At 40.2% G+C, this 72,089-nt stretch overlaps 1 protein-coding gene across 1 annotated transcript; it reads right to left on the reverse strand.

The window, feature by feature from the left end:
- Positions 1-13,636: 13,636 nt before the first annotated feature.
- On the reverse strand, positions 13,637-41,663 carry SHOX (SHOX homeobox). Its single transcript, XM_026666721.2, has 5 exons — positions 41,025-41,663; positions 36,847-37,055; positions 29,087-29,144; positions 28,918-29,006; positions 13,637-21,349 (listed from the first exon to the last, which is right to left on the reverse strand). Exons 1-5 carry the CDS (start codon positions 41,332-41,334, stop codon positions 21,104-21,106), a joined length of 912 nt encoding a protein of 303 aa, XP_026522506.2. The 5' UTR covers positions 41,335-41,663; the 3' UTR covers positions 13,637-21,103.
- Between the last annotated feature and the right edge of the window lie 30,426 nt (positions 41,664-72,089).

Raw genomic sequence — 72,089 nt, forward strand, 5'->3', positions numbered from 1 at the left:
CTATTTGTCTACAAATCACACTGTATTTTTACATAAATATACCAATTTGGTAAGAAAAAGTAATGTTTCCCCACCCCCACCCCATATAATGTTGAATCAATCCTTCCAGAGAGGAAGGCAATGCTAACGAAAAGAAAAGAAGTATGCGTACTACTGCAGTGCCACAAAGACCTAAATTATTCAGTTTTTTTTATTACATACATATGTCAATCTTTTTTAAAAAGCATCTTTAAGGCAAAATTCTCCTCTCCTATTCTCGTAGCAATGAGAGTTCTACATATAGTACTTTGTGGCACTGCAGGTTTGGCAGGGGGTTCAACAACTAACGAACTATAAAGCAAAAAAGGTCTCTTCGGACGGTGGTGCGGCGGTGGTTGAGGAGTTGAACAACTTTTTTGCTCGATTTGAGATCCATCAAATTGAAACTGTCCCTTTGCCATCATTTGCTCAGCAGAGCCTCCCCTTCATTGTGAATGAGCAGGATGTGAGGCAGACAATGAAGGCGGTTAATTCCAGAAAGTCAGCTGGGCCCGACTCAATTCCTGGTCGAGTGGTAAAAGATTGTGCTGATCAGTTAGCTGGGGTATGGACCGAAATTTTTAATCGATCCTTGACACAATGTGTGATTCCTGTTTGTCTCAAGGCTTCCACCATCGTTCCACTGCCTAAAAAGTTGCCCACAAATGGTCCGAGCGACTATAGGCCGGTGGCACTAACTTCTATCTTAATGAAGTGCTTTGAACAGCTAGTTCGAAATTATATTATCTCCTGCCTTCCCGATTCCTTTGATGGGCTTCAGTTTGCTTACAAAGAAAATAGATCAACCGAGGATGCAATTATTACTGTGCTTCACATGGCCCATTTGGAAACACCGGGGAATTATGTAAGAATATTGTTCGCAGATTTTAGTTCTGCTTTCAATACCATCATACCGCACAGATTAATAGCCAAGCTCAAAGATCTAGATTTTCCAGATTCTATTTGTATATGGATATTGGATTTTTTAACAAATCGTCCACAAAGAGTTAAACTGAATGATTATATTTTTACTGTCAAGACACTTAGCATTGGCACTCCACAAGTCCTTAGTTGTGTCCTTAGTCCACTACTGTTTTCCATCTATTCATCTGATTGCACAAATAAACATCCCAACAATAGGATAATGAAATTTGCAGACAATACTACGCTTGTAGGACTTATTTCTGGGGATGATGAGTCTGCATATCGGGATGAGGTATTACAGCTATCCCGCTGGTGCAAAAATAATAATCTTCTATTTAATATTAAGAAGACCAAGGAGGTTATAGTGGACTATAGGAAAAAAAGAGTAGACATTCAGCCACTGTATATAGAGGGAGTTCGTGTGGAACAGGTGGTTGAATGTAAGTTTCTCAGGACCATCATTACAAATGACCTGACCTGGAGTGCAAACACCGCTGCTTTAATTAAGAAGGTACAACAACGGTTGTATTTACTAAGGATTCTTAGGAAACAACAACTGGCTGAGAGTCTACTGACTACCTTCTATCGGAGTTCAATTGAGAGTATATTATCCTACTGTCTCTGTGTATGGTTCTCGAGCTGCACAGTGGCAGAGAAAAAGGCAATTCAAAGGGTGATCAAGACGGCCCAAAACATCATTGGCTGCTCACTCCCCTCTTTGGAAGAACTGTATAGGAATAGATGTAAGAGGAAGATACTTAATATATTGAATGACTCCTCTCATCCGGGACATCAGCTCTTTGAACTATTACCATCGAGAAGGAGATTTAGGGTATTAAGAACAAGGACAACCAGATTTAAGAACAGTTTTTATCCAGTTGCAGTTTTGAGTTTGAATGCAGGGTCATAAGATTTTTGTGGAATTTAATGGCTGAGAGTAATGGGGTATTTACATTTTTAAATTGCATAGAGATTATTGTATGGTTGGTTGTGTTTAGTTTAATTTTTTTTCTTTTTAGTGGTGTTTGTCCAGTTTTACTTTGTGGAAGAGCACCTCATTTCGTTGTACCCGCTTGCGAGTCTAATGACAAATAAATTCTTATGTCTTATGTCTTATATAGCAAGAGCAATATGTTGGTGCTTAAGGCTGGAGCATACAGTAAAGCGTTATGAAGACTTTGTTCTGGAGTGTTTACTTTTTAAAGCATGATAAGGTACATTCATCACTTTAGCCCACAAAGCTATTAATAATATGTGAATCTTCCATCATGTGCAGATTTTTTTTTCATGAAGCATACGGAAGGAGCAACTGCTTAAAAGGATTAATGAATAAAAATGATTAATCAATTCATTTTCTAATCAAAGTCAATTGGCTACCTAAAACACACAAAACACAAAAAAAAAAACCTATCAACTTTACAATGTGATATGAACAATGCAACTGTATGCAAAGCAGCAGAATTAAAAATATACCAGATTCAGGCAACTTTCCACAGATAAGTTCTCATTGGCTGCTCAATGCACATATTAATCAAGTCATCACTCAGTGTGTGACCTAATTCATTCGTAAAGCACTGAGCATTTTATGGGAAGAAAGCTTTGTGAGGAATTTGATTGATGATACTTGGTTCACACAAGAAAATCATCTCTCAGAAGTTGTTCTATCAGCTCCTGGTAAATCAGCATGATATAATCATTAAGGTAAAGAGACCTGGTTTAAGTCTACATTTAGCCATGGAAATTTTCTGGGTTGTTGCAGTACATTCATGCTCAAATTGTCTATGGAAATTAATTAAGGCTTAATTAAGAAATTAAGCCTTAATTAATTTCCATAGACAATTTCCAGGGTTACCGGTATTAATCACTATATTTTACATAGTTTTTATTTTTCTAATTGGCTTGCCTCCTGAAATTGTGGGTGCTGCATAACTTTTCCAATCAGAGATTGGAAAACAATTTGTCCAGAATGGGATAAGATCTCCTGCTTTAGCAAGGGATTGGATTAGAAGACCTTCAAAGTACCTTCCAACCCTATGATTCTATGATTCTAGTTATTATATTGCTTTTAACATTTAAATGCCTATAATTCTATAATCTAATTTTGGGTCAAGGCTTGGTTCAAAAATCCTTTAAATACATAATTTCAGATTTTAGTGGCAATTTGTTGAGATCCTTTGGAGACTGTACATTTGAATACCATTTGGGGGGCTGATTTCCTATTGCAGTAGTTTCTAATTTCCTGTGGAGATAGACAAATGGACAGATAGATAAATCATTAATTAGCATTCAGGATCTACAAGCCTGACACATTTATCTTTTTTTCATTTCTTTTGAGTTTTCTTCTTCGTTCCAATACTTTCTTACTCTGCTGTAAACACATATCTTTACTGTATATGCATGCTGATATAATAATAGGGAGAAATTCATTTGTGGAAAATCACTCTAGCCCGATTCAAAACATGCAGATTATGTATTTCCAAAGGTATTTCCTCTAAGTATTGTAGCATATAGTGTCAAACTAGAGACAGCATAGAGACAGCATTCTTTCCATTGTCTGTCAAGACAGAATAGAATAGAATAGAATAGAATAGAATAGAATAGAATAGAATAGCATAGCATAGCATAGCATAGAATAGAATAGAATAGAATAGAATAGAATAGAATAGAATAGAATAGAATAGAATAGAATAGAATAGAATTCTTTATTGGCCAAGTGTGATTGGACACACAAGGAATTTGTCTTGGTACAAATGCTCTCAGTGTACATAAAGACAAGATACATTCGTTAAGAGTCAAGAACACAACAAGAAAGATTGTCCTGTTTTAATTGGATACTAATATCTTGAGGTTTAAATGCAAAATACCATCTGAAATTCTTTCTAATATTTACTATGCCATCCCTTACAAAACAACAGGAAATAAAAACAAAACAGAACAAAAGAAAAGAAAAGAAAACAAAGGCAACTAATGAACAAAAAATAAATCCTTGGAGCTACCTAATATTGTAATGTAGGACCTTTTTTATTTGTATTTGTTCTGTGCTTAAAAGAAGCATTTAATAAAGGCAATGGAAAAAGTATATAGTTGTCAGTATCTTTTCTTATATCTTAGGGAAATATACTAATTGGTCAATATTTTTGTGACATAATTTATGTGGGTTAATGAAAAATAAAGAGCAGTTGCACATCGATTCTCACCACCAATACCCCCTATACTGACCCTCCTTCCTCTTAAAGTTATAATAATATCTTTGCTTTATAATTTGCTGTTTCAGACAGTGTTCAAAGAATGGTTTTTCCCTCCTGTAATCTGTTTCAACAATCTGAAAGCTTTTATAAACACTAATATCAAGTTCATTAAGGTATATATTAAGTTCTCTGTATTCTAAACAAAGCTGAGAGACCTTTATCAGGTTTCATAGTGCAGTTTTTAGAAATAGACCACAACAATCATGTGAGAAAAATCACAGCTTGGGGCAGATAAAATCTAAATTGAGCTGTATAACCAGGAAGGGTGTTCATATTACTTAAAGAAACTTTTTCTTAAATGAGCAAAACAAAAACTGTTTTTAAAAGAAACTTTAAAGCAGCACTCATACCATTAACACGCTTTTTCAAATAATATCTTTGCTTTCTCACAAAACATTCAATAACATTTACTTAAAGAACTATTTAATCAACCCTGGTGGTTTTTTTATAATTATCAAATGGCTACCAGCCCAAAAAGACATCAGAGAAAGAGACTTGCAAATTTAGCATCCTATTTTCTCTTAGCAACCTTCAATTTGTATTTTTTTTTCTTTAAACTACATTTTGAATGATGAGTTTCTGAGGGCTTATTTTTGGGCAGATCCACATTTTCTGCTTGGCCATACAACACTTCCTGAGTTCAGGAAGACATGCCATCCTACTCCTGGCCCATTGGAAAAGGACCCTACACTCCTGTTTCCCAATTTTAGAAGTCTTAAACTCTTTAAAGAATATAGTCTACACCAATTCATTTCATTCAAATAGCAGCCCCAGCTCTGATTGGCTTCAGTGCCTGGTATGTGCCCTGGGCAGCCATTTCATCCTTATTGGTGACAGCTGTTTCTTTTTTCATAATCTAGCAGTGAAAATCCAACAATGATTGTTTAAGTCAGTGAAGTATCTTCAATCCTCTTGCAGCATTCAACTCTTACATCTCCCAGTCATCACCCTTTTGCTTTCTACCCAAGCTAGATGAAGGGGATTTTGCAGTTCTCCAAACCGGGCCTTAACATTAGCTACAGGTTGTCCCGAACCCAGGTGAACCTGGACAAACCCATAGTAGCCTACCCCTGCCCAAAGGAAAAGGAAGATATTTGTGGTAGGTCCACAAAGGAGCTAGCCAACAAGATTTGCATTTGTATGGAAGAGAACACAAGCAATAAACCCACCAATCAGGTCTTGGAGTGGCTACACTTTGGACTGAAAAATCAGCCTGCCTCAGTTGCCAATTTCCTGTAGTCCAGTTTGGAATTTCAGAAATTGGCTTAAGAAGAAGCCAGCAGCAGCAAACTGCAATGTAAAATTGCCCTTTGATAGACTGTTATTTGATGGGCTTATGAACATTCTTTGCACATTAGTCTTATTTAGTAGACATCAACTTCCCATTTGAAATTTAGCCCAGGAAAGTTGCTTTGCTCATTAGCTAAAGCTCAAATTGTACTTTGTAAATGGATTTGCAAAACTTGTAATGTGCATAAATCAATAATTGAAAGAGCATGTCCTTTTCCAACTGAGTTGCTTGTGTTTCTTATTTAAAATACAATTCAAGTAGGTTGCCATAGTTACAGCAAGCTTCTGAAATAGACTTTATTCTACTGTCAACTCTTTGCATGTATACAAATAGCTAAAGAATCCTTATTTCTTCAGCTGCTGATGGTGTTGACAGAAGAATAGCATAAGATTTCATTATTATGTTACCAGTTGTAAGACCACCATACATTTAAGATCTTGCTGAAAGCACAAGCAATATAATACTCTGGTTTTGAAAACTTCAAAAACTACCATGTACATGTAGAAATAAGAGCAGTGATAGTCATGCTAAATGTTATTGTCATAACTATATCAAAGTTGTTTTAAAATGGATGAGTTACTTATACTTTTAAAGTGATAAACTGAGTGATAAGACTTCTGATTTATTCAAATTATAAGATAAGGAAAATAATAATAACTTAAGCAATGGTAGCATCAGTTCAAATTATAAGATAAGGAAAATAATAATAATAACTTAAGCAATGGTAGCATCAGTTCAGAAGTACTTAAATTCATTACTGGCAAATTATTCCTTTAAATAGTCTTTTTTAATGCAATATTTAATGAACTATGATGAGAAAGACAAAATTTAAGCACAGATAATTCTTGTTTAGCGAACACAATTGGAAGTGGCATTAATTCACCTCAGCAACAAATGCCACCTTCTTAGATATTGCTCATGTAGTAAGCATTAATCACCATGTAGATAAGAACTAATGATCCTCCTTCTTATTTGTGTGTGTGTGTGTCTGTGAGTGTGTGTGTGTGTGTGTGTGTGTGTGAAAGACTTTTTATTGCCTATGTAAGAATTATAGAGAAATATCTGTTTCACTTCCTTCAAGAAAATAACATTCTAAATGTCTATTTAGATATTGGCAATAATCGATGACAATGGCATTTCTATAACTGCTCCATATTTCTGTTCACAGGGTTCTCCAGGAAATTGGTATTCAAGCAAAATTGTATCAGATATGCGATATTTTTGACTACCTTTTTTTCCAAACTGTTTACCTGGTAAATTACTAGCAGTGAATCTTCCACTATGACATGAAAGAATAGTGATGCAACAACAAAGCTCCCTTATTGCTTCTCAGTTTTCATAAAATCGATTAAATACTGTGAGGGTATTTTTAACAAAATATGCTGCTTTTCCAATGATAAATTGGAGATATTTTGGAATATATCACATATATAAGTGGATATTCCAATGTCATTAACAAGAAGATATGAGATTTCATGTTTATTATTCTTGTAAAAATCATGTGTGTGTTTTATGTGATTATTTTTAGTTGGTCTTGTTATTTGTTTCTTGGATTTCTATTATGTATGCTGCCCAGAGTATATTTTCCAAGATGGGCATAATCTGCTCAGTTATTTTTATCTATTTGAAATGGCCACCATTCTGAATTACAGTAAATATTTAGTTCCTGGTTATATTGTTCAAGTGTCTCAAAAGCCTCTGTCTTGTTCATGCCTGTTCAGTTCATGCCAACAATCCTTGGGGATTCCAAAATACTTTTGGTATTTTTTTGTATAAATCAGAATCCAGCAAGCTTCACATTTTATCTTTGTAATTTGTCCTGTCTGTTACAACTCTGGTGTTTCCTTTGTTCTGAGAACAATAACATTTTCATTTCTTCTCAAGTCCCTAATGATATTTGATTCTTCCTTGGTGATATTTGATTTTGGTGGTATTAATCTTTTTAATATTTGGCAAATCTCTAAACAGACTTCCTCTGCATCAGCAGTTCAAATTGCTGTCTTCACAAATTACTTCTTTCTTCCAAATTCTCTTAGGAGCCATAGCAAAATGTAATCCTTTAACAAGTATAGAGATAAAAATGGATGGCTTAAAAGTTTGATTACAGTATTTTTGATATCCAAGTGGCACTTAATGTCTGGGTCTTCTTCACCATGTTATGTTTTTTCCCCTTTTGGGTAATCATTGCTGATTCAAGTTGTTATTCCAATTAATCATAAGTTATGTTTTGTGATGTTTTCCACACATGTGGATTGAGTATCTAATGAAAAGCAGATGTAAACTGCAAAGTTACTTTTAAAGTTTGTTACGTTAATATTAAATGTTTGGGACACTCTAATGATTGCTACTTTAGCCCATCAGCTATCCTATACATAACAATGAATGTTAAATGGTATTTTATCTTAACAGATTTGTATTTACATCTTGGCATCTGCAAAAATAAGAAAGGTAAAATGGGTTGGATTTTAGTTCCCTGTTTCCTGCATTTTGGAGGGTTTCCCTCAGAATCTAATAGGACACTTGGTTCAGGAAAAATCATTCCCCATAACTTGTCCCAGTTACACATAGCTTCTGTAACTGGCAGTTTATGTTGGTACCAGAATGCATGGCCTTATCAGTGTTTCCCTAAAACATGCTATGTTGGCTTTAATGTGACTCTTTTATTTTAAACGCTTCATGCCAAACCTTCAAATTAAGGAATATTGCCATGAATTAAAGACTTAATCCATGACACAGTGTAAACTTTATTCACCCCCTACCCCATTTTAACGATGTGTGTTTATGCAGTCAACCCATTCTTGATCATTGGTGGCAATTTATGAGGGGCACTATTTGTGTCTTGGGAATGAAAATATATTTCATTGTCTATTATCAACAGACAGCATCCTTAAAACATTTTATTTGTACATGAAAAAAATACATTACCATAAAGTTTGATAGTTAAGAAAGGCTGCTCAATGTTAAGGTTTGAATGTACAGGTTATATTCTGATATCAATGATTCAGTGAGTACTTGAACCTTGCTGCAGGGATACTGAATATATATATAGTGCATATATGCTACTACATCTCTTCGTGAGACCGTGATTCTAAAAGGAGACTTTATTAAAAAGTTGAATAATTAAATATTATATTACAGACTCTTTTCTCAGAATGCAGGTCAGAACAAAACTGCTATAAGTGATGGGAGGGGGAATTCAAGGGAGAAATTGAATTTTCCAGAGAAGGAACTAAAACACCCCCCATTGACTTCCCTCCCTATTTGTAAATGCTTTCTAGATATTTCTAGAAGATGTGAGAGAAATCACTGCTTTCTTGCCTACTTACCATAGCAACCCAAATCCCCAATTTTATTTATCAACAATCAGTTTTTTAAAATACAAGATATTTGCCAGACAATATTTGAAATTATTTGCTGCTTGGAAGAACAATAAAAAAAATCCAAGAAACAAATTCTTTCAGTGATGAAATAACATGATTTTTAAAAAATCTGACAACGTATAATGGTTTTCTTCTGTTATTGCATTTATTTGTACAGTGTATTTAATTTAATGCAAAATCTACAAAGTAAAATAGAGAGCTGCCTACCCAGATTGCCTCTGGCATATGTTTTTAGAATGGAAAAGAGATTCTCATCTTGAACAGAAAACATAAGTAGATAAAATTGCAGGAATGAAAAGCCTCAAAACTGACAAGCTTCTGAAAACTAGAGGAGATATGTAACCTTTGGCAATGGGTGCTTATTTCAAAACATAAATGAGGGAAGTAAATGATTTATTTATGTGACACAGTTTTTGTTTTAATTGTTGAAAATCTTTTGATTACTCTTTTCAGCTATGCTCAATTCCCATCCCAGGATTTTGAAGGAGTTGGCAGATGTAATCTCAGAACCATTGAGCAAAATCTTTCACAACTCCTGGAGCATGGGGAACTGCCAAAGGAGTGAAAACAATTGATGTGGTTGCAATCTATCAAAAAAAAGTGGATCCAGGAAACTACAGACCAATAAGTTCGACATCAATACCCAGGAAAATCCTGGAAAAGATCATTAAACAGCAGAATTGTGAGTAACTAGAAGTGAACAGAGTGATTACCAGAAGCCAGCATGGGTTTCTAAGAAACAGATCATTCCAGACAACCTTATTCCTTCTTTCACAAAGTAACTAAATTAGACACCAGTAAAGCATTTGACAAAATAGACCACAACCTACTTCTTGGTGAGATAAAACAATATGATATAGACATTACCACCACCAGATAGATTCACAGTTGGCTGGCCACCCACAAAAAGGAAGAGCTTGTTTTCCAGAGTTGTGGAGAGGGGTGGGAACCGATCGGTGTAACTACTGGTTTGATGATTTTGCAATGCGTGCACGTGAGGAACGTTGTCAGTTATGCTGCCCAAACAGCTGAGCAGTGCTGCGTGCAGGTGCGTAGCGTTTGAAAAAGCACTATTTTCCTGCTTTTTCAACCGCAGCTGTGCCGTGCAATGCAGCTGAGGTTGAAAAAGCAGGAAATAAAGGTCAGGTAAGAGCCCAGGCAGGTGGGTGGGCCAAAACAACAGCAAATATAGAACCGGTTCTATGTCTGCTGCTGTTCAGATCTACCAGTTCTACAGAGTCTGACAGAACCAGTAGAATCTCACCCCTGGTTGTGTGTGAACTATTGTTGGAAGTTTGCAAGAAAGGATTTTCAAGAAATCATATGTTCATGATGATATAAGGTTTCCTGCCATGGTCAAGGAGCTGGACTAGAAGAATTCTAAGGTCCCTACCGGCCTTATGATTCTTTTCCTTGTAATAAATTAATCAGTGTATTAATCAGTCTAAATTAATAGGTTCTGTAGCTAATTATTTAGGCTGCTCTTTATTTTTTTATACCAATGAGATAGGCTTATACAGAATATCTATAGCTACCATGTTAATTTAGTTATTTATCATGTTTTGTTATTCGTTTGTTGTGTGTACCTTCCTGGACAAGTACTTGGACAAGTCCTTGCAGATTTTTTTGGCAAGATTTTCAAAAGAGCTTTGCCATTGCTTCCTTCCTAGGGCTGACAGAAAGCAACCAGCCCAAGGTCACCCAGCTGAGTTCATGCCTTAGGCAGGACTAGAATTCACAGTCTCCAGGTTTCTACCCTGGGTGCTCTAATCTTTTCACCAAACTAGATCTGGCTTACCATCCATATTTACCACTTAGAACAAGGCAGGCTGTTTATATTTATTACTTTCTTTTGTTGAAGGCTAATTAAAATTAGAGTCCCAAAGAACTGTCCATTTTGAAAAAACGATATCTGAAAATCTGATTGTACATATTTTTCATTGGATCAGATTGCCCCATAATTTCACTGAAAGAAAGCAAAGATGAGCGATCCAAAGATTTTCAATATATTTAAATATATTCTGGTCCAGATTGCTGCAGCCTCACTATTAACTGAGGTAGTTATTGGAAACATAAAACTTCCTTAAAAAAAAAAAAACAGCTTCACTGGCTCAGGCCATTTTCAGGTACAATTCAAAGTACTAGTCATGATTATAAAAATCCATATTGTTTAAGACCAAACTATTCGAAAGACGGTTGTCACTAAGAAGCATAACCAGGTTTAAGATTTTTAGAAGAGGTCTGTCAGCTGCCACCTCAGACTTGCTCTTCACTCTTTGCAACCATTCAGTATCAGCCGCCATGAACACAAGGGAGGGGGGCTAAATGGGAGGAGGGAGACTTCAAGGGAAATGAAAGTTCACTTCATCTCTCCCAGAGGAGCTTGAAGTTCAGATGGCCGGGAATGGAACACAGTTGCATACCGAACCTATGCCTGAAGTGACCATTCTTAAAACATATTGTTTGAATTTGATTGAACAGGAATGGGGGGCAGAAACGGGAAGCAACTACGGGGGGGGAGTTAGATTTTGGGATTTCAGCATGTGAATTTCAGTTCTGACTTCGCACTACTTAATTCACTTGACTCCTAGTAAAGTATACCTTTCTCATCAAATGGAGTTAAGAATTATCCTTAACTAGAGGCTCAAGGCAGGTCTGGCAAGGCCTTTTTCTTTCATTGTGCCATTATTGTCAAGAACAAGTATTGCTTTATGTTCTTCCATATCTAGTGCTTGGCTCTAGCAATAGCAAAAATGCTATTTTTTTTAACATGACTTTGGCTTTAAAGATGATTTTGCTGAACATTAACAAAGATTTATTATTATTTTTTATTATTTAATGAAACAATTTTCATTTATATCTTACACCTGGTGGAAGCACATACCAACCTTGGGAGGTCTTTAAAAAGGCTAAGGACAGTCTGACTACATTACTTCATGAACAAGAGACTGAAAGAAAATTCAAGAGTTATTGATCTGATTGGAAATTTAGGAGGCATCCTGAGACAAGGTAATTACAAACCATTTCCTATTGTTGCCATGGTTAAGTCCCTGTACTTTTTATTGCAGAATAAGGTTTACTAAATAAATAAAGAAATATTATTTTTCTGGATTGTATCTATCTTACAAGATTGAAAGAATTAAACATTTAATCAGCTTTGATTAAGTAACCCAGGATTTCAATATGAATTATAAATAGAATCTGATTCAAATGAAAGAATATGAATTGCTTGTGGCAATCCAGTTAATCCTCTTTGTCACTTTAACTTAATTCAGAAGCTATTTTTAGATTATTTATATGAGGTGGTATTCATCTTCAAGTCTGAATCAAAAGAACCATTCTCATTATTACATTCCCTCAGGAAATCATCTGTTTTCAGAATCTGTAAATATTAATCAAAAGATTATTATCTGGTTAAAAACACTCCCAGTGACCATGCCAAAACTTCAGTCCATTTGTCAATTGTATGCTCTGGTGAATTTTCATACAAATAATTAGGAGAGACATTCTACCATGTTTTGATCTGATTCCTGAGACAGATGAACGTGTATGTTCACTGATATTTTGAAACTAAAAAAAAAAAATCCTGGCAAATTGAGAAAGCCAGGGAACTTTACAGTGAGAGAAACCAATTGTCCAGTCCTAGTTAAGCTAAGTCATTATTTTTAAATACTGGTTTTAAATTCTGAGGTACCTTGGAAGCTTCTTGATATTTTCAGTCATGGTGGCCAAGCACCTCTCCCACAGCTGCTAATTGAGGGGAATTATTAGCTATGTTTCCAACTATCCACTCTCCAGGAGGAAAACCAGGAGGAAATCCAAGAACAGTCCAGGACATTTTGATGATCAAGCATCCTCTTGATGTGAAAAATGAAGAATTGTGTTGACAACTTGGTGACCTTTCATTTTGCTACCTAAGATGACGTTAGATTATTCATAGATCACATGTATTTTTAGCACTGTTCAGAGATCCTTGAATGGGAAGGGGTACCTTATATTAGAAAATTTGAAAGCCACTATTGAATAGAATAGAAAAATAGTCTTCTGAAGGCACTTGGCTGATTCTACCTCACTGTAGTATGTTAATTACAAAGAATCATTTTTTAAAAAAAATGAATTTAAATTTCTTTTTAAAAGCATAACTTTGGAAAGAGTGTGATTTAAAGTTGCTAGAATTGGGCTGAAAAATCTATCTAACCACTAGCTGGCAGGCAAAACAAACAGAAAACTATTAATTATTTGCTGCCACCTAGCTATTCAGAGGTTTATTTGTAGTTTGAATAATGTGTATAAGATATATTGTGTATAAGACAAGTATAATTTTAAAGCTGGTCTTGGAGCAGGCAACTGTCATGGTATCCTTTTCATGGAAGTAGACTTGAAGGCTTTAATGGAATTTTCAAATATTTCTGAAAATCACAATTCTTCTGAAAATCCTTCTGAAAATCACAATTCTTGGAGTATCTTGGGAAAATTAGTATTACCCTTATAATAATCTTCCCACTTTTTGTATCTCAGTTCTTGTATCTCTCTCGTTCAATGTGTTCCTTTGGTTCTGTGGTATTAAAAGATCAATTCACTTTGTGCAGCTCTTTATAGAAACATTTATATTATATATAAATATACTTCTCTATTATGCCACATGCTCTGTCTCTTCCTTTTCACACAAGCACACAGGAGAAAAACAATAAACAATCTGTTTATATATTCAGTGAAAAGATTCCCATTATGAAAGAGTTCCTTTAGCATCATTCTTTTCAAGTTTCCCTTTAACATAGGATTACAAATATTTATAAGTTTATTCACATATCATTTTTACAGGATGTACATTCATATGAATCAACATAATAACACTTTGAGACCGAGATCCTATCTGTCTGATAAAGGAGTCTTCCGAAATATCTCAAATTATAAAAGGTGTTTATCTTTCTTTCTTTCTTTTAATTCCACAATAACAGAGGGTTACATAACTAAAGATCCATTGGTTTTATATAAGATTCCCACCACTACTATCCCTTACAGAAATCCCTGATACATTCGTAAATTGTGTATACAGAATCAATCCAGGATTAAAAAAAATGATTATTTGAATCACACAGGCTGCTCATGGTTCAGGAAAAGCAATTTCATTATAATTAATTTGAAAAATAGAAGGCATTCTCCTGTTTTTACTCAACAGAATTAAAACATCATATGCTTAGCATTTAAAAATAAATAAATAAAATATTCACCTATATTAATATAAAAAGCAAAATATCTGCTTGCCTGTGATAATTTTTCACACATAGTATTAGTTTATTTTCATTAAAATGCAGCATTCAATAAATATTTTTCCAGTCCTAATTTGATATTTTCTATGTTCTTTGTCCGTTTCCTGTTAAATATGCCATATTAGCAAATAATGCACCTCAAATAATGTTGATGCTCCATCTTCTGACCTTCACCATTGTAGTAGAAGAACTGACAGAACCTGGGGCAGAGTTAAAATGGGATCAGTCTAGAATCCCTTCATAGCCACAAGCAAATTAAGTCCAACCTCCCTTGAATTCTGTTGACCCTTATCTAACCCCAAGCAGGCATTAACTGTTAGTTGAGTAGATTCCAATGCATAAGCATGATTACCAATAAATCAAGTTTAATTGAATCTTCTCATGTGGACCTGAAGTTTCTTGCCTGACAACCATAGCTATCAAGATGACTTTGAATAAACAACAGTTGATATGTAGTACAGATCTTGGAGTTTCCTAGTGGAAATATGTGGAGTATGTTTCCACATTTATTTCGGAGAAATAACCCACAGTCAAATTAAAAAGAGATAGAATATATAACCAAGCAGAGCTCCTCATTTTGTAGGATTTCATAAAAAGGTCATTATTACAAAGAAAAAATATATATTAGACACCATTGGATATATTTGAGGTATAAGTTCACAAGGAAAATCTAACATAGCACACAGTACTGCAGGCAGAATAGTTTTAAAAAGGAGGAAAACAGTGAGACCACAATATAACCACAATTAAATGCAGTTTAATTAATTTCAATCTGTATTATATCAGGGACAGATAAAAGCAGGTCTTCTTCACCACATCTGGCCCCAAACTTCTATATTGCCTTTGAGCTCTCTTCAGCCACAACTGTCCAAAATAAGCTGCACAGCTTCCCCCATTTCGCATCAGAAATGCACAAAAGTTGTAGTGTACTTTGTAAAATGCATGCAATGTCTTTTAAAAAGAAATCTCTACCCAACAAGATCAAGGGAAATCAGAAAATCCAGGCTCCAACCACATGTATGACACAGCTTTCTCACTTTGCATCACTACATCACTTACTGCAACATTTTGTCCTCGCCACCAGCACCCGAATGCTAAATGTAATTTTTCTTCAAATGAGTATTCTACTGTCAGCCTGTCAGAGATTATAATTGTATCACAAAGGGTGATCCTGACCAGTGGTGGGATTCAAAAATTTTTACTACCTGTTCTTTGGGTGTGGCTTGGTGGGCATGGCAGGGGAAGGATATACTGCAAAATCCCCATTCCCTCCCCACCTCACTAACCTGCTTTCCAGCTCCATTCTCCTATGCAGAGCAACCAAAAAAGACCCAGCCAATCAGCTGGGACTCAATGGGAGGCAGAGAAGAGATGGGGGCTGGCCAGTTGAGGTGGTATTTGCCGGTTCTCCAAATTACTCAAAATTTCTGCTACCGGTTCTCCAGAACCTGCTGAATACCACCTCTGTTCCTTTCACCACTTCATTTGGATGGAACCAGCCAGTTCACAAAGCAAATTGAAGTCTGAACAGCCTGTACAAACTGTGTGCATTTGTGTGTTCCTCAAAACTGAAGGTTCTTAACGAAGTGAAATAATCCTAAAACATGCATGTTCTGGCAGAAGATCCAGACATAAACAACCTTTGATGCAGCTCTTACCTCATAAGACACGACCTGCTACAAAATGGAATTGCTGAAACCATCATAGCAAGAGATTCTAGAACAGGGGCTGGATCCGGCCTGCAGGGTACTTAGATCTGGCCCACAGGGCCACCCTGGAAATAGCGACAGACCAGCCCACAGAGCTTCTGCCAGTGAAAATGAACTGTGCATGTCCCCCCTGAGCTCCATTTTCACTGGCAGAGGGTTGCAGGAGGCCATCCCAGCCAATAAAGGAGCTTTTGAGGGCTGTGCATGTCCCCCCAGCTCCGTTTTTGCTTTCAGAGGGTTGCAGGAGGCCATCCCAGCCAAAAATAGAGCTCGGGAGCCATTTTCACCGGCAGAGCGCTAAGGCCACCACAGGCGGCCTACGACATGAGTGATGTCATGCTGGCCATGCCCACCCTGCCCATGCCCACCCTGGCCCCCTGAGGTCAAACACAACCCTGATGTGGCCGTCAATGAAATCGAGTTTGACACCCCTGTTCTAGAACCTTTTTTATGTATTCCTAACTAACTCAAGATGGAGAGGTGGTAATAATTATCTAAGTTACTGAACCATTTTAAACAGGAAGAGGAGCATGCAGCATAGTACTTTTATATTCAGAAATCATTTCACAATGTGTGTGACAGATCACTTGCTTGAAAAAATTTTCCTAATTGAAAAACGTGGCTGCATGTGAACAGCTATTGGGAAGTGGCAGGATTCAATTAACTCCTCCATTTATACCAGAATTCTTGTTCTAACTGGAGCAATGATTCAGTTCATTTCCTTGGCTATCAATATGAACATTTAACTTCCTTGCATCTCTTTTCTTCTATTTTCCTTATCTGACACAATCAAAACAGCAAAGGACAAAAGACAAAAAAAATATTATTCTTAAAACAAAAAGTAGTTGTTATACCTCCATTTTCAGAAGGACATCACAATTTTCCCTATATTCTTACAAACCAGCTGCATTTTAGAAACTGACAACCAAGAAAGCAAACTGTAATTTTTAAGCACAACATTCTGTCTTGTATCTTTCTTCATACTGAAACAAAATAAGTTGTACCAGAATTTTCATCTATAAAAATCATTTTTTAAAAAACTGAAGGTGAATCTAAAGCAGTTTACACATTGAATTTCAAATTAGGAATATTTGGAATCGGTCACTAAACTAGAATTAAAGGGTATCTGTTTTAACAAGTATACATTAAGTAAATCTGGCTGCATCTTTTGAATGGCGCCATTCCTTTACTTGATCAAATAAGTTTGTAAAGCATTAAAATAAGTCTTTAAAACATTGCAAGAATGAAAAAAAAACTATTGAAATAAAAAGATCCAAATATGAATTTACCTTCTTCAAGCAGCACTATTATTTTCACACCATTTTAACTCACAAATGATCTTTCTCCAGTCTTCATAAAAGTAGTATTTTCATTTTTGTTCCTTGTTAATCCAAAAATTATTTCAAGCTGTCTTCACCAAAAGCAGGTGAAGCATCTCCAAAATAAAAGTTTCATACTGGATATTTTTTCTTACATAAAGATAACCAGAAGTTGGCAGTGTAATACGTTTAGATTCTAAAGCATTAACCAAACTCACCAAAATCTCTCATTGACCAGCTCAAACTGAAACTAAAATCTTTAAAAGAAAAAGCACAGAAAAGTCTATTATCTCTCAAAAATATCAAAATATGGGAATTCAAAAAAATTTCATGAAGTCTTGCTGACATTTTGTAACCCTTTAAAGGTCTCCCCCAAGAGCTTATGAGAGATAAGAATAGACCTGTGTCCATAACTGTACATCAAATTGCACCATTTCTCCATTTCCATATGGTACTTTAAAACAAGAATAAGCAGGTATGGCACTCTAGCTGTTCCTGGATTACAACTCTCAGCAATCTTCACCATTGATCATAACATACATGATAAAGTTGCCTTTCCTTGCTTTATAAGCAAGATATCCATCAACTGCTAATCATCTGGATAGAAAGCTTTAAAATTACAATTGATTTTACTACAGTAATTACATTCAATATCATTTGTGGTGTCAGGCAGTAGCATCTGTTACAAAGTATAAGAAATGCTAAATTATATGAAACTGTTTATATGGGATGGGTACATGAAAATAAAAGTATCAATCAAATGTCGTAAATATTTCAAAATCTAGTCAGCCAAACAAAACGTAAGTCTATTCTAGTTTTCAACAAAAAATGGTGTCCAAAAACTTGCCTATTAAGAAAACATATGTATACAAAGAGATTTTGAAGACACAAAATAGCAAGTAAGCACAAGTCAATTTCACTTCTGTTAAGCACACCCTTTAATGCTTTGGCAAACATTCCCAAAATATCTGATCTGAAGCTGTATAGAAGCCATAGAATTCCATTAAACAAACTGAAAATCCCATAAACTTACCAATGGCTTTTGAATTGATTTAGAAGAGATTCAGTTTTAAAACCAGAATCAAATTATGAGAGGTAACTACTATTGAAAGCAGGCTCATAACAAGAAAATGTGTTAATCAAACATTCCATAAATATAATTTCCATTATTCCTAGCCTAGGGTGAATTGGGTTCCATTTTTAAGTGAATTGAGCATGAACTAGAGCATGAATTTAGAGCAAATCAATATAACGGGCAGAGGATGGTGAATCTTGCATGAAACTGTGCACTGAAGTAGATTAGTTCTTTGTGATAAATTAAAGGGAAATGATTGATTGCACTGAAATTAATTAATTCCATCTGTATTCAGAGTAGAGAAATATCTGCCATCTTGCTGCTGCTCTACAATTACATATCATAAACACTTCTCTAGTTTGCATTGGCATTGCATAGAGAAAACATTTGCTGATAGGTTTCCATAGCTTTTTAGTAGTCTTCCTCAATCTGGTGCCCTACAGGTTAATTGAATTTCAATTCCCACGAGTTTAACTTTGCTTTATCCAAGGCACCCAAAGAATTATAATTTTGAAAAGGTTTTCATCATAATACATGAAAAGTTTCATTAAAGCTTTACATTATAATTCACAGAGGAAATATGCCATGACTTCTGACTTCTCTATTATAAGCTTTAAAACTGCAATCAACCATAATACAGTGTTTCTATGAGACATATGGCTGCAAATCCAGGTTATTAGATGGCAACAGAGTTTTCTCTACCTCTTTGCCATGATCTAATGTTATCTGGATTTTTACAGCTCAAATACGGCAGACCTATGTATACCTGTGTGAAAGATTGTAGATATGTTTAAGGTTATGCTTTCATTATACTCTTGGCACAAAGAGGTACTGGGGCTTTTGCAAAGAGGTAGGAAAGTCAGGTAAATGTATCTGTTCTTAAGCATATTCAAAATATAATTTACGCCAAATAAATAAATGGTGAAAAGCAATATGCCAACAGTAAGACTGAATGCACAATAGAAAGTATCAGCATTAGGAGCAAAGTTTGAAAATATGAACTCACAAAAGAAATATATCTTATGAACTGATTAAAAAATAACAAAATATTCCATTAATAATTGCTTTAAAAAACAAATACATTTGAGGGCAACAGATTGAATGACTGTATGCTGTTGAGAAGCAAAGATTCCATCAGTGAAATGTTGGTATCAAATGCAAACAGCTGTAGAAATAGAGGAATATTTCTCCCCAGATGATGCACCAAATTAATGAGTTGGTTGAAGGAATTTACATGCAAGTCAGAAACATAGACATAATAATCCCAGTTTGGTAATATAATTTCAGTCGATTTCCTTTCTCTCTATGACTGGCATTACAGATTTTACTCATTAGAAAACTCCAATGAGTTGCATTTAATGTGACTAAAACTGGATTTATTTCTATGCATTTATACAACTCGCATGCTGAATTTATCCACCTCTGTATGACATTTTCTTGATTGTTGCTCCTTATTTTAAAACAATTTTCCAAATAATAACAATACTAATTATAATTATAATTAAAACAGGCAGTTGAGCTTAGTTCCCAGAAATATGGGGCATAAACTGGATCAAAATCATGGCAATTCCCTTTATATAAGCAATTCTTATTTCTTCACCATACCATAGAAAAACCAGACTATCTAATTTTGGCAATAAATGATCATTCTTAAGTCTGAGCACCAAGGACCAGGTAAACCGTTCCTATAGAGTAGGTTATAAACAGAATAAGAACGTGTTGCTATTTTTCCCTTTTAATCTAAAATATTTACAGTATTGCACTTTACTGCACTCAATTGCATTTCACTAAACGTAACACTGCATCAGTATTATGCTTTTAAAACTGCATGTCCATCTTTGATAGTTGAATCAATCTCTCATGAGCAAGCCAAGGAGATTTTTCTTCTGAGAAATCCAGACATCTGGAAAACAAAGCAAGGAAGTCAACCTGTCTTTGTCTTGCAAGCATATCTGCTTATTCAGATGGTTAATTATTATTCTGTTCATTATAATTGTTTCCATCACTTAGATCATCTTTGATTTTTGTGTAATTTTTGTCTCTCAAACTTTTCTGTTGTTGTAGCTCCTTGTAAAATATACAGCTGGAGGGTTTGCTAGGTCTGGATTAAACTGCCTTATCTGTGATTTGAAATTCCATGTTCTAAATTTAAGCCACTTTTGCAAAAGCAGCTCCTTAGTTCATGAGCAATTTGTGAAATAGCTATAATAGACTTGGCAACTAAGGAGAAATGTTATGGTAATGGAGACCAGCCCCTGGGATTGTTTTCAAGCTTGGGTTTTGTTCCAGTAGAGTCTGTGATTTCCAAATGGTGTTATATATTGTTAGGCACATGCACAACTTCGCAAAACTGATAGCAGTGTACAGTGTTAGGCTGACACAATGATCACTTTGGCCATGGTCAAGCTCCAATTGTCCCAACATTCAAAGATGCCACATAATTTGGAGAATTATTATTCTCATCTTCTCTCCTCCCCAAAGTATTCTTGGTTTTGTCTTTTTTCTTTTGTAAAGTTGTTATTTATACCTAAAATTCAGAATCAGTGTGTATCTGGTGGGAGTGAAAAAAAATTGACTGCAATTATCAGCACTAAGCGCTTGGCCAAAATCAGAAAGGTAGACAGGTGGGTCCTTCAGTCCTCAGATCAACTGAATCACTTCTTACATCTTGGAAGGAAATAGAAAGAGGAAGAAGAAGAGGGGGAATAAAGGAAGAAAAAGCAGGCCAGTGCTGATTGTGCATCTATAAGGTCTCCCAAGGTTTTCAAAATCTAGCACTTGTCCTTGTCTCAGCCAAGCAAGGATGACAGCTGGAAAAAAGGAAACTTTTGTCCATCCTGGCAATGAAACTGCTTCCAGAAAGGAAATGTCAAAGCCCCAAGGCCTCAGCATGTTTCCGGGCCTTGAGCCTCAAGTCAGCAATACTGGAATTCTTGCTGTTGCTTTTGGCGGCTGCAGCCACAACTGCAGCTGCAGAGGCAGAATCAGCCAAGGAGGCGATTGGGAGTCCAAAGGGAGGTGGAGGAAACATCAAATAAGGGGCATGAGCAGCTAGGTGAGGATGGAGGTGAGGATGGGCATGGGTGACCCCCTCCAACTGCAACTGAGCTTGGACCTGAAGGGGGAAAAAAGAACCATAAAGAAAATAGATTAACAGGAGATATTCCAACAGATATTCCAACAGGACAAATGAGCAAGTCAGCCCTACCAGGCCAGGAAATCAATTCCACAAGGAGACTATACCTTATTGAGATGGACATGTTAATAGAATCTTACAAGTCTGTTTATGTCATTCCACTCTTTCTTACGCCCCAGTGGATAAGAATAGCATTTGCATGGTCTTGCTTCTCAGGGCTTCCACCCCATTTCAGCCCTCTCTATCTAGGTAATGATTCTTGCCTATTTTTGTCAAGGTCATCTCCCTCACTGTTTATCGGGCATTACTCTGTGGCTTTGTAAATGATTACTTATTTAAGTAATTTAAATTCTGTGAAGGTTGAGTATTTACCATTTATCTGCCTGGGGCACACAAAGTATGAAATAAATAGTTGAGGAAACAATTCCGTGGCTGACTAAGGACTGTGAAACACTTTAATTAATTTCATGTGGTACTTAGTATCATTTAAGTAATTCCTATAGGTCCATTCTTGCACTTTTTGGGAATAGTTAACTCTTCAGCTTGAAGTCCTTGATGGAGAAAGGGAGACAGAGATGGAATTGGGTAGCACAAAAAGAAGCAGAAGGAGGTAATGATGCAAGATCCATTTACACTAAACAATGGGCTCATCCTCTCCTTCATCTAGATCCATCTTTGGTTAAAATCTGGCATTTTCCAATATTTCAAGAGACCTTCACTGAAAAAAGTTTTCCGGTTCTGCTTTAAAAGTCAAGCATTCCTGGGTATGATTTTGACAAAGAAAGTGTCTCTTCTTGTCAAATTGTGGTAATTTATAGGTAGGGAAACTATACTTATATAACTCTTGATTGTATGTGAGAACATCCCCAATATTACCGTGTTTCTCATATAATAAGGCTGGGTCTTATTTATTTTTTTTGAGCCCTGAAAAAATGGCTAGGCCATCTTTTCGGGGGTGACTTAATTCCCCCCCCTTGCATCTTTGGGCAGGCGGTGACGGCTTGGATGTTGACCTCGGCATTGGTGGGGCACTTCGTATCGGGGTCAACGCAGGCAGCACCATATCCGGGTGTGCAACAAAAGTACTTCCTAACGGCAAGCCCCCCCACCATTCCCCCCCCATTTCGCATGTTTTAATATAGGCCTTAATTTGGGGGGGAGGGGCTTAATTTCATTTCATGCCTATAAAACATGCTGGGACTTCCTATTGGGGGAGGCCATATTGTTGGAGAAACAGGGTAGAATGGAATAGGAATAGGAATAGAACAGAATTCTTTACTGACCAAAAATGATTTTTGATGGAATTTATTAATGATTTTCCATAAAATAAAGAACAAAACAGGTGTGCTAAATCTTATCCCTTAAATCACTCTTATAAAACAGATGTCACCCAGGTATCACTGCTTCCATCCAGGTCTTTTAAAATAGAGATGGTCTACAAACAAAAAGTTGCCACATTATTTAAATGACTAGAATATCTGTGAACTAAAACCTCTATCATAATAATATTAGTCTTTTTGATTTCACATTCCTTTTGTTTTTATCACTAGTATTCAAAAATAGATAAGCAGTTATTCACAGATTAAAAATAAAAAACTCATAATCAAGATGCATTATGTTTTTTTTATAACCCAGAATTTAATCTACCATAGTGCACAATGCAGTGGGTGAATATATCACTCAAACTGGCAGCACTCTCTTCCTTGCTACATTACCCTACCTATATTGTTGACTGCAAATATCACTAAGAGTGTCCTTTTCTAGAACTACTACAAACTAGCTTTTCCAGATAGAACCTCTCCTCCCTTCCATTCCCGTCCCCTCCCTCACCCCTGTCCAGGGTCTGGCATTTGATAGGGTTGGATAGAGTCTTAAGGAATTACCAGTCAAAAAATAGTGTGCATGTTATGATAAAAACTAGGTTTGTTTCAGCACAAATAATATAATGATGAATTTGACCTTAATTCAAAATTTGGAAGCACTCAGGTATAGCATGTTGGTTTTTTTAAACAATAAAAACTTTAATAATAATTTCATAAAAACAACCAGGATGAGATATAGAATATTTAGAAGTAGGGAATTTATGAGATGTTTACTTTATGACAAGAGTGCTTTCTTTTCCTTTTCCTTTTAATACTATTGTCTCCTTTCCTTTCTGTGTTTTCATTCTCTAATCTGTTCTACATTCTCCCCAGATTCTTAGCCTCTTCTTAGCCTCTGCCTCTTCTTCCTATAAAGAAGCATCTTTACATTCAAGTAAAAACAAGAACATTTCAAGTCATCTTTCCTTCTCTTCCAGCTTAGCATTGTTACCATTCTGAATTTAAGCAGAAGAGCTTGTTTCATTTTAAATATATAAAACAATTATTTTTTCCTCTTCCTGTCTTTATAAAATATCTACAATCTCTTCTTCTTTTTCCTTCACTTATCCCCAATGCTTCCAATGAGCCTCTTCTGCCATTATGGCTTTTCCCTTCCACTCTCTTTACAGCCTTCTCTTCTGGATGATGGCAAGGGATGCTTCTAGTACAAACATGAACATGAATATCAGGACCATTCTTTAGTAAAGGCCATGAATTAATGTTCCATTGCACCTATTTCAAATCTTAACACATCTACTTTATTAATATTCTGGCCACTGGTACTTAATAAGGATCCTTCCTTCCAAGCCCTTGTAAAGTTACAAATTGGGGAGGAACAATATTTATTCCATTAGTTCTAATTTTAAAACAGCCAAGGAAGCACATGGTCTACCATTGTCCAAAAAGGTTTTCTTACCATAACTCAAACTCACAGGCTTCTCTTAAGTTGTAATTAAACTCATCAAATCAAAACAGGCTTCTTTCTTGTGTACATTTTTTCAGGGTGGACTAAAAATAACACTCTGCCAAATTTGATTAGAAACTCTTCCCTATTTAATACTTTCAATTACTGGGTTTGGCCTCCTTTCTTTTATTTTTCATCTTTAACTCGTGGGAAATAAAATTAGTCCACATGTAATAATTCTGTCCTTTTCTCTAGATTGTTAGTCTCAGGCCATCTACATTCCTTTAGAAACATACCAACTGTACTGTTCTCCTGAAAAATATGTATATTCTATTTTACAGGCAATTTAACTCATGCTATTCCCAAGTTTCTTGGAGTCCCAAGTTAATTGTTTTCATACCAAGGGCAGGCTAAAGAAATAGTAGACTCACAGTACAATAGAGATTCCTGTAGTTCAAAACAAAGGCTGTAACTGGGAATGGTGAAATTATCAAAATAGAATGATTCAGAACAGCAAGATACATAGAATTGTGATTTTCAGCTGCTCTAACAAAAGAATAGAATAGAATAGAATAGAATAGAATAGAATAGAATAGAATAGAATAGAATAGAATAGAATAGAATAGAATAGAATAGAAATAGTTGGAAGGGACCTTGGAGGTTTTCTAGTCCAACCTCCTGCCTAGGCAGGAAACCCTACACCTGTGATGGCGAACCTATGGCACATATGCCAGAGGTGGCATACAGATCCCTCTCAGTAGGCACATGTGCTATCGCCAGCTGCTCTTCTGGTTTCTGGAGTGCATTTGGAAAATGGCCCAAATAACGGCCTGAAAACAGCCCCCAAAACAGCGAAAAACAGCTAAAAAACAGGCATGTGCACATGGCCGGCTGGTCTTCAGTTTTCCTGTACTCAGGCACATGACCATACATGTATATGCACACATGTTCTGGTTTGGGCACTCATTGCCAAAAACATTCACCGTCACTGCCCTACACCACTTCAAACAAATGGTTATCCAACATCTTTTTAAAAACTTCCAATGTTGGAGCATTCACAACTTCTGCAGGCAAATTGTTCCACTGATTAATTGTTCTAGCTGTCAGGAAATCTCTCCTCAGTTCAAGGTTGCTTTTCCCCTTGATTAGTTTCTATCCATGGCTTCTTGTCCTGCCTTCAGGTGCTTTGGAGAATAGCTTGACCCGCTGCTTTGTGGCAGCCTGAAATATTGGAACACTGCTATCATGTCTCCCCTAGTCTTTCTTTTCATTAGACTAGACATACCAAGTTCCTGCAACCATTTTTCATATGTGTTAGCCTCCAGTCCCCTAATCTATGGATGGCTGGTGACCACATCTAGTGGGGATTTCCCAGGTGGATGATCCTTATAGGTAAAGCTTGGATTTAGTAGGGCAATCAACACCAAGCCCTGAAGGACAGAATATAAATAGTTGAGTGAAATATACAAGGCACTAGTGCAGAACTCCACAAAAGTTTCCCTGGCTTTCGGTGCAAAGATCTAAGCATATTCCTGGAGGGAAAAGTCAGGTCCTTTAGCATTTCCATACACTTTCTTTAAGAACTGTATACTTGTTGTTCAGGAAGATTATTGTGAAGCTCATTGGTCCTCCTTTAGTGAAAGTGGAAATGAATTTCACAAAGACTTCTGATCCCAAATTCTACCTTTTAGCAGCTGACACAAAAAGGGGGAGATCTCCTGGAAAATCAGGGGCACAGACCTTGGGGGTAACAATGTATCTCAGCTTTAAACTGCAACATTTCCTCTTCATGCCTGCAAGACTTTTTCATCTCTTAGCCTATTTGGCCCTAAAAGCTGGAATATAAGGTACTATGCTGTGCTGAAGTTTCATTTTCTTTTTTAATCAGTAACAGTCTTCTTTTTCCACACTGTCTCCCTCCTGCTGAATATTCCAATCCCTACATTCCTTTGGTTTGCTCCAAAGGACCAGTATCTGGCAGTCATTTCTCCTTACATCATTTGTTTCCCTATGTAGCTATCTACTATACATTTCTTCTCCTCTCCTCCCCCTGCTTTTTCCTCTCATTCCCTTTTAATTTTGATGCTTGCTCTTCTTTTCCTTCAGGCAAATTCTTCTTTCTGGAATTTGTATTGCACTGCTTTGCTATCACACGTGCCAAAACCAGGTTCGTTTTGCTAGGAGTTTATTTGGGGAATAAAAATATTGAAGAAGAGGAAGGTTACCTTGATAGAAACACAGTATAGGTAGTTGTCAATATATGAACATAACTGAACCCAGAACTACAGCCGTAGGTCATGCTGGTTAAGTGGTCATCAATGACCAGCCCTATTTTAGAACATTTTTGTGGCAGTCCTTAAGCAAATCAACAAGGTTGTTCCACAAACCCATTGTCAACCATGGAAGTTTTTTGTGGAAACCAATAGACGCCAGTCATAAATTGCAGCCACATGACTATGGGATCCTTCAAAAAGCCATAAATGCAGGCCAGTTGTCAAGCACCCAAAATGTGATCAAGGGAAAGTTGAAGGAATAATTGCATGCTGCTTTAGCATCATTTGGCCTCTCTATGCCTCCTATGCAACCTTCTGCTCTAATCGTCAATGGTCAATGTGGCTCTTTTTTACAGTGTTGACTCCAAATTCTCTTAGCTTTCTACCATTACATATAACAACCAATCCAGTTAATTGTTCACCTGCATTCCACTAAAGCATGTGTAATTGTTACTTCCTTTTCCCTTTAATGGGTTTTCTCTCAAACGAGAAATGATATATGATCTCATATGAAAATATAAAAATTACAAATATCATGCAGGGAAGTCTAGAGATATTTCTAAAATTCCACCAAAAATAAATCACAAGTAAAGCTGGACAATGGTTCCATAACAGACTGCCACCTTTCCCTATAAGACTTTTACAAAAAGCTAAGGAAAAAAAATGTTCCCTGAAAAAAAAAAAGATGACTATTTTTTTTTCACCACAATTCCTCTGATGCATTAAAACAGGAAAAACACAGACTTATTTCATTCACCCGCTAAGTTCTTCACTCCAGAAATCCAGAAATGTTGGTACTTTTTTAATTTAAAAAAAGAATAAGCTTCAAAAGAAGCCCGGCAGAACTGATGTTATTATTAACAGGCTTTTTAATATATAACAAAATCTTATGCAGAAAACAGATTTGACAGCAATGATATACATATGCTTCTTTTTTTAATGTTAGGAATATATTTGGTTTTAGACAGCAATCTAACCTGGAAAATATTGAAATGAAGAAGAAAGACAGAAGGGTAGTAGAAGGAGATGGGAAGGAAAAATTTTAGCACCCAAGAATACAGGATGCGTGTTCAAATGCTAACAGCTGCCTCTTTCCTCAATAGTTTTATTTTCCCTTGCCATGAGTAAAACTGCCTTTTTTGTGCTATTTGAAACCAAGTTGTTCCATGTTCAACCCTAACAGAGGCCACGTCTGTAATAATTGTGAAATTATTAAAGACATAGATAACATCCTGTGATAAGGTAGCACATCACTATGTTAAAGTCCTTTCCTCTCAGTTATTATTGACAGAAGAATCCCCCATTGCTTCCCCAAGATAAGGATTACGCTGTCCTTATCTTGTTCCATGTTTTAAACAGCTTTATAGCACCTTTGAATTTTGGGAAATCACCAGAAATTCATGATTAATCTGCCAAAGGGTATAAACTTTGTCTGTTTCCTGCCCTGAGATATGTACTGTATATGTACAATGTAACCTTCATCAGTCATTGGCAGATTTCTCAGGAAGTGGGGGGTGCCTAAATTTTATGGAGGGAACACAAAATACATGCCGCTAACTATTGATCAGCCAATCAGCACCTCAAGATGTGCTTCCTTTCCTACCAGCAGAACAGCGTAATAGGCTATTCCACTAATCATTACTTTGATGCCACAAAGGTTTAGCTGTGCTAAAGATCCATCGTACATCATGTAAAAAAGTGTCCTTTGAGTTGGATTTGACCCTCCTTGACTTCACCAATACATCCTACCCTTATAGTTTGCCATTTCCTCTTTCTGGAATTTTTTTTTTTTCAATTTCAACTTCCGAATCCTTGTATTTCCTGGAACTCTTCAAATAGTAACCGTACTCAAAGCTGCTTATTTTTCAAACACAGTGTGTGGATTTGGAAGGAAGGAAAATAACTAAATCTTATTTTCTGCTTGCTCAGACTACATGCTAAAGATATATTCCCACACAGCTGGAAACATTTCTCACTTTGCATTCACTGTAATAACTTGTTTTGGATGTGTGCCTTTTCAAAGTGCTCAAAAAGCTGAATTTCAACATATGCACTCCAGCAACATCTTATTTTGGCTGGAGTTTTACCTGTCACTATTAGCAAATATTTTGGAATCACACTGAGATGCTGGTCACAATCAATTGGTACATAGTTTGTTTTGTTTTATTCTCATTTATTTATATGTCAAATTTAGAGACCACCCATCTCACTCACAGGGCAACTATGTTACAAGAGTGTGGCAGAGATTTAAGCACACATATTAGAATTCTACAGACTATTGAAGGGATGACTTTTAAATAGACCTACTCTGCTAAAACCTTTCCAGAATTCTATAATTAAAACCAGGGAGCCAAGGCACCAGGAACTATTGGTAATAAAAGCCCGTCTGTGTACATATGGGCAGAATATGTCCTTTTGTCACACATTCCTTCCTTCCCTCTGCCCAAATATTAACTTAACAGCTATCTGAGCCAGATCAGTCTGGAGATGAACATTCAAATAAGCTACCTGCTGAAAAGGCATCCTTAGGGCTCCCATGTTCACATAGGGGGCCACTCGGCAGGCATCTAAATGGCTGGCCGTCCCCAAGATCACACCTGCAAGCAAAGGTATGTAGTCAGGAAAGAGTCTTCAGAAAGGTCACTTTGCCCCCACTCCACTTCCTCCCAGGACCTACCTTTATGCATCTGGTTCTCTTGTTTTCGGCATTTGGCTCTTCTGTTCTGGAACCAAACCTGTCAAGAGGAGAAGAGATGTTGTCAGTAATAATAGCAGGCAGCAGCAGCATTGAGCTAAGGGAAATCCGTCTATGGCTCCCCAAACTTTCTTAAAAGCTAGGAAACAGGGGAAAATGTATAGTTACAAAAATGTTTGTATGAGAAGAAAGATGATCTGAAATTGTTGTTAGATCTCAAGTAACTTTTATTCAGTTCTAGTACTCAGAATAAGTTCCCGAGTAGAGAAACTTTTCATTTCAGTGTGCTTGTTTGATATCAAGAGATGGATTAAAAAAAAAATCAAACACAATAGTTTTCCGTGAAAGGGCTACAGGTACTGTAGAGTTCACAAGTTAAAAACCTATGCTTCGTGGCTAAATTAAGCAAATAAAAACAGGTAATAATAGTAGTATAGTATAGTCCCTTGGGGTTCTACTCATAATTAAATACTACTGAGTTCCAACAACATTTCAGGAGGTTAGCATTCTTAAAATTTAACAGGATCTTAACTTTCCCCTCCATTTTTCCCACCTTGCTCAGTTGTGGATCTGCCTTCCCCAATCTGCTGCTCTCCATATGTGTTAAAATGTTTCACCCTTCAACTGCAAATGACAATAACCAGGACTGGGTTATGAGGATCATGGAAATCATAGTTCAATTTATCTGTCTGCCATCTCAGTGGGAAAAGCTGCTGGCATAATGCAGATTAAGGGGACGTGCTTCAAACCATCCAGGTGTGATTTTTTGTGTGTGTTGGAAGGATGCAGGATATTCCATGCATAAAATTATTTGCATCCATGCACCTACTTAACCGCCCCAGTCCTGTGCTAAAATGGGCTGAGTATGCCTTGCCCACCCCCTTAATTAGATTGGCATTCTGAGTCTTCTTAACAACTATATGGTTACTAAAGGCATTGGATCAAAATGATACAAGGCCTGAGACAGTTTTCCATGAAAGGGCTACAGAAGGAGCTAAACCAATTAAATAGCCTACAAGTGGGGGAAAGTGGGAATTGGGCTGCTGCTATGAATAGATCCCCGGCTACAAAACGAATAGGTTACACTTCCATCCTGCACCTGAACCACTGCAAAGAAGTCTTCCTCAATGTTCCTAAATAATGACTTTTAAAAGAAGTTTAAAAGAAGTTTCCTTACAATGAGTAGAATCCAATTCAAAACTCACTTTGCAGCCTCTCTTGGGGTTACATACACCTGCCTGCTTGGAGACCAGATCCGTTCCCAGTGAGGTTGCTGCCTCTCCAACCCAATGGCTGGGTTGTCCAAATCAAACCACCCCTTCAATAATGTGACAATCCTAGCTGCCTTTGCACATCCTGGGAGTCCACTTTTACAAAGCTTCATTGAAATTGAATTGGAAAGTTTATTATATAGCCAAAAAAAAATGCTTGTGCATTTCTAACTTCTAATTTCTAACATTTCTAATGTTATTTCTAACATTCCTTTGTGGGGTGGTGCATGCTGGGATTTGTAATTCAACCTTCTATGGAAGTTTCCAAGCTGGGAAAACACCCTGAAAGGTCTCCGTTTGGATTTCAAGGACATTGTGCAAAGCATTTGCATTGCTCTTGTCATTCCAAATTTAACTGGGACTTATACACTTTCCTGGAGTAGCATGGGACTGCTGGACTAAGAACCGTGGTTTTCCTATCATTTCAGTGTCCCAAAAATAGTAGTGATTTTAACCATATGAATGGTACACACACATCTTTGTCAGTTTGCTGCTGCTTCTTTTTTAGACAAAGCAAATTGTGTCTTTGGCCTCAGGGGCTGAGTGCCTTATATAGGAACTGCTATTTTATCCATCTAGTGAATTCTGGAAAGAACAGCACGACACAATTCCTCCTGCTGAGAAAACTGAATTATGCCTTCAATATTGTCATTGCTAAACTCACTCCTCTAATAGGGCTTCTACCATTCTCTATGATTTGGGGTAGGTATTTAACTTATCTAACCACTGATTTACATTCCAGTTTGACCACGTTTGCTTATTTTGACAACAATTTCCTGAAAAAAAGTCTCATTCTAAGTTTATAAAAATGAGTCTGGATGAAGTGAATCTAACTGCAGAATTGCATTCCAATAGACCTGCAAAATTAGCATTTGGGCTCAATAAAGTTCAAAACAACTCCTGGAAAGTCCTTCTAGAAAAGTAACTTATCATCCATTACATGAAAAAAATAGAGAACAATAGTGCTACCATAAAGCATTCTCTTTCGGTGTAGAACTTCAAGATGTGCTGGACTAGTTCCAAAAATTTCTAATCAGAATAGTCATGTTGTTTGAGGATTAAAGAAGAGGAGATCCTACATATCTGGATGGGCACCAGGTTAGGAAAGGTTTCCATAAAGGCCAGGGTAGTTTTCGAGGTGTGAATGTTTCTAATCACACCGAATAACTTGTCTAGCAATTAGAAGAGGTTATTTTTCTAGCGCCAGTTTGATGCAGTGGTTAAAGCATATATGGCTAGAAAGTGACAGACCATGAATTAAGATCTTAGTCCCATCTTAGGCACAAAGCCAACTGTGTGTGTGTGTGTGTGTGTGTGTGTGTGTATGTGTATATATGTGTGTGTGTATGTATATGTATATGTATATGTATATGTATGTATATGTTTTCTGAGAACCTCAGAAAACAAATACACACACACACACACACACACACACACATGTATGGTATTCAGCTTTGTTCGGATATTATAGTTGTGCTTTTAAAGTTGTAGCAACGTTTCGGCAGAATCTCATCTGCCATCATCAGGCTTCTGTATTGTGTTCGTCTGATTAAAATACCCGAACAAAGCTGAATACCATACATGTAAGTACCAACGAAAACTTAAACAAATACATGCATACATACATACATACATACATACAATCTAATTATCTTCTTTGAACATTCTTAGCTAAGATTCACTGAATGTTTGTCTCAACTAAGGTTTTGTGATTCCCACTCATTCTTACAGCTAGGTGGGAGCCTCTAGATAACCTTGGCTGATCAGGAAAAAGCTAAGCCAAGTTATATTTGGTTAATACTGTATTGAAAATTTGAAAATTTGAGGGAAGTAGGAAGTTACAATCTCAGAACAAGACAAAGATGAAGCACTTCTATCCCATTGCCAAGTAAACCACATAAACATGTCCAAGTGGTCAGCAGAAAAGGAACTGGGCTTGGGGAAGCCTATCTTTTTACAGCCCAATGAACCTTAAAGTCCACATGAATTGAGTCTGCATCATCCATAAATGTTGTAGTTAGGGAAAAGGCCATTCTGGTTGTGATGCAAACACAGTCACTAAAAGTCACTGGCAAAAGTACCAAGTGCTTTTAAACTTCTGTGTCTTTTTGACATTCCTGCTGGCTACTGAAACAGGCATAGCTTCCAGCAGGCAATCAAAACATTTCCAGATCTGGGTTTAACAGATTAATATTAATCCTGCATCTCCCCCAGCTGATTCATTGTATTTTATTCTAAAATTGCTGCAATCCAGAAAATCTGCCTTCCCTTCTGGAAATGCCTTCTTGTGAAGCTGGAGTGACACTGCATGTCACTGGCCTACCCAGTAGCCCAAGCGTTTGTCCTCCTGCTAGAAACCTTTCAAACCTGGTTTGGAAAGCCCCCCTGCAAAGCTCTCTTTGCTTCCCTAGCCAGCCACTGCTTGTGATGGACACAGATCAAATCTAAGAGTTGAGTCTTGTGGCCCTTTGCTCCTCCCCCTGCCGAGGTCTTCCGCTTGCCAAGTTGATCATACGCTTAATTAATACTAACTGCACTTCCTACATCACATTTCGCCTCCAAGCTTTCTTCAATTGCCTTAATGATGGCCATTTACAACGGAGTAATTAGTGCAAAGAAAGGCTTCCAAAGACATTAATTATCCAGAGCTACTGGAATGGTTTCTTGAACAGGAATTGGCCGCCTTTAACATTGCAGCACGTGGGATATTCTCCCTTTCCCCGCGGCATCCCCAGTAACCAATATGCGAGGCCTTAAATGAATGCAGTGAGAAGCCGAATTAAAATAAATAAAAACGCATTTTTGGAGAGGTCCTGAAACTTTTTAAAGAAGAGCTTTTTTTCCCCCCCTCTCGCTCCGCGGTTCTCTTCTACTTTTTCTACCTAAAAAGCACTACTGCCATCCCTTGTTTTGTCTCCCTTAAGAGGTTCTCGAAACGGTCTTCCCAAGATAGAAACAACTCCTGCCCTAGCGACATCAAACAAACTAAACTTTCGAGTCGACTCTCGAAACCACCTTCCCTCCCTCTCCGTTGGGAAACGACGCCATTGATTTCAAGGCAACTGGGTTTTTCTCATAGGCGCGTCTGCAGACTAACAGCTTTAATCAATTTCAGGCCGAGAGTTGCGGATTTAACTGGATTTTGTTTTGACCGAGAGCAAAACGAATCTCCCTTGAAATGAAAACTCCCGCCACGATCCTCATCAACCACGGCCTTGACATAAAAATAAGTGATCATATCTATCAAGAGAAATTCTTAATCTTATAAAGCCAGGCCACTTAATCGACAATTATTAAAGGAGTCTCTAATTTGCTTATAGGATATATTTAAAAACAAAAAACAAAAACGGATGTGCATTTTGAGACGTTGGGAAAGGGGAGATATTCGCTTCCTTGACCGAAGAGGAAAAGTAGCTAGATTCTAGGGGTTTGGCATGGGAATGACGCGGGACCTTCCTTTTTATACACCCCAAGATCAACCTGACTTTCCCTGCTTCGGGTTAGAAGCCTGACACCACTCACAAAGAATGGGTTGTGTGCCAAGGGCGAATCTCCAGAGCGACGGGTCTCTATAGCGGAAACCCTCTTTAATACCTTACTACAACCCGAGACCCGGTTCCAAAGCCCCTTTGACTCCCCGGCCGTGAGTCCCGTTCTCTTCGGTCCCGTCCGCTTAAGGCCCAAGGGCTCTGTGCCAGCTCGAAATATCAAACCCCCTTCCCTTTCCAGCTTCGGGAAGAGGGCGAGGAGGAGGCGTGGAAGTGATGAATTAGCCCAAGAGCAGAGTCTTCATAAATCAGCCCGGGTGTGATTCCCGATCAATTCCAACTAGTCATGAATATGCTAAGTAAAGCGCAGGACAGTGTTTTAGACAGTTATTTCTTCATTAAGGATCACTCAGTGATTTCTCTCACAAATGCTCTAATCTGATTTCCTTTTGATTTCCATTAGAGACAGTGAATAATGACATTTAATTTAGCCCTGCGCCATAAAACCCAAAGATATTTGCTCGTAATTGAATTACTGCCTACCCTTCACTACGGTCTCATAACTTTCAATTATAACCCTGACAGCTGGGCGATATGAGTTGCCGGTACAACACTAAAAATAAAAGGTTAATAAGGAGTAGCTACCGCAGGAGCTCCAATTTATTTGCAGCAGATTTCCACGCTAAATTGAAACTAGAGCCTTTAACAACAAGGGACAGGAGCTATTGACTAGCATCAGAAGACAATTCTCAAAGTACTAAAATATCTATTTTGGAGTGAGGGGGTCTCTTCCGTTGCTTCCTTTCTTTTACCAAACAAGAATAAATAAATCTTGAACCATTCCAATCAGGCACATCAAGCCCTGTTTATGTTTAAATAAAGGGCGGTTGGTTTTCTCAGCGGCCCGCTCTCTTTTAAATATTTCTTTTCTATCAGGCTGAAGTCTTTCTGGGTGTATGGCTTTTATGGATTTCGTGTGAAAAAGCGGGCAATTTTGCCCGGAGGAAGGGAGCGGAGAAGAAATATTTCAAAAACCTGCAAACACTTGGAACGCCAATTTTCCTGTAACTATGAATATCCTGTTAGGGTGTTGGACTAACTGCAGCAATAAACTGTTTTAAAGAAGAAGTGCAAAATTCAACTACAAGTAATTTATTTTAATGAAAACTTTGTATCGAAGCCCTCTCAAGAACATTACCGGAGACTTTCTCTTGTAAGGAACTGGAAAACGTGACATAAAAGTTGATGGCGCCTTCAGCCAAAATTTAATCTAATTCATTTATTGTAGCCGATTCTATTGGGGGGTGGAAGCGGAGGAGAACTGAAACCACTACAACCTTCTTCTTCTCTGCTACTGTTTCTTTTCCAAAACCAGCAAATGTACACGAAATATTCCTGTTGCTTGTCATAAAAAAGAAAACGTATCACATTCATTTGGAGGGGGGAAAATTACAATGAAAATGATTATTTATTGCAATATAAACAAACTTGTTTCCCCAGGAGTATCTGCTGGTCCCTAGAGATCTAATTCTGGTGATTAGTTCAGAACATGCTCGATAATATTAAATCCACGAGGAGGAAGTCGATCTGATGGGAAACTTAAGAGTCTAAAACCAAAGCATCCCGTTGAGATTCTCCTAAGGATGCCTTCTCTTCCTTCCTCACCTCATAAAATAGTCAAAGAAAGGGCAATAAGCTCCTGGGCATAATTTTTTCTTCACCTGCCTTTGACTTTAAAACCTGGTGCTGTAAGGTTTTGTCAAAGATGATTTTATCAAAATTCCTTTCCTTACTTAATATCTGACTCAATGGGTCACTGTTACCAATCCTGGCGTTCCTTTAGCTTTGCGGGTCCGTTTGTTTATCTTGTTACTTCAGAAGATGGTGACCTGTAGCTTTTATATAAAACCATAGGCGTAACCAGTTTGAAGAACTGAAGTCCAATCTAATAGATCTAATTGCGATCAGTGATTACAAGTATTTGTATCTTTTGGCTGCCATCTAGTGGTCGCCCGGATTTCTTTTACCCTAACATGGGCAACCCCAGATTGGATGGACGGACGGATGAATGGGGGACAAAGACAGAGAGAAGATAATAGATAGAAGCTATAGGTTGGATAGATGGATGGAGGGATAGATGGATGGAGGGATAGATAGATAGATAGATGATAGATAGGTAGATAGATAGATAGATAGATAGATAGATATAGTTGTTTTCTTAAGTTTTTGCGCATATATATATATATATATATATATATATAGAGAGAGAGAGAGAGAGAGAGAGTTGTTTTCTTAAGTTTTTGCGGATAGATAGATAGATAAGTTGTTTTCTTAAGTTTTTGCGGGTATTTAGATAGATAGATAGATAGATAGATAGATAGATAGATAGATAGATAGATAGATAGATAGATAGATATGCACACAGGCCACAGATGCCTTGGTGAATTATCAGTACATAATCCAAACCTATTCTTAAGGATTTAGAGACATTATATTTTAAGGGGCATCGGGGACGGAATAGCAGATGGGGTCCTATGAATTCATGCTCTTGTTATGCAAGTCAAACAGAGGCACATTTCCCTTCGGCTCTGGATTATCTACTCCCAAAGCACCCAGCTTTTTCCATAGCCATTGTCCCCGCCCGGCCACAGAGCGCAACAAAAACAAAAGAGAAAAGAGAAAGGGGTTTGTTTGGTGTTTTTTTCCCCCCGCTCCTGGCTGGGTCTGTTAAATCAAGCAGCTGATTGGTCGGAAGTGGGATCAAGGAGACGCCGAGCGTTTGGTGGAAACGAAAGGCTCCGAGGGGGCAAGAAACCGAGCGCAACAGCCCAAGCTAGAATCCGCTCCCCATCTTCCCTCCCTCCCCCACCCTCCGCTCCGCCGTTGCCTTGACACGTGTCCTGATGTTGTTCTACAAGGCAACCGGCCTCTGAACTAAAAGCCCAGCAGAGAGGACGGACGGCAGAGTCTCTTCCTCCTTTACCTGCACCCTCGCTTCAGACAGCCCCAGCCTTTGGCTCAGCTCCTCCCTCATGAAGGCATCCGGATAGTGCGTCTCGTCGAATAGCCTCTCCAACTCGTTCAGCTGCTCCAGGGTGAAATTCGTTCTGCTCCTCCGCTGTTTCAGTTTCGTCTGGCCGTCCTCGTCCTCGGATTTCACCTCCTCCCGCTTGTCTTTGCATTCATAGATCCCTAAGGGTGGGGGAGATGAAGAGAAGGAGAAAGGGAAAACGTCAGACCTGGGTACCAGAAGCCTTCTTCTCCAAAGGGGGAGGGAGAAGTTTTCCTACGCCATTGAACGGGCCATTGACCCCCCCAGGAGCTCAGAATAAGAAAAGGCGAGAGAGTTTAGTTCGGATACTTGGGATAGGGGCTCGGTCAATATTCGTTCATGAGTCCGAGGGAGGATTGAAGCAGGCTTCTTCCCGCGCAGAGACGACCCCAGGGTCTCGTGGGATTCCTTTCCTTTGATAGGAGACGGGGTGGTGGTCTACAGGCAGATCCGCTGGGCAATAGGAGTGCCTTAACCTTGCCATCTGCCCGTTTTAAAAGTCTCTACTTTTCCCCTGTTCTTGTGGGCAATTCGAAAGACTGAATATCAGCTCCACCGATCGAAGTGGTTATCATGTTAGCTCTGATATTCGATGCAGAAATGAATCCTCATCTCGATCACCAGAACACCGTCTGCCCTTCACGAGACTGTAAACAATTCAGGGAACCGGGAAACAAATCAATTTAGACCCCATCCCTTATTATAAGCGACGTATTTTCTCCCATGCATACATGAGTTGTTTGTTGCTTATTAACTTTATATAGACCGCGTAGCATTATTCTTAGCAAACGTCAACTTTCTCGTATAGCCTACAAACAGAGGATTTCTGGGTGGTGTCTTGTCCAAGTACTAAATAGGCTTAATTTTGTGTTCAGACCAGCTCAGTTCTGCTAGGTAAGGGAAATGGGTTAGCGGAGTGGGAAGCATAGCGAAAGCTTATGGGACGGGCAAACTTTCGGATCAGTTATAAAGCTGTTTTATAACCGTCAACTTAAGCGAGACTTGGGGGAGGTTAAAATAACAGAAAATGAAAGGGGGCGAGGAACGGGTGTCCATTCACGAAAAGGTGGTGGGAAATGTCCTTAACTTGCTCTTATACGCTTCAAACCTGGAAGGGGAGATTCGTTTAGATATTTGCGAAATTCACCTATGTAGAAAATAAGCGCGCAGGAGACGCAGCGAGAATCTCCTCTACGCCACTTTGTACAAAAGTTTACAGATCCCAAGGATTCCTCGCTACGCGTTTCCCCTCCCCAGAGCTTAATGCCTATGGGAAAGAGTCCTCGCTAGACACCAAAGGGCCCGCTACCGTGAGAAACACACCAGCACACGCATATATAGCCCCCAGGCGTTCACGCTACTAGCGCAAAGAGCTGGTGGAGAAGCACTAGGAGGAAAAGAGGGAAGGACGCAGGAGAATTTGAGTCGGATCGGGGAAGAGAGAGGAGAGCGTGCTTTCTACAAAGTCGGGAAGAAAGAAAAAATATGGGGGCTTGAGTTGGCAAGCTAGGAAGAAAAGTAATCGCTCAAGGCGTTCTTGTTGGCAAGAGGGCACCTCGTAAGGCCCGGCCAGGGAAGGATGGGGCAGGTTCGGCCCAGGGATGGCTGGTGGAATGGAGCCCTCTTCCCTGATTCTGTCTTGGGGAAAGCAGCGGGCCCGAAGGCACAAGGAGAGGGACCGCTGTCTTGATTTTGAGGGCTGCTCTGGAAAGCTCAGGATTAGATCCCCAGGTTTAAAAATCACAATTTTTGCAAAACGAGCGCGACCTTTTCCAACAATAGTTTTTCTCTTGGCCCCTGCAGCAAAGGAAGCTCCCGAATTTCTCTTTTAGCTGGTACAAAAGATGTATTCCCTTTGAGATGGATTTCCATATAAATGCACCCTTTTAAAAAAAAAATGGCTGCAATGGAAACCGGCTGCTGATTTCCTTTTTAACTTCCGCCCCCTGGCTCAATGAAATCAGTTCACTAATACTGTAAAGCTAAAATTCGGAGACTATTCATCCTTAGGTGACACGCTGAAAAGTCATTTCGAAGAGGATTCATCTGTGGCAGCCCAAGAAAATTGTAGCGGAGATTTTTGAAAGAGCTTTAGCCTACTTTGAATTAGTCTCCCAAGGAGCATAAAAGCGGTGGTGGTGCAGCACGACCCATAGTACCGTTTTTTATTTTTTGTTTATTTAAAAATTACTTCCAGACTATCAACGCTAGACACTGTAGTTAGATGTTTTTACCCACCACCAGATCAAAGCTATAGGAATTTAACCAGCTATGGTCGCGAATACTCCCATCCAGGATTTTCATCGAGTTCTGTGCCACCGAGTGACAGAACCAGAATTTCCCCATTTGCCACACAGCTGCCCTTCCTTTACAAGCACGTTTTGGGTGTTTTATCCACGATATTTATTATGCCGCTGGGCTTTTTTTTTTTCTATGAACCCTAGTTTTGTGGAGCTATGAACGCTTCGTTTCAGACTGACCAAAGACGTAAATTTTGTAGGGGAGATTTGGATATTGTGAATAAACAGCCCATTTTCCTTCACAAGTGACCGAGTCAGATAGATAGATAGATAGATAGATAGATAGATAGATAGATAGATAGATAGATAGATAGATAGATAGATAGATAGATAATTTGTATATAGTGCATTGGGCGTGGATTCATGCATTTTGGGAGGTTATGCACACATGCATATTGTAAAACTATTTAATCTTCACAAGGTTTTCTAAATATGGTTGCTTTGGATTTGTTAGAACCTGAGTTTCCTGGATAATCATTAGACCTTTATTTATATTCAGTCATTCTTGAACTGATACACAGATAGCTTAGAGATCGATCGATCTTAAAATCATTACAGTAAGGCCTCTGGGAATGTAAACTATCACTTCATCCTAAAGCTAACCTCTCTTTTAGACCACAACAGATCTAATAAAAAGTACAGGCAAGTCCAGCTGATATTACATGGGATTTTAGTGAAAGGGTCTTTCGGACAACGATTGAACATCTGCTTTCTCTGAACCCATTTAGAAGAGAGGGACCCCCTAAAATACGGTTAATTGGATTTACTTTTCAATGGACCCGTCAAGGTTCGTCTATAAATGGCCAGACATCAATAATGCCAGTGCTTCGCATTGTTTTAGGAAATAAGAATGGGGAAAGATTCCTTTAAGAAACGGAATTAGAGTTTTTAAAGGACTGACCTTTCCCTGCGCTGCTTTTAATACTAACGCAGTTAACACCGAAAGTGCCAGGAGCCGGCGATGCTTCCGTTTCGAACTTAAGAGATACTTGGATTTAATTCTATCGGGTTTGCCCCGGAGCAGAAGCGGCGTAAAACTCACTCTTAAGTTTGCTTAACTTCCTCTATTCGGTTTCTTTTTCTTTTCTGTAGCTCGTATTGAAAGCGTCCTCTATACTCTAACTCGAAAAGGGGATCTTTTCTTCAGTGCGACAGACCCTTACAGGCCAGAAGCAAAAAGCAGTACAGTACAACGGTTCAGGTGAAAGGCTTGGACCTCATCCTCATCCTCATCCGTCCCCCAACCTCACACCCTCCAACAAAAAACAAGATTTCCGGAATATCCTAAGCGAGGGGATTCTTACGGGCTCGACAAGATACAGAACACCTCCGGCCAACTCATCTTGAGCTTATTAGCTCTTCCCCCCATCCCAAAGCTCCCCACATCTCCTTCCTGAAATCATTTTAGCTCTTCTGCCGAGACCAACCCCAGAACCAATTCTGCCTAATGCTCCGACCTTAAGTTGCCCGCGAAAGAAAAGGGGCCGCGCGCGCAGTAGCCGTAGAGGGGGGGAAAACTCTTTTCCTTCTATTGTTTAAATTCACTTAAAAGAAAAGGAAAGAGGAAGCGGGACTGCTGAAGTTTGAGGTTCCTTTTCCTATCTGAATGCTCCTCGCTGCTGCTCTTATTGCCACCACCGTCACCATCGCCACCTCTCCTCTCTCGTTACCGTCCTCCTCGGCCCCATCTCTACGCTATACAGTTTCGCCAAAGGGAAAGGCCCCCCGGGAAGGAAGGCGCGGGACGGCCCAAGCCGGCAGAAAGGCATCATCTGCTGGGTGCCTGGGGATGAACAGATTCCTCGTTACCTTCCGAGGTCCTGCTGGAGTGGTTGAAGTCCTTGAGTTTGTCCTTGTCGCTCTCTCCGGGCTCTTTGAAAAGGTGGACCGGACAGTGGGGGCCGCCCTCGGCCAGCTCCTGCAGGCTAGTGGCATCGGAGCCGCCCAGCTCTCGAGTCCGCGCCAGCCCGCTTTCCAAAACTTCCCGGTACGTGATGGACTCCTTCTTGTGACCGCCACCTCCACCTCCTCCTCCTCCACCTCCGCCGCCACCACCACCGCTGCTCTCTTTGCTTTTCTGGTCAAAAGATTTGGACACAAACGCCGTAAGTTCTTCCATGACGACCCGGCCGGGCAGGGGAGGAAGCCGGGCCCTAAAAAAACCCACCGCCACCACCACCACCAAACCGCCAGGCCAACTTGTTCCACCGCCAGCGATCCTGCCGTTGGGCTTTGCGCAACTCGTCGGATGCGGCTCCGTTCGGGAGTCCTGCCCGTGGGGGTCCCTCTTGTCCAGGCTGGGGAGAGGGGGGGGGGCTGTAGAAGCGCGCACGCGCGCTCCCGCCTATGTGTGAATATGTGTGTGTGTGTGTGTGTGTGTGTGTTTGCGGGCGCGCGCGCGCTCAGATACCCCCTTGTCCAGGAGCTCTAGAAACAGAAGAGGCTGGATCGGGGGTTAGATCACTCCCGCTGTTATTTATGCCTTTCAATTTGAGATCCCACTATTTATACTGGGCTACTTCAGCCCAGCCCCCCCCCAGCTCTCGCTGTCTCCAGCAATTATTGCCTCTTTCCCAGTCGCAGGCAGGCGCCGGAGAGCGTTTTTTTCCCCCTCCTCGGGCCAGCAATTGGCTTGCTTTACGTTTCATCACGCGCTGCCGTCCGCTGCACCTTGATTTCGGGAGCCAAAGAGCAGAAAGAGGCGGAGGGAGAAAGCCAACGAGCCCCTCCCTCCCCGCTCCCCCCCCCCCAAACAGGTACCTCGTGCCGGCGTGCTTTGTCAGGGTTTGCAGGAACTCAACCGACGAGGGGTGTGTGGTGGTGGGGGGGGGGGACAAAAGTCGAAGAAGACTTTATTGCCTGCCACGAGCTCGCGTGGACTTATAGGAGACGGACAAGCGGGCAGGGGAGGAGAGGCCAGAGAGAAATAAGCTGGTGGTTCAATCCAAAGGTAAAAATCGAGTCCAGCTGGAGAGACCAGTGTTGCTTTATAACTGTTGGGTCTTCCTTGATTTTTGTCGCTCTTCTCGGTCTTCTTCCCCCCCCCCTCCCTCCCTTCCCTTAAATCCTCAATATGGGGCGGTTTCGGCTGGGATCTCCCGCAGACTTTTGGTGGCGAGGCCGTTCCGCGCCAGGAGGATGAGCTAGAGAAGTCGGGAGGCTTCGCGGCGTTTGTTTCTCTTGGAAGTTAGGCCAGGACACAGAGAGAGAGGGAGGGGGAGAGGGAGAGAGGGAGAAGGAGAGAGGGAGAAGGAGAGAGGGGGAGAGGGAGGGAGGGAGAGAGAGAGGGAAGGAGGGAGGGAGAGAGAGAGGGAGAGAGGGAGGGAGAGAGGGAGTGTAAGAGGGAGAGAGAGGGGGAGCGAGAGAGGGAGAGGGAGCGAGGAGAGAGAGAGACCCCGCCTTCAGGTATCGAAAGGGAGGGGTCCGGGATCCAAGGGAGAAAAAGCAGATCAGCTTCCATTCTCACCTGACAAACTGCAGGCTCGTTTGTCCTTTCAGGTAATGCAACCCGGGGGTTCCGCCACCGACCGAAGATGAGCGAGTCCCTGGTGGAAAGAGAGCTTCCGAGGGGGGCTGTAGGGTTTCACCAAGCGGAGAGCGGGGCTGCTCCAGAACACCTAAAGGCCCTTAACGGGTCTTGCATCGCAACTCCCTGAGCCAAAGTCAATCCCGCTGAGACCCAAGGAAACTTCCAGGCAGAAGCGGATCCCCTGCTTTTTCGGGCGCCCGCAAGGCGCGCTTTCCTTATTGCGGCCCCTCAAAATCTGCCAGAGCAACTGACCCGAGGCGATTGAATCGATCCCCTTTGTAGATCGAAGCGATCTTTTCAAATCGCCCCAGGGAAGGAAAGAGATTCATCTAAGCGGGGATGAGAGGCGGAAAGTAACCCCCCACACACACACACACTTTTCTTTACCCTGCCGGATTCAGCACCTCTAAGTTAGTAGAACTAACCTCTAGTTAGTAGAACGCACGTGCCCAGACCGAAGGCAACAAAGCCCCCTCACTTGGCTGGCGGTTCCCTCCCCCACTGGCCCTGCTTCCCTCCTGTTAAGGACGAGTTCACAACTGCGCTTGTGGTTCAAAATGAACCCCCGTTCCAATCAAGGGGTGGCCTTAGGATTCAGGGGCTGGCAGAGCCTTCCTACCGACTCTCTCGGCCTCACTCCACCTCTGAGATCGGAGCAGAGCAGAGTAGAGCCGGTAGCGGCAGAGCTTGAAAGACAAACGCTCCGATTTTGAGTCCCGCTGTCCCCCTTTCAAAGGTTAAACGTCCCCTGGCACCTCTTGGGGGGGTTGTCTGGGAAGGTCAAGTTCTCGTTTCCCTCTTGCTTGGAAAACTCCCCACCAATCTTAAACAGCTGTTTCTCTCTCTCTCTCTCTCTCTCTCTCTCTCTCTCTCTCTCTCACTCACTCTCACTCTCACTCTCACTCTGTGTGTGTGTGCGTGTGCGCTGTCAAAGTCCCCCGACTTAAATCCGCGGGACTTAATTGCCCAGAAGAAACCCACGGGGAACTTCGCAGCCTGGATCCTGACAGGGCAGAAAAATCCCCCGGCAGAATCTACCTCTTCTTTACCTGCCAGAGAGGGGGCCAATATTTTAGTATCTTTCATTTTAACCTTTCCAAGGGAGTTCACTCTCTCCACACGCCCGCACACCCAAAATTTTGCTCCTGAGTTCAATGAATCCTTGGGTGCTGTAAATCACCCTGTAAAACTAAGTATACCCATTCTGTGCAATTTTTGGAGTGAGTCTTTTCGAGTGTGATCTTGAGTCCACGCAGGGTAGTGGGCTAAGGAAGAACACCCTTCCCCTCCCTCTTCTTTTCCACTCTTCCCCCCCCCGCCTTTTTTTTTTCTTTCTTTCTCTGAGGCCTTTTTTTAATTAATCCGCTGATACCCACAGCAGCCGCAGCCTTGGCACTTCCACCAAGGGAGAGTGGAGGAGGGAGGGGGGAAAAGGGGGAGAGGAAACAATTAATAAAAGCGCTTTTTAAAAGGAGATCAATTCCGGCGTGAATTTTAAAATCATTATCTGGAGGAACTAGGATTGATCGTTTGATCGCCAGACGTTTCCAAGGAGCCTTGCCTTCTCCAGGAGGGTTCAGTCAGCGAAGACTGCCGAACAGAACCAGGTCGTATGTTAAGGACCGCGCCAATCGAGCGCCAGTTAAACCAAGCACTTTGGAAAGCCTAAAGAAGGCACCTGATGAGGGAGCGCGCTTCTAAGGCAGACGTTTCGGAGAAGTCACCGGGCCTATGTGAGGCTTGTTATCTGATCAGACCTGGCTTTCTTTCTCAGCACCTCACTTTACACACACACACACAAAACACACACACAAAACACGCCCAATAGTCTATTGACTTCCTTTGCATCCCTTGGAGGAAACTTGGGGCAGATCTTTCTTTAGGCAAGGCAACAACTATGTCAGGTAGGTCAAGAAACAGAGAAATCGACCCAGCTGGGTTTGCTTGGCTTCAAGAAAAAGGAATTAATGGCAGGTTTCACACAGTTCCAGCACCGACCAAACCCCAGCCCCTCGGGGAATTCAAGTTTAGGCAGAATATAAGTGATTGAAAAGCAAGGCAACCCCGCCAGTGAATTAACACCTCTAAGGCAAGTATTTTGAGGTAAACTACTTGAGGATGGCACTTTAAAAAAAGCCTGAGGTGATTAAAAATGTAGATCGCCCTTGGACCTGGCGAGGGGTTCTTTGGGGAATATCAGCAAAATAACAGGCGAACATCCAACAGAGAAGAAGCCATTTTCTGGCCCCAAATGTTATGCAGTCAATAATCTTGGGTGGTTTTCTGAATGTTTGTTTAAGGGACAGTTGCTAGGGGTCATTTTTTCCCCTCTCATTTTCTTTCTTCCATGGCTGCTTTTCATTTTTGCTATCTACATTTTTGTTTTGTTTCGTTAGCAGCCTACAGGCATCACCAGAAGGAGTCTGAAATCCTCAATTCGGAGATGGGTTTGACCGCAAACTTCCACCGTCCCCCATCCCGCTATTTGGCTCCCAGCGAAGGTCCAACAGCACCAAATTGCGGAAGGCGTTAGCCTTCCTCACCAGTAGAGGGGAGAGAGTTTCTTCCTGCAGTCTTTCCCCACACACTTCCAAACCACCTCCCCTGCCACTCGCATCCTTCTTGCAAGTGCCTTTGCCGTGTCTTCCCGACCCTATCAAATGCTACGCGCCTGCACCCAAGGAACAAAGTCACGTGCTTATTCGCTTCCACAGCCTTGGCTCTGGGCAAGGTGCGCAGATGTGATCTCCTCGCGCCTGGATTTCTTTCCGTCTGTACCCCAGGCGGGTTTGAAAAGTTCAGGCAGCCTGACAACCGGGAAGTCTTATTTCAGAAAAATTGGGGAACCATTTCCCGACTGAATTCGAAACCCCCCATGTTAAATCGAATTAATTGCATGACCAGGATAAACCCCCATTGATTGTACAGTGTATATTTGATATTCCTTTCTAAAACTACTACCATGTTTATTTTTTTTCTAATCATCCAGGTAGTTCCTCCTTGTAGAAGCGTTTACTTAGGGCCATCCAGAAATGGGGGGAAGGGCAAGTTTCAAAGAAATGTGCTTCGAGGTCTACCTTAAAAGGTCATAGCAATAACGCCTGTATCCCCCCACCAATTGCGGGTTCCGTGCAGATAAGTATGTGTGAAAATGATCGTCAATATTTATTTAATATGTTCGACACAGGCCCGATTTTTCTTGGTAGGTGGGAGTTGTTTGATTTTTATTTATTTTTGAGAGGGAGAACAGAGAGAGAGGGAGAGGGGAGGGGGGAGGGAGAGCTATTCTGCTTTGGACACTTTCGGATCCTGGGAAGCTGCCATTCCCAATTATGCAGGCAGCCTCAAATGGGGTAGGGGGGTGGAGCACATCCCTGCTTCATATCAGGGCCCTACTAAACGATAGCCGGGAAGCCAAACCACTGCATTTTTATTTATTTTTATTTTGCTCCTGGCGATTTTACGACCATCCTGTGTCAAAGACAGGTTCGCCTATATTCAACACAAGTGCGAATTCCTTCGCAGCATTATACCATCTACCAAGCAGTTAAGCCTTGGTAGAGCAAGAAAGAAGGTGGCACAAAAGTTGTTGTTTTTTTAAAGCCCAAACTTTTGCTTTCCTGGAAGACAGGTTTGGAGATGGAAGTGATCTTGGATCTTGGATCGCCGAGTAGGAGGAGTGGACTTTCTTCTCGCCTCCTGCTTCGCCTGGCCAAGACTGGGTGAAAATCCCAGAATCCACCTTGGGGGGGTGTGTGCTTTGCCTAGGCTCCATCCCTGGGGGTGGGGGCCTTTCTTACTCAAGACCGATTGAAAGGAATGGCACTTCGGCAGGAGCTGAGCTGGTTGAGAACCATGAACCATGAATATGTGGGCGCCCCGATAGACTCAAAGGTGGAAACGGATCGACTTAACGAGTTTGCAAACCAGGGGGCGCAGAGGATTGGGTTTTTGGGGGGTTGGGGTTTTTTGCAGGCGTGGGGGAAGATTAAGTCCTGGTTTTGTGTATTTTCCACTGAAATCGAATAACCGGTTCTCTTTAAAGCCGCCTTATCCAGTTCGCCCCCATTCTTTTTGCCCTTGAGTTTTTGATCAACTCCCGCTTGGTGGAGACCTTTTAACAAGGCTGCTTCGTGACCACCTTTCTGACGACAACACTCACAAGGTTACACAGAGGTTCCAACCAGGTTCGGGACCGGTCGGAGAAAAGCGATCCAGTTTCCCTCCATCCGCCTCGACGCTTTGAAACCGTCTCTGCTTGGCCTTCCCGACTCTTTAACCCGGATTTAAAGATGGACCCTCCCACCCACTATTATGCTTAATCTCCATTGCTGAAAAAGCAACAACCAGGCGGTAACAAAATACGAATTTGTCATTTTTGAACTAATCCCCGGTGCTTTGTGAAGGAATACGGTGTGTGTGTGTGTGTGTGTGCCTCAATAGGCAGGCAGGCACACACTGGGGGCCGTCTGCCCAGAAGCAACCTCTTTGTGGGGTTTCTCGGGTGAGGAAGGAGTTGACCTTGGCTCGGAACCTCGGGTCTCTGGCCTCTTTCGGAGCTGGCTTTTGGGTTTCCCCCCTTCCCTCACGCCCCCCCCCCCGCCTCCAAAAGGTCTGGAGTCCTTAGCTGTGGCGTCCCGGGTGAGACATTTGGCAGTGGCCCCGGGGAGGAAAAACGATAGGTCTCTTGTAAGGGCAGGAATGGGTGTGCGTGTGTGGTGGTTGTGTGTGTTTACACAGGCACCCGCCAGGCTAAATTCTCGTTTCCCTTGGGAGCCGGTTCCCCCAAAAGAAACCTGTTCAATCCGCACCTCGGCCTCCCTGAGTCTTTATCGAGAAAAAGATAGTTTGGGAGCCGCAGGGAAGGATGCGCAAACGAATTGGCCCCCTTTCCCTGAACGTGGGAACTGCGTGTGCATCGCCCGGCCGAATGGCCAGACCCCCGGACCTCTCGGGATTTGCCTGGACATTTCTTCCCCCGCCCCCGCCCCAGCCCCAGAAAGCGCTGCTATTTCCGCACTTCCACTCGCCTTCCCAACTCTTTCCTGGACGTTGCCTGGCTAATGTTCTCCTTTGCCTTTAGACTTCCGAGAGGATTGCCGCGCAAGGGCTGGACCGAACCGACAGGCCAATTCTGCCCTAGCCCAATCGCGGGGCTATAATGTTGGGCTGGAGCGCTGAGTGGCGCTCTTTCTCCCTTCTGCCCGAAGCTTCGGTCACCTGGCTGGGGGAACTCCGCGCTGAGTCTCTCTCGCTTTCTCCGAATAGCTTTACTCGGCCCTCTGTGGATCCCCGCCTGATCCTTTCTGGCTTAGCCACTAACACCCGGGGCCTTGGTGTTCCTCAGAAAAATCACCTTCAAGTCTCCCCAAGCCCCCAAGTCAGCTTCTCTCTCCAATCTCTCTCTCTCTCTCTCTCTTACACACACATTCATTTCCACATCGCACCAGTCCAGGGACAATTTGTTTTATAACCAGAACGCCGGCCGTGTTAATGACGATAGCCTTCCGTTTTCTCCGCTCAATTCTCATTCCTCCCCCCCCCCTTCTTCTTCTTCTTCTCGGCCGGTTAAATATTTATAAGGATCGAATCGATCAAGGGATTTTTTTTTCCCGAGCACATTTCATACGAGAGGGTTTAAAAACACACACACAGAGAAAGCGAGACTCTTTTGTGCGTTTTATTGATTTGGGCCCGGGCCACGTCTCTCGTGGAGGAGCTAATAGATTTTAATTCAAATAGGTGTCCTCCATCCTGATTATGAATGGATTGGATTGATCCACCCCGGCCACATGGCCCACCCCTTACAATGTAATAAAAAGGTGCGATTTCAGCGAGGGAAATGTGTCCTCCTCCTCCTGTAGTTCCTTTCCTCGCAAATCTCCCCACAACCCAAATTAAAAGCAGTTCTCTGGGCATGGTCGGATGGTCACCACAGGAGGGAAATGCAGTGGGAGGAATCCACGCTCCAAGGCGAACGGGGGCTGGGTAGGGGGGAGGCTGTGGAGCCGGCGGGGAAGTTTCCAAAGGCTTGAAACGGGAGCTAATTGGCCCTCGCGCGTTATTTTCCTCTCAGAACCACACTTGATTCTGGTTGACTTGTGGTTTTTCCGCTTCCTTTTTGTGGCATTTCTCCCCTTCTTTCTTTGAGGAGACTAACCGGATGCCTCCTGGTAGCTTTCAATGACAGTTGAGATCCTTATGAGATCTTTACTGCGACTTAAGGTGGCCGATAGCCAGGGATTTTTTTTTTAATTGTTTCATTCAACCCTAACCCTAACCCTGAGTGCAACATGTCCTGCTGGCAAATATTAGACTGCAGGGTGCGATCCAAGCAAAGTGAATGGTTTGGATTTATTTTGGAGTCTCTTCGGGCTTCCCTCTGAAATTCAACACTTTCCTTCCACGAAAATGTAGGAAACCAGGACGGGAAATCGCTTCACTCAGGACCCTCAAAGTTAGTTTTGGCTGGGCCCGAAAACACCGATCACCCTAAACAATCAGTGCATGTATTTTTCCAAGATAGTTTATTTATTTATTTAGCATATGGCAAAAATGTTTTTTTAAAAAAACCACACATCACAATTCCATTCTCAGTGATCCAATAAAGAGACTATTTAGCATTTATTCTATTTACAAATTCTTATAGTCAATTCATGACGGAGTCTCAGGGGTTTCCCTTGCTCAGAGGGTCTGCTTTGGAGAGCTTTCTCCCTTTATGAATGAGCGCACCTGCCATGTTGAGTCCTAACCCTACTGAGGATTGAGATTAGATTGCCAGTCTAGTTTTACCGGCTAGATTGAATTCTTTTGCTTTGGCTGTAAAGTGAGGGATGTGGTGACACTTTGAAGAATGCAACAGAGGACCATTCTTGTGCCCAGGCCTGAAGCAGATTGAAGTTGTTATCCAGCAAGTTTCTGGCTGTCCTAATAGGTGTCTGGGGTGAAGCCTGTTGTTCATAGCACCAGTGATATCTGCATTGATAGGTGGGTGGGTGTTACTAATTATTTTCTTATACTCTCACAGTAAAGCATTTTCCCTTTGTAGACGTGGTGAAGGAATATGGCTCTAAACTGGTAACCAGAAAGTGGAGATAGCCCTTATTGTGCCCTATATGATGCCCATAGTATGATTCAGCTGTGCATCCAGACTGGGGAACAATATTCTACTGTAGAAAAGATGTGGCCAAGAGTTGAAGATTGCAAGGTGGAAGCTGAGGAACCCCTGGTCGCAGTCTGTTTAAGATAATATAGCTGATTACTTTTATGGAACCCCCTTCATTTCCAATGGCACCTCATTTTAATTGTGAAAATCTAATTTAAGTTAAATGGTAGCCAACTCAAAATCCTGCTAGAGACTTCTATACATTTGTGAGGGATCCACATGCCCATTTTGTGATTATATGACAATACACTCACAAAGTAGATTTATTTTATTGCTTTACTTTCTTATGAGCAGAATCACTCTGTGCTCAGTTCCATAGCATGGACTGGGGTCCAGCCCTGAAAACCTGGAAGCAACAAAGAAGATTCTTCAGAGCAAATTCAGTAGCCTTTCTTTGGGAAAGAAAGAAAGAAGAAAGAAAGAAAGAAAGAAAGAAGGAAAGAAGGAAAGAAGGAAGGAAGGAAGGAAGGAAGAAAGAAAGAAAGAAAGAAAAAGAAAGAAAGAAAGAAAGAAAGAAAAGAAAGAAAGAAAGAAAGAAAGAAAGAAAGAAAGAAAGAAAGAAAGAAAGAAAGAAAGAAAGAAAGAAAGAAAAAAAGAAAAGAGAGATTGAAATATGTTGACATCCTTGTAACTGTAATACATACCCCTCTCTCAGTTTAGAACATGTAGCAAATCTGAAAGGCCACATTATGGCTGTCATCATTAGACCAATAAGTATTCCACTGGAGCCAAAAACTTCAGGGTTGTTGGTACCAAAAAGCTGAAACCAGATATTCCAGCTGATCTGGACAATTCGGTTGGTCAGTTACCTATACTGCTTAAGGAGAAAGATACTTTCTTGGCAGGATAGTTATTTTTTGTCCTGAAGATCTGACTTTCCAGCAGCTTTGGGGAAGTGGGTTCTCGTTTCCAGATATTTAAGTCAAAGGAAAAGGTGTGATTTTCACCACCTCCACTAAAGTAGAAATCTGCCATGGGGTGGGGGAGAACCTGCACTGCTTTATAGGAAAAGGAAAAGGAAAATTTATTAATGAGAGAAGGGGGAAAGAACACTGTCTTTCTATAGTTTTCCAATGTTCAGAGGAATTTTCTGCAGGGAGAAGAAAGAATAAAAAAGAAAGATCTTACGACCAGGAGAGGGAGAAGGAGAGAGGATGAGGATGCCATTACAAGTAACTGTTATTTCCCCACTATTTTCAGAAAAGATTTACGGAATTATAAAGGTGATTCCTGGAAATATTGCACACTAGAAATCTCTCTGAGATTGCACACCATTTGATAATCATGCCCATACTTTCATACTTTATTTATTTCATTTTGCATCCCCTCACAAGCACTTACGTTTGAAATCAAATTCTTTATTATACCTGGTTCAGTAAAAGTGACAGTCCACCTTACTCTCTCCTTCATGGCAGTAGAATTGACACTATAAAAGTTGCTGTGTAATCTGTACTTTATACCACGGAGGGTACACAAACAAGCATGATTTTTTTTTTTTTTAGGAAGGATGGACAGATTATGTCACTGCAACTGGGAAGAGAACCATGCTAATCTGAACTGTTGCTGAAGAAACTGTCAGAATTACCAGGGAATAAACTTCCTTTTGCTTCTTGTTCAAGACTTTCTCATTTGGCCAATACAGCTGGGAAGCATAAGAACTGATAAGTAATCAGCTACGACTTGTTTGTAATACTATTGACATCATGCTACATTACAGGACTAAAATCATTATGTGGTGGAATGCAATGGTGGCGGAGAAATTTTTACATTCCTCACTTTAATAAAGGAGGTGGAGATTTTAACACCTTTGGGTCTCCTGGCTATACCCTGACCTCAGTTTACCCATTCAGACACACACCAATCAGTGGACTAGAACGTCAAAGGCATTCAGTGCAGCCTATCTCACAGACTGAGCTAAATGGTTTAAACAAACCGTAACACATACATTTTTATACAAACTATGTAGGGTTTGTTTAATCAGCAGTAATGAATCTCACATGGCAGGAATCATCAGAAAACCAAAAACCCAAACCAGTCACATGTATGTCTTGTGGATAGATGTGGACACAAAAGTCATGGCTATGGACTTAGGAGTGCCCTCTCAAAAAGTTTTACACAGCCATCAGTGTAGTGAATTTGGTAGGGATTGCTCTCAGGCAAGTGTGTCAATCTTGCAAGGGGGTGGTCTTGCCGGACCAAGTTTAGGCTTAGAAACTAAGCAGGCTTGGACCTAGTTAGTTCTTGGATGGAAGACCATTAGGAAATCCCAGTTAATCAGAGAACTTTCCAAAGCTTCCTGCAAGAACTCAAAAGGAAAAACCGCTTCGTTACTGTTGACAAGAAAAGTGCGCAAAAATACCTGCGCAGGAGTCCAGCTCTTCGGCAGTTAGTCTTTGGGGGTTTAGCTTTAAGAATTAAAGTATAGAATAAAGCCAAAGGCTGACTCAAGACGTCCTGTAAAAATTAATGCTTTGGGTTTTATTGAGGCATTTTTAGGATCGCCGGTAAGCGCTGATCTCTCACACGCCGCCAGTGGACGCGCTCGTTCTCCTTCCCTGCTCTAGTCAGAAAGGGCCGCCAGTCCGCCGGCATCACCGGCTCCTCCCGGACTTCACTTTTCAGTCGGCTCCAACTTAACCGGTCGCTTCTCTCGCCCGCGATGTGGGGAAAGGCTACCCCGCGGCGGCGGCGGCGACACAACCGCAACAGCGCGGGTGGGCATCCGCTCGGCCTTCGGGAAGGAGCTTCCTATCCTTGCGCGCCAGGCCTTCGCCTGGCTCCTTCGCTTGGAGGACCAGGGGCTCAGCGAGAAGAAGTCCGGCGGGCTGGCGCGGCCGCTCTTTCTCGGCCCCCGGAGGAGGAAGGGAAGGAGGCGGGGCCGGACGAGGAGTGCAGCCGGCACGGCCCATCTGCTATCGAGCTCCCTTGGCTGGCGCAGACAATGCTGGGGCGGGGGGGGGAGGCAGCGGGAGAGCTCGCTTGGCCTCTGGCCGATCTAATTGAGAAGCCGGGATCCAGCTGCAGCCACTGGATGGCCGGAGCTCGGACGCAGCTCCTTTCCTCCCCCCCCCTTCGGGGGCTTCTGGCTTCAGGACTAAGCTCGGGGCCAAAAGAAACGGCGCTGCCGCGGCCAGACGGCCCTTTGGCTCGGCGCAGGCGTCCGGCGGCCCCTGCTGCAGCCTCCTTGGGCCGGCCGAGGGAGAAGCTCTTCTAGCGGGGAGGCTCCGGGTGGGTTTGCTGAAGCGAGGTGGCCGCCTTGGCTCCTTTTCCCACCTCCTGAGGCGCTGGCGCGGTTCGCGGGTTTTCCCGCCTCTTGCTGCGGTTAGGCGAAGGAGGGAAGCAGGGCCCGCCCGAAGCGGATCTCGCGTGGCGCTCGGCCCCAGATTGAGATGTCACTTCGGGATGTCGCCGGCTCCTTGGATTAGATACAGAGGTCTCCCACCTTGGCCATTTTAAGCCTGGCAGACTTCAACTCCCCAAATTCCCCACCAGCTTTGCAGTTTAAGTCCACCAGGTTTAAAATGGCCAAGGTGGGAGACCCCTGGATTAGAAAATTGGAATATTTAATAAAAGGGGATTATGTAAGTGATTTTGCCAGGGCTATTCAGACCTGGCTTTCGAGGTTTCTCGGAAACCAAAGTAAGAGGAAGATGTCCCAGACAGCAAATCTTTTAATGGAGATCTCTTAACTCTTTAATCTAGCTGTTAAGAAGGATGCTTAGATGGAGGTGTTACTCTTCTGTCACAGGCCAATCGATACACCAGCATTATTAGCATTTGAATTTATTTGCTGCTAGAGCCACGATTATTACTTCCATTTTGCACTTTTCTCCTAAAGAGCTAAAGACATTGTGTGTTCTCCGTCTCCTTCCTCTGACAATTTTTCTGCTTAGCCAGTCAAGAGGGACAGCCAGGAGCTGGATTTCCTTCAGCTAGTAAACCAATGCTAATCAGGAAACTTGATGAAGCAAACCATTTTTCATTTAACTGTGGCTAAGCCCTAAGGCAGAGGTCTCCAAACTTGCCAACTTTAAGACTTGTGGGCTTTAACTCCCAGAATTCTCCAGCCAATTCTATGCTCAAGTGATGAATCCTTATTAAGAGTTTCCCTATTCTTCCAATGGCACAAAGAACAGATTAATTAACAAAGATGGAGAGGCAGCCTTTTCTTGATTAAGCCCGACCTCGAACAAAAATGAAGACAGGATGTATTATTGCTCTTAATAGTGGAGGGATGGTGGGAATATTCATTGATTTCTGCATTAGAAAGATTTGTCAGTGACAGTCAACCCTTCTGTTTCCAAAAGTGGTTGGAAAGGAAATGAAAGCAAGATAGCTCCTCTGTTCAACTGTCCTTCTCAGCACAAATACTCCATTTACAGTTACATTCACTCCTTGACCCAAGCTTTGGAGTTTTAATATTGAGGCAACAAGTTTCCTTATGTTCCTCAATACAAGTTTGATGGGTGAGAAGTTATGAAAGTAATGGGGGGGAAACCTGCTAGAAATTGATTGTTATCTGTACCTGAGGGGCAGCAGTACAGCCTCATGCACATTTCTCTGCAAAAGGCACAATGGGTGTGACACAGTCATCATTATCCACATCATCTTCCTTCTCTTCCTTCCCTTCATCCAATTCTTCCAGGAAATAATTTGTAGACTGGGCAGAGGTCAATACTCATATGTGCAGAAATAATTCATAATCTTCTGGAACAGAAAGTTTTAATTAACTGAAGGGAAAGGACAATCCACATTCCTGTCCAGCACCAACTCATTTCCCTTTCCCATGAACCAGATGCCCAGGTTTTAAGGTCCAGTCCTGCATATTGTCTCTTTATTCTGGAAGCAGCTGGGCTTGTGGTTGCTCTTCCCAGACACTTTGATTGACTTAGGCAAGACTTTGTGGAATGTAACACTGTTAGAGAGTTTTAGTTAACCATGATATGATAGGCCTGGAAAGTAATGGTTTTGGTCAATAGCCAATTCAAGTTTACTTCACTGTTGCCATTAACAACCTGTTAATACTTCTTAATTAAACTTCAAAATGACACCAAACTCTTTTCTATCTCTTTCTGGACAGTAACCAGGGACCTGGTTCACACAACCTCTATAGTTCGCTTCATTAAGGTTTATTAAGAAAACCTTAATTGAATTAACATCCCTCTCCTACAAATCATGGTGCACTTGTCACAACTCCTGAGGTCCTACTACTATGATAATACTGAAGTCAAACCAGATAAGCAATTGAACCAGCAATTGAGCTAGTTTAAGAATGTGAGTTTAATAGGTTGGTTGAGTACAGAATCTATTTTAAGTATCTCCTAAATGGGGCTCTATCCATCTGACTACACATGAATATGGGATGGGCTCAGCGAAAACAAATGCTTTCAGCTCCAGGACATTCTGAGAGCTCTGTTTGGATACCTGGAAGTGGTGCTTAACCCTTAGATATCAGAAGAGAAAGACTTTCCAAATAGAAAACTGGGGGAGATTTTTCAGAACGCCAGCAGCCTCCGAACAAACCTCTGCAAAGATAAATATCTTGAATCATCTTGTAAAAATAGGACATCATTTATCAATCAATAACTCCCTACACAGACAAGTTACCTTCATGAACAATTGCTTCACTTTTGTAGGACTGCTGTAGAAAAAGGGAAAGGCGCACATTTTCCTTTCCTGCTTTTCTGGATAAAGTTAGAAACCATGATCCGAATAGGCTGCTGAATAAAGATCCCTTCATGAAATGAATCCCAGATTCATTTTTGTTTTAACCCCTTCACACTTTTTAGATGAGTCCCACGTCGAAGGACACCACATATAAGTTTCTTCTTTCCAACGCAGCACCCACCAGAAACGAGAAGAAATTTCCTGGTGGGGGAGGGGGTGACTTTGATTTTTAAAGAAACTTAATTGTATCTTAAACTTTAGGGCTCTTCCCTTCAAGAAACTCCTTGAGTTCCCACCTCCATACACACATACCTAGGAAGCTAGGAAGTATACTATTTGCTGCCGCGCTGGTTTGACCTCCCCCCACCTCCCAAATAGCTATATTTTACCGAAGAATAACCACCCACCAATCAACATCTCCAAACGGGGTGTGAGGTCTTGTTAGCTTGTGTTGGGTGGGTGCACTTAAAGCAAGCTGTCTTGAAATTAGACAATAGTTCGAATCAGTAAGGGGCTCTCTGCCTCAGAACTGAGTTCAACCAGGAGGCGACAGCCCTTTGCATTTGGGGCGAGGGATGAGGAAGTCAGTTGGACGCAGTCTCGATACTGAGTCTGTCCACACCAGCCTTCTTAGAATCAGGATTGGCGCTCAGAATTCCATTCGGTGCTTTTGTATGTTCTTTTCTGCCCTTATAATCCAAGGATTTCTTGTTGCTCTGCCAGGCAAAGAGGCGGTGCTGCTGTTAAGGAGTACAGAGCGAGGCTTTTCAGAGTTGAAATTAAGGCAAGCGGATGAGAAGCCAAAGAGTTTTCTGGCTGACGGAAGAATAAAGAGCTATAAAAGTCAACCGTGAAAACCAAGTTCTGGGCAATCCCTTAAAATCCTGATCCTAACTTTATTTTATTGGAAGGAAGGAGTCCCATTCGTTTTGAGGCATCCTGACTTCCCTTGCAACTATATTTTTTAGAACTGAGGAGACAGGGCAACCAGATCTCCAGTTGGCTTATAGCATCAATTCAGAGGAGAGGACCACTAAATACAATATAGAGTGGGGTCTTTCTCTTTGGGCCTGGAGAAGATTTAAAGAAATTAGTTCTGATCTGGGGGTAGGTATAGATTCTGCTGAGCATATAGTGAGGTCAGGGCTTAACGCATGGGCCTGAGGGCACTTGCCCGTGGGCCCCACGAGCATAGGGGCCCCATACTAATCTCTGTATGCACCTTGTGTCATATAAATACAGAAACCTATTTATTACATTTTACTGGATTTTTTAATTAATACTAACATGCAAATGTATGTTTAATTTTATCAACCAGTTACATTTTTATTCCTGTGAGTAGTTGTCATAGGGCCCCCAGTACACTGCTTTGCCCAGGGCCCATAATGCTGTTAAGATAGCCCTGAGTGGGGCTTCCTTCCAAAGTTAAACTGCAAAAGATGGTGGGAGTAAGCTTTACTGAAAGTTACTTCTGAGTGAACCCGTATAATATGAGTCATAAAATTTGGTCATTCTATTGGAGTTCTTTTGTGTCATGCTGGGCTGGCTGTGGTTGGATGAGTTTACCAATCCGATCCTATGCACAATCCTATCCATATCTATTCAAAAGCCCCAGTGAACTGAATGAGATCAGGTTCTTGCAGTACAATCCCATACTTAGTTACTCAGAAGTAAGAGGAATTTCAAGGATCCTGGCTTTCTCATAGATTGTGTTATTAGGATGGCAGCTTTTATTACTTTATAATCCTAATCATGTCACTAATACAAATTGAGCACTGAGGTTTAGTACTAGTTATACAATGTCTAGACTCTTAAAGAGAGAATATAATTTTAATCATCTGTCTTTAAATATTTTCTGATCTATACTGCACTGAAATAAAATTGAATTTCTTATTAAGTCAGAATTCAATTTGGACAGAGTAAATGGGTCAGCACATTTGAAGAAATCATGCCACTGTATTTAAATTTCTTAAATTTAAATTTAGTTTTCCTTTTCTCTTTCAGAAAAGAAACTGAGAATTCTAGGTTCAAAATTTACACAATTGTAAGCTGGTCCCAGTTCTTTTTAGCCTCAAACACATGGGGTCAACCATCCAGATCAATTTCAAGTCTCATTAAAAGCAACGGACCTTAGTTACATCACCAACTTTGCCCTGTTGATTCCAGTGGATGTGTGCCCCCATTGAATCAATTAAGTATCCCTTCCATGTCAATAAATAAGGAACATTGCTGGGTATTATTATATTCTTGTAGGTAGAAATAACCTCTATGTATTTGGTTTTCCATGCAATCTGTCTTTAGACATTTTTTTAACAATTAGTTTTAGAAACTGGTTATGCTTAGCGAGGGTGCTATACTAGACTATTATATGTCATAAAAAATACGCACGACTAGTAGGAATTGTGATCTTGATCAAATAATTGATTCCGAGTAAACATGGCTTCTAAGGTTAGATCTGCAATGCTAGAAAAACAATTCTGAAACACCTTTGAAGTATTGTAGGAAAAAGATGCTTACTCATCTATTTCATATCTACATAGAACCATTGAAAATGTATTCCCTAGTTATGGATCGCAAGTCTTTTTTGGGGGGGGAAGTGTAACTGCAAGCAAGTCTGCAGAGTTGTTAGTACAGTATTCAGCTCTGCCTGGAGTATCTCCCGTCTCCAAGCCCTTGTTTTATCACCTCTACGATAGCAAGGACGGCGTAGTGTTGGGACCCGGCCAGCAAAAAGGCGCTTGGGCTCCGATTCAAACGGGTCGCTTTGTCGCACTCCGCCTAGCGAGTTTCACGCGCGGCACTCCAAGCTGCCGCCAGGTGTTCGTGGATGCAATGATCAATCCGCCCACCGCCCTCGCGAGACGCTCCCGGGAGAAAAGACAGGGCGAGTTTCCCCTCTGAAATCCTTTGCCAGCGAATGAACGGAGAAAGCTCCACGGCTCCGCCAAAGCAACCGAAAGGCACTCTCCACCACCCCCACCCACCCCCAAAACAGCCTTTTTGTTATAACTGGAGGGCAGTCGAATGGAAGTTGTCCCCCCCCCCAGCCAAACTTTCTCTCGAGGCCTTGCTCGTTTCAAACCTCCCCCCAAATGTCTCAATTTCTGACGGAACCTTCATCTCCTGGCCTTTTCCAAAGGCCCTGCTGACCTTCTGTTTCCGGGTCTTGGCGGGGTAGAGCTTCACCCCGCCGTCCTGGGATGGCGCAAGGCCTAATCCAGGAGGATGAAAGTGGAGAGTCCCACTAATTCCTTCTTCTTTAGGAGAGAGAAATACGGCTAACAGCTGGACAGGTGAGGAGCGCTGCCTGCTCAATTATTTCCTCACAATTAAATGAAAGAAAGCACTAATTCCCAATTTTTCCATCCTTGTGGGATGTGTTGGTGAGAGTGCCAGCTTATTTATTTATTTGCAAGATTTATAGGTACTGTGGAAAATTCCCAAAATCCATAATTTGGGATTGAGAACAGGACTGTAATAAGCAATGGTGACCACCAACCAGTCGGGAAAAGTGGGACACTGCCAGATGAATGGGGTAGGGAGGAAGAGTTTTCTCAGGCGTTTTCTAGACTACTTTGCTTACTCCTCCTCTCAAACCCTGTTTGGACTCCTCCCAATTTAAAATAAAGTGACATGAGTGTAGACACTAGAGCAGAAATAGCCTTGGTGAGGAGGAGGGGAAACTGTCCCGATTGTACAACCAGCAAGGTCCTATAAATGAACTTAAACTGGCCTGACTGTATGTTTCAGGGTTAGTGATTGAAACTGACAAGTAGAGAGAAACTGGCAAAAAAAAAAGCCACAAAAGCGCAGTTGTTTCTCCCCCATGTAATCTATGGCAGAATAAGCATGCTCCAGGTTCCATCGATCAAGGGATGATGGTTGGTGGGGCCCAGGATATGTGCCTTTTCTGTCATAGCACCCACCCCATGGAACATTTCCAATCATGATGGCCGAATCCTTCTGACTTTTCAAAATAACCTGGGCCTGGGCCCTGAGTGTGTGAAGAGTCCCCATCTCCTGACTCTCCTAGTGACCATTGATTCTGACAATGCGCAATACATTTTTTTAAAAAAAAATATTTTAATATTGTTTGCTGCCCAGAGTCATTGGTTGAGATGAGTGACCATGCTGAATGAATGAATAAATATCTTTTATTATTATAGGTCTCTTCCTCTCTCCCTTCAAGTGTATAGAGCTGGAAACACACTAATGGAGAGAAACCTCTGCAACAGGAAAGGCCATGATGGAGATTGTATAGTGTTCAAAAGGGGAGAGGTTACTCATACCTCCCAAAGTCTTCTGTCTTTTTCTTTATTCACGTTGAACTTGCATGCCCATGAACTATGTATCTACACATAGGCCCTGACCCAGTAGCTGTTTACTATTGCACCAAACCCAGCCTACAAAACTAGATTTTCCCTCTGCTTTCCAATATGCCTGTTTTCTTTCTACACTTTCTGAAATACAGCAAATAGCTGAGAGTCTCTGATGTAGATTTTGCTTTTTCATCACAAATATGGTTCCCCTGGGCAACCATAATTGTGGACACTTCCCTACTGAGTTCTCTGCTTGCAGTTCGAAGTAGAATTGTAATGTCATGATAATCCAGATGTTTTCTCATGACCATACAAACAGCTTTCATCTCTTCTCAGATTCTGATTTAAATAATCGTATGATATATCTCAGGTAAATAAACCATTGACATAGTTTCTCCCCTGCCTCTGATAGGTCCAGGTAGTCCTTGAGTTACAGCTACTTGTTTATGACCATTTGAGTTACAACGGCACTGAAAAAGGTGACTTATGATCAAGGGTGCGATCCGACAGGGTTAACTACCAGTTCGGTCATTTACGAGGTTCGGTCATTTACGATGTGCTTCCCTGGACACTGCCAGCGCAGGCATGTAAATAATCATCAGCATGCTGTGTGCAGAGAAGCAGCCTTTCAAAAAGCCCTTTTTTCCTGCTTTTTTAACTGTAGCTGTGCCTCGCACGGCAGTTGAAGTTGAAAAAATCCGGAAATAAAGGTCAGGTAAGAGCCTGGGTGGGCAGGTGAGCAAAAACATCAGCAGACATAGAACCGGTTCTATGTCTGCTGCTCTTCAGAGTTACAGGTTCTACCCCTGCTTATGATCATTTGCATGCTTTAGTCATGCTTTATGACTGTTGCAGCATCCCCATGTCATGTGATCAAAATTCAGGCATTGGCAACTGGCATTTATTTATGACAGGATCATGTGATCACAATTTGTAGCCAGCTTCCGACAAGCAACATCCACTGAGGAAGCCAGATCTACTAGTGATTCAAACTGTAAATCACATCATGATCGGCTGTAAGCTAAGGGCATATACCAATTCAGTATCTGATTTCTTTAATATAAAAGATGCTTTAGACATTGGTATTTAAACACAAATCTTTTTAACATGTATATTTAATTTTGTTTTACTAATCTAAATGAAATGTTAATATATATTGCTAGTCTATGTATGATATGCTAAATAAATAACTGCAGTAACTTGTTTAACAACTGTGGCAAAATGGTCATAAAATGAGGCACAACTCATTTAACAACTGCTTTGCTTAGCAACAAATTTTGGCCTTAGTGTCGTTGTAAGTCAAGGACTATCTGTAGTTGTGAAATTCAGAAAACTCAATTTTGTTTCAAAATTATGCTCGTATTACTATTAACAATGTCAGTAATCATGCGAACAATAGATATTAAAGTTTGCCTTATGCGTGCTGTTGCCAAAAAATTGGAGAGACACGTCAATTTTACTCAGACTTTGGTGGTGATATTGTTCAGTTGTTTATTTGCTTCCAACTCTAGATGACCTGATCAATATCACATCACCAGAATTGTCTGCCAATAACTTCTTATGGGAGTGCTTGTAAATTCCTGTTCTGTGTCATCAGATAGCATTTAGCTATCTTCTCTCCTCAAGGCCTGTTTTTGAAATCTTTTTCCAAGCATCAAACTCTTCTTGCCTTGGCATAAGCTATCCCAAATATTTAAACTTTGGCTTTGTTATTAGTGTGTCTGGTTTTTCTTGTGTACTGAACAATTTGTTCTTTTCCGGTCTCAAGAATTTTCATTTCCTCCAGCACCACAATCTAAACGCATCAACTTGTTTTTATTCAGCCTTTCTGATGATCCAGCTTTACCTTTTTAGATACATTCTAAGTCTAGTATGTGTGTGTTATTTTTCTTTAATGAAATGTGAATTATGAATATATGGTCTTTAGGAGTTTAAAATTAGAAATAAAATCTGTTAGAAATAAACCTCAAAGTGGGTTTCTTATATCTTAGGTGTATAGTTTAAAAAAACTATACATCAGTTAGCCTTTAGTTAGTAGTTAGGATATCAAATATAAGAAATAGTAATTCATTATCTACATATAACTTCACTATCATTATGGCAGCTACCTACAGACCCTGAGTTAAAAAATTTCATCCAAATGATCAGAGAACTATTATGGTCAATAAAAGCATTTTCTAAGGTTTTCTGGCAGCTCACAAAAGCTGAGAAGTTGAATGTGAACAAGAAAGAAAGTTAAATTACATTGTCTGGGATAGTCAAAACGATGGCTGTGATCTCAGTCAAAAACCCATCCATTTTAATGCCAAATCACATGGTTGTGGCCCCCTTCTTTAGACACTAGAGATTTTTGCATATATTTTGTAATAATGTTTTATTATTCTAAATGTAAAGGCTGAAGTACAACAATCACCTGTAAAGTCATGGAATCAATTATTAACCAATCCATCATCCTCCACTTAGTGACAAACAACCTACTCTGCAATAAACAATTTGGTTTCAGAAAAAAACTATCCTGTAATCTGCAACTCTTACACTGCAAAAACATATGGACGACACAACTTCGACCAGGGCAAAGCAATCTACATAGACTTCTGTAAAGCCTTTGATTCAGTGGTACACGACAAACTACTCCTAAAAATAAAATCCTATGGTATCTCTGGACAACTGAATAACTGGATAGAAGCATTCCTGGCAAACAGACAACAAATGGTCAAAATTGGGAGCGTCCTATCAAATTCTGTACCTGTCAATAGTGGTGTCACCCAAGGCAGTGTTCTAGGACCAACTCTCTTCATACTCTACATAAATGATCTCTGTGATCATATTAAGAGCAATTGCGTTCTTTCGCTGATGATGTAAAGCTGTTCAATACCACAGACAATACTGCTACCCTACAAAAAGATCTTGACTATGTATCAGAATGGTCAAACAAATGGCAACTTCAAATCTCAACAAATAAATGCTCTGTCTTACATATTGGCAAAAAAAATCAGAAAATAAAATACAAGCTGAATAGTCAAGATCTTGTTGATGACCCAAGCTCTGTAAAGGACCTTGGAATACTCACCTCTAATGATCTAAGTGCTAGAGCCCACTGCAACTACATAGCCAAAAAGGCATTAAGAGTTGTTAACCTAATCCTACGTAGCTTTTTCTCTGGTAATATCACACTACTAACCAGAGCATACAAAACATTTGCTAGACCAATACTCGAATACAGTTCATCAGTCTGGAACCCACATTACGTATCTGATATTAGCACAATTGAGAAAGTCCAGAAATATTTCACAAGAAGAGTTCTCCACTCCTCTACTCGTTGTAGAATACCTTATGCCACCAGACTTGAAATTCTAGAACTAGAAAACCTTGAATTACGCCGTCTTCGGTCTGATTTAAGCATGGTATATAAAATCATACATTGCAATGTCCTACCTGTCAATGAATACTTCAGCTTCAACCATAACAACACAAGAGCACACAATAGATACAAACTCAAAGTTAACCGCACCAAACTTGATTGCAGGAAATACGACTTCAGCAATAGAGTGGTCAATGTCTGGAATACTCTACCTGACTCTGTAGTTTCTTCCCCAAACCCCAAAACTTTAACCTTAGACTGTCTACTATTGACCTCACCCCTTTCCTAAGAGGTCTGTAGGGGGCGTGCATAAGCGCACCAACGTGCCTACCGTCCCTGTCCTATTGTTTCTCTTATTCTTCTTTTATTTTTCTTATATGTACCCATTTCATGTATTCACAACTATGTATACACTTATACTTATTATCTTGTAAACAATTGGCAAATCAAATAAATAAAAATAAAATAAAATAAATAAATAAATGGAGTTCAAGTGACTGATGGTGATTTTGTCAGTGCCAATGGAGTTCAAGTGGTGCTTAGTTGTTTTGAGATTGTACCCAAAGTATCTATAGCTATTGGTACTACTTTTGTTTTCTTTTGCCACAGTTGTTCTATTTCTATTTGTAGGTCTTTGTATTTTGTTAACTTCTCCAGTTCTTCTTTGTCTTCTGTTCTGCTGTCTCTAGGTACTGCTACATCTATAGTTGTTGTTGTTATCATCATCATCATCATGTCAGCCAGATGTAGCAGTACCTGGAGACAGCAAAATAGAAGAGAGAGAATTGGAGAAGATAACAAAATACAAAGACATGCACCATCATCATCGCCATCACCATATTATTGTTGTTGTTGTTGTTGTTACATTATTGTTTAGTATGACTTGGGCTTTTTTGAGAACATTTTTGGAAATAATGATCCAAGCTAAACATGCTACAATCTTATTGAACACTCATTCAGACAAAGGAAGAGTCCAGAGTTAGACTCATGCTGATGCCTTCTTTTTCTTTCTGGCACACCATTTGCTAACAATTTAAGTAAAATGGATGTAACTTTTGATTGTTGATTTTGGAGTTTATTTTATACTGCTCACAAGACAAGAATAGCTGGGATAGGCTCAACATGATAGGCTAACCTACATACACCTAACTCAGGTGTATGTAGGAATTGTACTCATTGCCACAGATGGCAGTTGGGGTTGTTGTAAGTAGTTTTCCAGCCAATATTTTTATGGACACAATATACTTTGATAAATTTGTTACTGAATGCAAAATTATGGTAGTCCCATCAAGCTCGGTCAGATGTTAGTAACATTCTTTTAGGTCCACTATGGTCTGTGAAAACTCACTAACATTGACCCAAGTCCTATAGTTGTCAGCTCTACTGCACAGGTAGTGGTGCCCAAGACAAATCATAATGGCATCAAAGTGACACATGAATGATATCCTCAAGGAATACCAAAATTATATAGCTGCGTCACAATCTGAAAATGCACACAAAATACTTGTAATTGTGCCATTATGTACATATCATATTTGTCCTTCTTCTGCCTTTGCTAAGGGATATTATAGGAAAAGAATGGAAGTGGTAGTGCTATCTAGATTCTCTTGAGCTTTCAGAAGAAACCTAGGATATAAAGTTTTAAAAATGGTCAAAAACCCTTCCATCTTCAGGTGAATGATGCTGAAGATTATTCAAACAGAGCTTTCCTTATTGTGAGTCAGTTGTATGAGATTATAAACAAGTAGCAATTATATTCACAGAAATGGTGCCTGTGTGGTTGAAGAACACAAACCAAATAAAACAGAGATGTTTCCATCCCTGATACACCATTGTCATGAAAGCTTGTCTTCAGAAGATCATCTTAAGCTTCATTTAGTCTAGACACATCCATGGGAGGGGAGGAAGGCTCGCAAAAAAGTCAAATCATGCCAATGACCACACAAGTAAAGCCATACCCCTCTTGTGCATGCATTTCATGCTTGATGCATGTAAAAAAGGATTGGGGTTTTTGATTGTACAGCAGCCATCTTGGCTATTTTGATCCTTCTTGGGACATCCCCAATTTGTTCACAAGGTATGACAAGAAAAGTCTTTTATGGCATTCCAATTGTATGAGTATTTCTCAGATACCAAGGACGTGCATGCAGATTGCATATACTCCAAATGTCAGACAATGATTATTTATTAAGAACAAAAGGGATATATACATATGTTAGTGTCAACAAGGAAAATTGAGTTCCAATCCTTCAGTTCCAAGTTTTGCATGCATGATAATCAATAGACAAAATGGCTACAAGCTAGCCAAACACTTAGAACACTCTTTTCTTCTAAATATATTTCTGACTAGGAGGAATCCCTTATTCTGAGAAACCAAATACAGTCTCTCACCAGTCACCTGTTTCAAGAATGATGTGAAATTATCTGCTCCCTGAGGCTGCCATTTTAGCTAATGATTTGCTTATACTTCTTATGTGTCCGGGATACAGTTGCTGACTTCATTTTGTAAACTTTGTACCTTCACATTATTGAATGTGATAGTTTGTACACAACTGGCGCTTATTTTTCCATTTGGATGTACACGCTATTTCTAACATGTGCTTTATATCTTGTACCTTCATGAAGGGATCTGGCTGTGTTTCCTCTTTACGGTGGTAACTCTGTCAATAACAGTTTAATTTGAACATTCTATGCATCAAATTATGGAAAAACAGTTGGCTGGTCTCTATGTAAATTAGCTTAAAATAGCTTTGTGGGAAGATGAAAATGATACAGCAGGTAGAACCTGTTTGTTTGGATCATTATTTCCAATGACTTATGCTCAAACCTTGATAAGTTAAATACTTTCAGACAGTGTCATGCCACTGACTTATGATATGAGAACAACAAGGCGAGCATCTAAATTGAGAGACACGTCAATTTTACTCAGACTTTGGTGGTGATATTGTTCAGTTGTTTATTTGCTTCCAACTCTAGATGACCTGATCAATATCACATCACCAGAATAGCCAATAACTTCTTATGGGAGTGCTTGTAAATTCCTGTTCTGTGTCATCAGATAGCATTTAGCTATCTTCTCTCCTCAAGGCCTGTTTTTGAAATCTTTTTCCAAGCATCAAACTCTTCTTGCCTTGGCATAAGCTATCCCAAATATTTAAACTTTGGCTTTGTTATTAGTGTGTCTGGTTTTTCTTGTGTACTGAACAATTTGTTCTTTTCCGGTCTCAAGAATTTTCATTTCCTCCAGCACCACAATCTAAACGCATCAACTTGTTTTTATTCAGCCTTTCTGATGATCCAGCTTTACCTTTTTAGATACATTCTAAGTCTAGTATGTGTGTGTTATTTTTCTTTAATGAAATGTGAATTATGAATATATGGTCTTTAGGAGTTTAAAATTAGAAATAAAATCTGTTAGAAATAAACCTCAAAGTGGGTTTCTTATATCTTAGGTGTATAGTTAAAAAAAACTATACATCAGTTAGCCTACAGTTAGCAGTTAGGATATCAAATATAAGAAATAGTAATTCATTATCTACATATAACTTCACTATCATTATGGCAGCTACCCACAGACCCTGAGTCAAAAAATTCCATCCAAATGATCAGAGAACTATTATGGTCAATAAAAGCATTTTCTAAGGTTTTCTGGCAGCTCACAAAAGCTGAGAAGTTGAATGTGAACAAGAAAGAAAGTTAAATTACATTGTCTGGGGTAGTCAAAACGATGGCTGTGATCTCAGTCAAAAACCCATCCATTTTAATGCCAAATCACATGGTTGTGGCCCCCTTCTTTAGACACTAGAGATTTTTGCATATATTTTGTAATAATGTTTTATTATTCTAAATGTAAAGGCTGAAGTACAACAATCATATTTGCAGATTAATCTCTTTTGTATACACACAAACTTAATAAATAAAAAACCAAAGTCAAAAGTCTAAGCTAGTACCTCCTAGTCATGTTTATACAGTTTATGTATTTTTTGGCTGTAATTGTTTACACAGGTTTCTTCATAGTTGAGAGCCGGTTACTGGTTTGTCTCAGTCAGCCTGATGTCAGCCTGTTGAGTCCTTCCCAAGAACCTGGTATAGTTGATTTTTGATAATGTTAAAGGTATTGTTGATGTAAGCTGCTTTGGGTAAATCTCCCTTTTGCAATTGACTGATGGTGATTTTGTCAGTGCCAATGGAGTTCAAGTGGTGCTTAGTTGTTTTGAGATTGTACCCAAAGTATCTATAGCTATTGGTACTACTTTTGTTTTCTTTTGCCACAGTTGTTCTATTTCTATTTGTAGGTCTTTGTATTTTGTTAACTTCTCCAGTTCTTCTTCTGTTCTGCTGTCTCTAGGTACTGCTACATCTATAGTTGTTGTTGTTGTTGTTGTTATCATCATCATCATCATCATGTCAGCCAGATGTAGCAGTACCTGGAGACAGCAAAATAGAAGAGAGAAAATTGGAGAAGATAACAAAATACAAAGACATGCACCATCATCATCGCCATCACCATATTATTACTATTATTATTATTATTATTATTATTATTATTATTATTATTATTATTATTATTATTATTATTATTATTGTTGTTGTTGTTGTTGTTGTTGTTGTTGTTACATTATTGTTTAGTATGACTTGGGCTTTTTTGAGAACATTTTTGGAAATAATGATCCAAGCTAAACATGCTACAATCTTATTGAACACTCATTCAAACAAAGGAAGAGTCCAGAGTTAGACTCATGCTGATGCCTTCTTTTTCTTTCTGGCACACCTTTTGCTAACAATTTAAGTAAAATGGATGTAACTTTTGATTGTTGATTTTGGAGTTTATTTTATACTGCTCACAAGCCAAGAATAGCTAGGATAGGCTCAACATGATAGGCTAACCTACATACACCTAACTCAGGTGTATGTAGGAATTGTACTCATTGCCACAGATGGCAGTTGGGGTTGTTGTAAGTAGTTTTCCAGCCAATATTTTTATGGACACAATATACTTTGATAAACTTGTTACTGAATGCAAAATTATGGTAGTCCCATCAAGCTTGGTCAGATGTTAGTAACATTCTTTTAGGTCCACTATGGTCTGTGAAAACTCACTAACAGTGACCCAAGTCCTATAGTTGTCAGCTCTACTGCACAGTAGTGGTGCCCAAGACAAATCATAATGGCATCAAAGTGACACATGAATGATATCCTCAAGGTATACCAAAATTATATAGCTGCGTCACAATCTGAAAATGCACACAAAATACTTGTAATTGTGCCATTATGTACATATCATATTTGTCCTTCTTCTGCCTTTGCTAAGGGATATTATAGGAAAAGAATGGAAGTGGTAGTGCTATCTAGATTCTCTTGAGCTTTCAGAAGAAACCTAGGATATAAAGTTTTAAAAATGGTCAAAAACCCTTCTATCTTCAGGTGAATGATGCTGAAGATTATTCAAACAGAGCTTTCCTTATTGTGAGTCAGTTGTATGAGATTATAAACAAGTAGCAATTATATTCACAGAAATGGTACCTGTGTGGTTGCAGAGAACAAACCAAACAAAACAGAGATGTTTCCATCGCTGATACACCATTGTCATGAAAGCTTGTCTTCAGAAGATCATGTTAAGCTTCATTTAGTCTAGACACATCCATGGGAGGGGAGGAAGGCTCGCAAAAAAGCCAAATCATGCCAATGGCCACACAAGTAAAGCCATACCCCTCTTGTGCATGCATTTCATGCTTGATGCATGTAAAAAAGGATTGGGGTTTTTGATTGTACAGCAGCCATCTTGGCTATTTTGATCCTTCTTGGGACATCCCCAATTTGTTCACAAGGTATGACAAGAAAAGTCTTTTATGGCATTCCAATTGTATGAGTATTTCTCAGATACCAAGGACGTGCATGCAGATTGCATATACTCCAAATGTCAGACAATGATTATTTATTAAGAACAAAAGGGATATATACATATGTTAGTGTCAACAAGGAAAATTGAGTTCCAATCCTTCAGTTCCAAGTTTTGCATGCATGATAATCAATAGACAAAATGGCTACAAGCTAGCCAAACACTTAGAACACTCCCTTATTCTGAGAAACCAAATACAGTCTCTCACCAGTCACCTGTTTCAAGAATGATGTGAAATGATCTGCTCCCTGAGGCTGCCATTTTAGCTAATGATTTGCTTATACTTTTTATGTGTCCGGGATACAGTTGCTGACTTCATTTTGTAAACTTTGTACCTTCACATTATTGAATGTGATAGTTTGTACACAACTGGCGCTTATTTTTCCATTTGGATGTACACGCTATTTCTAACATGTGCTTTATATCTTGTACCTTCATGAAGGGATCTGGCTGTGTTTCCTCTTTACGGTGGTAACTCTGTCAATAACAGTTTAATTTGAACATTCTATGCATCAAATTATGGAAAAACAGTTGGCTGGTCTCTATGTAAATTAGCTTAAAATAGCTTTGTGGGAAGATGAAAATGATACAGCAGGTAGAACCTGTTTGTTTGGATCATTATTTCCAATGACTTATGCTCAAACCTTGATAAGTTAAATACTTTCAGACAGTGTCATGCCACTGACTTATGATATGAGAACAACAAGGCGAGCATCTATTAAGACTAGATACTGAAAAGCCAGGCCCAGTAGTGATGCAACTTCCCTTATTTTTACCTGGGATCCAAACCAGGAATCATTGTGTCAACCACATAACTATATGAAGCTATTACCTCAACAAAAGAGCCAGTGGATATACAACCACAGAAGTACAAATATGGAAAGGGGTCATTTTGTATTAGGTTGATACTCTTGAGCAGCCAAGATTTTGTAACCAGGACTTATTGGAGATTGGGACTATATGATGAAATAGTCTCCCTCCAGAAGAAAGCTTGACACCCATCCTGATGGTATTCCAAAAAATGGTCAAAATTGAATTTTTGGAAGATGATAATGAACCTATGGAATATGATAATGCTGCAATCTCTGTTGGTTATGATACTGATGGCTTTTATGAGTTTTCTATTTTCCTTGCTTTTTAAATGTTAACGGCTAAAAGTCATTCATTGCTGATTATTGTAGAATGAAAAAGTAATAAAACAGTTTAATACAGGTAATTCTTGACATACAACATAATTGAGCCCAAAATTTCTGTTGTTAAGTTAGGCATTTGTTCAGTGAGTTTTGCCCACTGTATGATCTTTCTTGGCACAATTGTTAAGTGAATCACTGCAGTTGTTAAATTAATAACATCACAATGAAACTCCTATTTGCCATGTCTTGGAAACACAGCTCACCTTCATTTGGAGTTATAGTCAGTTGGGCAACATTCCAAAGAATCATCCATCATAAAAAAAAGGGAGGTGCCTGGATAGGAAATGGATGGAACTAGGCAAGTTAAATTTGATTTATTTAAATTATATTAATATAATTAAGATGCATATAAGTTTACCTTCTCTGTAATATCTATAGTATATATTACTAAAAGGTTTGTTCCCGTAGCCTTTAACTGGGCAAAACGGTGCATAATAGTGTAATAACTTTTGAACCAAATGAGGTAACTTATGCACCCAAAATCTTGGGCTCACAGCTCCAGTGGCATTGAAATTTGGCACATTTTATAAAACATTTTATGACATAATACAATACAATACATAAAACATTTCTTATGTTCAACTCCTGAAGTTTGATTGGGCTATATAGGTCAATATGGGCTACATTCAGGCAGATTCATCTGTGAATATCTTGCATTTTTAAAGAATTTTTAAGAACTTTTCAAGTACATTGGAAGCTCTATCACTGTTGAAAGCATTAAAAATGATAGCAAGCAAATGTTCTTTTTTTAAAATAAAGTTTTTTATTTTTAAACACAAACATACACATACAAAAACATAAAAACATAAAATCCTCTTCCATTTTATATACATACAGTGTGTCAGTTGGTTACGTATCTTTTGTGCTATACTTTTGTAGTCATTTACTCACAATTTATATCAGTCTTCACATTGTCAAACTAACATATGTTTATATATTTATCAGTTATTAATCATCTATGACTAAACTATTTATTCCATCATTTTATATGAGATGTTCCAAGTTTTATCTTAAAATTTATGTTATACTTTCAACCAGTGGTTATATATATGTATATTATGTTTATATCAATCGATTAGATTTCTATCACAAAATTATCTAGTCTATTAAATTACCATGCCTTTTTATCCAACCATTGATAAAACAAATCCCATATCATATAAAATTGCTTATCTTCTTGTTCTCTAATTTCAAATGTCAGTTTCCTCATTTCAGCACAGTCCATAATATTTTTGATAACTTCTTCCTGCATAGGTATTTTGTCATTTTTCCAGTTCTTCGCAAATACAATTCTACCGTGTTTCTCATAAAATAAGGCTGGGTCTTATTTTTTTTTTTTTGAGCCCTGAAAAAATGGCTAGGATGTCTTTTTGGGGGTGAATTAATTTCCTCCCCCACACGCACCTCAACCTAGAGCGCCCCATGCGCACTCACCTCTCCACAAGGCTACTTCTATCGGCCGATGGAAGCTCCCGAAGGCAGAGTCACCAGCTGCTTCTATCGGCTGGTAGAAGCGGCATCGTGGAGAGGTGAGTGCACATGGGGTGCGTGGGGGAGGAAATCTATCGGCTGGTAGAAGCGGCCTTGGGGCAAGCGCCCATGTGCAGTCCCCTCACCACGAAGCCATTTCTATCGGCTGATGGAAGCTCCCCAAAGGCAGTCACCAGCTGCTTCTATCAGCCGGTAGAAGCGGCCTCAGGGGGAGTGCCCCACACACACTCCCCTCGCCACGAAGCCACTT

Source organism: Notechis scutatus, chromosome 5, assembly GCF_049901735.1.
Source record: "Notechis scutatus isolate UNSWTSFEM ecotype Mainland chromosome 5, rNotScu1.2, whole genome shotgun sequence".
Taxonomy (NCBI): domain Eukaryota; kingdom Metazoa; phylum Chordata; class Lepidosauria; order Squamata; family Elapidae; genus Notechis; species Notechis scutatus.

What these genes read in the sequence shown, in the direction of transcription:
- SHOX (XM_026666721.2), bottom strand. Translation starts at nt 41,334, where the DNA reads ATGGAAGAACTTACGGCGTTTGTGTCCAAATCTTTTGACCAGAAAAGC. An exon ending in TGTCTGAAGCGAGGGTGCAG is followed by an intron (nt 29,145 to 36,846) that starts GTAAAGGAGGAA and finishes TCCTCTTGACAG; the next exon opens with GTTTGGTTCCAGAACAGAAG. An exon ending in TAAGGATGCCTTTTCAGCAG is followed by an intron (nt 21,350 to 28,917) that starts GTAGCTTATTTG and finishes TTCCCCCTTCAG; the next exon opens with GTCCAAGCTCAGTTGCAGTT.